Source organism: Loxodonta africana, chromosome 23 (assembly GCF_030014295.1).
Source record: "Loxodonta africana isolate mLoxAfr1 chromosome 23, mLoxAfr1.hap2, whole genome shotgun sequence".
Taxonomy (NCBI): domain Eukaryota; kingdom Metazoa; phylum Chordata; class Mammalia; order Proboscidea; family Elephantidae; genus Loxodonta; species Loxodonta africana.
The window spans coordinates 56,763,030-56,835,118 of NC_087364.1; the positions used below are offsets into that span (position 1 = coordinate 56,763,030).

General features: G+C 39.7%; 1 protein-coding gene across 1 annotated transcript; it reads left to right on the top strand.

The window, feature by feature from the left end:
• Positions 1–2,471: 2,471 nt before the first annotated feature.
• On the top strand, positions 2,472–44,405 carry KCNMB2 (potassium calcium-activated channel subfamily M regulatory beta subunit 2). Its single transcript, XM_023555491.2, has 4 exons — positions 2,472–2,590; positions 24,061–24,231; positions 27,107–27,302; positions 44,106–44,405. The coding sequence occupies exons 1-4, from the start codon at positions 2,535–2,537 to the stop codon at positions 44,388–44,390; spliced, it is 708 nt and encodes a 235-aa protein (XP_023411259.1). The 5' UTR covers positions 2,472–2,534; the 3' UTR covers positions 44,391–44,405.
• Positions 44,406–72,089: the final 27,684 nt, after the last annotated feature.

The window sequence follows — 72,089 nt, forward strand, 5'->3', positions numbered from 1 at the left end:
GGGCCTACAACCAACCACTAACTGTGACTACAGTGCTCTGAGCCCTTGCTGCTCAAAACGTCATCCGCATACCAGTAATATTGGCATTACCCAAGAGTTTGTTAGATATGCAAAGTCTCGGGCCCCATTCCAAATCCAATGAATCAGAATCTGCCTTGTGACAAGATTATGTGTATGCACATTATATTTTGGGAAGCACGGGGCTGGACCATAATGCGTCTTTCTCTAGAGAGAATGTGAATTGGAGGTAAGGAGGCCTTGATTTAAAGCATGGACTCCACCTTTTCTAAATATAAACAAATATCTCAGTCTACTTGAAGCATTATTTGTAATCTGAGACTATGAGCACTATTAACCTTGCAGCGTTTTTAATGATATAAGCATGACATAGATCTATACATATGCATTTCACGACATATGCATAGATAATATACTCAAAGTACCTGGCACATAGTAGTACAATGTCATTATAGTCACACGTTCTTAGTGAAGACCATTTGGAGTAGAACACCGTCCAGACACTGTTCTAATGGCGAGGTCAACAGATATTTATTACTCGCAGAATAAACAGGATAAGGATGAAAAGAATAGCGCATAATATCATCAGCCAAAGGCCCCCAAAGTTAAGCCCCTATCCCAGGGTATTCTTATATTGCATCCATGCACAGCCCATTTTGCATCTTGGGAGGAGAACACCTAAGTTCCTCTCTCCCAGGACTAAATGCTATCGGGCAACAATGTGTATGTGCCAAATAGCATGTATAGAAAACATGTAGGGTCAGGGGTGATAAAAAGGGAGTAATAAAAGGTAAAAGGGGGAAAATAAATGTGGAAGGTCCTCTGTAGGCAATGGACATTATTTATTGCTCCTGTTTAGGCTATTCTAGATTTACTGGTGCCAGAGAGCGGCCCTTCCTCCTTTACCCAGCTAAGACAGCTAAACAGAGTTCTGGATTCCTTCAAAGGGCAGCCATCTCCCCTTAGGGCACATACTTACTTTACATTCATTAGTAGCTATTACGTCCATTAGCAGCTAGGGAGATGGTGAGAGAGTTATAGCATACCTGTCCACCCAGCAAGGTACTAACATAGTATATAGTACAAAAACACTAATATTATTTCAGTGCCACACTTACCATTAATATGGCATTCAACCAAAAGGAAGGCCCCCAGTGACTATGCATCTTTGAAGAAATCTTCCTTCCTTCCTAGGTGTTAACTATCATTTTGACTTTAATATGAGTATGGTATTTCATGTTTCAAACCACCTAGATAATTATTCTTATGTAGCAAGAAATTAAAAAAAAAAAAAAAAGGTTGCCATTGGGTTGACGCCAACTCATGGCAGCCCCGTTTGTATCAGAGTAGAACAGCGTTGCATGGGGTTTTCAATGGCTGGTTTTTCAGAAGTAGATCACAAGACTTTTTCTGAGGTGCCTCTAGATGGACTCAAACTTCCAACCTTTTAGATGGCAGCTGAGCTCATTAACTCTTCACCACCCAGGGATTCCAAAAATAATATTAGCTAAATCTTTTTATGGAAATGACTAGAGATGAAAAAAACTCCTCTAAACCAAGGAACATAACATTCCGGTAATATACTGACTCTGGATCATATAAGCTCAGCCTCCAGGAGCCAGTGAGTATCTGCCACTGCCACTGGCGCTGCTGTTGTGATATTCTCAGACAAAGACTCACTGCCAGGGGGCCAACCCGTGGCTTTGAAAACAGTGGAGCATATTTTAAAAATTATGTATCACCACCAATGCGTCGTATCTGTCAGCATTAAGGAAAACAGTTTGAAGAGGAAAAGTAAATTTTAGTATCCAAATCTTAACCAAAATTTTGGAAAATGCAGTGTACTACAGAGTGTTAGACCGTACTAAAATTACATTTTTGGAGGAGACATTTTGTGGGGAATATGATACTAACATCAGTTAGAAAACCAAGTCCCCCTAAGGCAGTGGCTCTCACCATAGGCATGCATTAGAAACAATAGGGAACTTTAGAAATTTTGAGAGCAAATTTCTGAGGGAGGGACTCAGGCTTCAATACTTTTAAAAAGATCCCCAGTTGATCTTAATGTGCAGCCTGAGTTGAGAACCACTGCCCAAAGTATTCAGAAACCAAGTTGGTGTCAAGTCAACTTGGACTCATGGTGATTCCATACGTACCAGAATAGAACTGTATTTCATTGGGCTTTCAATGGCTAATTTTTCTGAAGTAGATCGCCAACGCTTTCTTCCAAGGAGCCTCTGGGTAAACTCAAGGTGCCTGTGGGAGGACTTGACCTCCAGCCTTTTGGTTAGCAGCCAAGCATTTAACCATTTGTACCATGCAGGGACTTCAAAGGTGTTAGAAGCCTGGTCTTATTTAAGAGGTGCAGTTCACCAAGAGCTATTGGTTTCTGTTAATAGTCTCCAAAACCTAAAGGAGTAGATTTGACATCAGTGTGTATCTCTTCTAGGTCTTTTCACCATTCCTCCAGGACTTCCACTGTAAGGAAAGGGGTCCCTGAATCAACACCCTCTAAGATGTTTATATGGACCAGTGGCCGAACCTCTTCATCTTACAGACATGATGAGAAAAGGTAAATGCACTGGGACCCTGGAACTTTTCAGAAACATTTCACCTGAATAGCCAGAAAGGATAACAGGAAAGGATTGTGCAACTGAGCTTCATGTTTTGCCAAGTGTTAATGTGGGGATCAGGGTCTACACTGAGGGAGCAGAGCTTTCATCACTTGGACCTTCCTCCTTCTTGCACTCCCTCTGCTCATTCTCTCCCACCACATAGCTTTGCATAAGCTGTTCTCTGTCAGAAATGCCCTTCACACATGAATATACCCACTCACCTTTCACTTAGCCAACTCTATCTCCGCCTTCAAATGGCCATTTAATCAGAACCCACCCATGCTTTTACCATGCTCTTGACCAGTATGGACTTTGTTTTTTACTTAACCTTGACTTTCCAACACCTAGCACTGTACCTGGAACATAGTAGATGCTCAATAAATATTGCCTGGGGTCATGAAAATTGCATATCTAGGCACTAGACTTACACCAGGAAAAGAAAGCACAAACTAGGAGAAGGCGAAAAGGGCAAATCCAAGGAGTCCTCAAGGTCCTTGGAAGAATAGCCTGGAGGAAAAGGGCAAAATGAAGGAATAAGAAGAAAGATTAAAGGGCAAAGGTAGTATTAATAAAAGACAAAATGACAATTACACAGCTCAACTCAGCCCTTCCATTTCAGTTTGGGAAATAAATGTATTCATAAAATTCTCTAACCTTTTTTTAATACTCTTTTCTCTCCATTTGTTTTCTTCTTTTGAGTTTCTCTTTCTCATTGACCTTATACTAGTATGTGGGTATGGTGAAGCTACACTTTAAACAGAAGTGCCTATACCAGCATATTTCAAGTTAAACAAGGTTCACATCTGGCAGAAGGTGATAGAAATCAGAATTGATAAATGGGCTGGGCACAAGGAGAAGGACCTAAGGAAGGTGCACTTGAATTTAGTTATGAGAGCTGGTACTTTTATTTTTGCTTTTAAAAACTGAATTTTCCTACAGATAAAATCCTTTGGAAAAAACTCAGAAAGCAAAGCTGTTCTTCACAATAATTACGTATCTCAGGAAAAGTTTGGAAGAAGCTTAATATTCACAATGAAAAAGTTGTTACATAAATTGAGGAATATATTACTTTGCATTTAAAAATGATTTGACATAATATTAACTGAAAAGGCAAGTTGAAAACTTGCATACGAGCTATGATTCAGCTACAAAAAATATACATAGAGAAAAGCCTGGAAGGAAAAGCATGTTTTTCACTTCACTATTTTCTAAAAGCTTTATAATGTTATATTACCTTAATTATGGAAAAATAATTATATAATATTTGAGGAAAATTCAGCCCGGAAAGCAACTAGTATTTGAACAAATCTCTTTGCTTATCATGATATCAAGCACATCAACTGAAAATTTACTTTCTTTGTTCATCTCTAGGTTTTTATACATTTTTTTCTCAATGTATAATTGAATTATTTTTCATCTGCTTTCAAGCTAAGTTAAATCATCTTTCAGCAAGCTCTTTACTATAAGCCTAAAATTTCAGATGTCTTAAAGTAAAATTCCCTATTTTTCCTCTTATTTCTTCATTATGTTAAAAAAAAAAAAAAAAAGAATCCACTCCAGCAAAGAGGTGGAAGGGCAAAGGTTTGGACCTGCAACTTGGGTAGCAAGGCCACATCCCAGGCTTTCTTTGCTCTCCAGGAATATGTTGTTGTTAGGTGCCCTGTAGTTGGTTCCAACTCACAGGGACCCATGTGTGCAACAGAACGAAACACTGCCCGGTCCTGTGCCATCCTCACATCCATTGTTATGGTCCATCCCATTGTTGCAGCCACTGTGTCAACTCATCTCCTTGAAGGTCTTCCTCTTATTCACTGACTCTCTGCCAAGGATGATATCCTTCTCAAGGGACTGGTCCCTCCTGATAACATGCCCAAACTACATGAGACAACATCTGGCCATCCTTGCTTCTAAGGAGCATTCTGGCTGTACTTCCTCCGAGACAGAGTTGTTTGTTCTTCTGGCAGGCCATGGTATATTCAATCTTCTTTGCCAACAGCATAATTCAAAGGCATGTTACACAGAGAATGTTCTCTTTTAAATAATTATAAAATAGGAGTTATTATGCCCATTTTACAGCTGTGGAGATGAGGTAGAGATTTTAAATAATTTAAATAATTTCAAGGTTCCAACAACTAGGCAGCAATGAAATCAGGATTTGAATTGAGTTTATGCCCTCTCTCCTGTACATCCCCGGCCTACACCAATACTCACAAGCTCTTGTCAAACGCAAGATGTTTGGAGCTACAGTGAACAGCCCAGCCCACAAGGGGAAAATGAAGTTGAAAACTGTATGTCAAAGGAGATAATAAACATATAAATATGACACACTGGTAATATTTGTGGTGTTTAAAAGGGCCAATTAGCTTCATGTTCTGCACCAATAGGATTCTATTAAACCTTCTTAAACTAATATATTTTTTTAAATTTCTAAATATGATTTAAGTAACTATGGGAGTTAAAATCTCATATATAAAGAAACCATTTTCAGCAAGCTTTCTTTATTGGATGATGGTTAAATGCTCTGCTGCTAACCGAAATGTTGGCGGTTCGAACCCACCAGCCACTCCGAGGAAGAATGACGTGGCAGTCTGCTTCTGTAAAGATTTACAGCTTTGGGAACCATATGGAGCAGTTCTACTCTGTCCTATAGGGTCACTATGGGTCGGAATTGGCTCGACAGCAATGGGTTTGGTTTTTGGTGCTAAAGTTTATAAATCAGTCTGCATGACTTGGCCTACAAAGGCAAAGTATCCTTAGTTTCGTGTTTGTTCATTTCTCTGTTCCTTTTTCTTGACATCTTCATCTTTACTGCCTCAATTATAAACTCTTGGAGGACAAGACTCAGATTTTAAAAGTGGATTTGAACAGCATTTATTGCTCTGCTTAAGATGATTTCGGTGGCAGTGATCATGGTGTTAATGAAGATGATGATGGCTAATAATGAGTCTAGATACTTAAGGTCCTCAAGCTAAATATTTGGCAATAAATTGAGTAGGTTGTCTACCAGAATCACTGGTAATTGTTCCACCCTTATTTTCTCCTCATTCTGCCGAACTGGCCTCTGAGTGTGCCCTGGCCTCTCCGTCTTTGTTTCTGCAGCAGCTCCATACCCTGGGCAGCCAAAAATCCTCAGCTCCACTCGACACCGCCTTTGAGTGGAGCCAAGCTTGTCAGGATATTGGATTCCCTGGGATTCCTCAAGAGGTAGAACACCAGGAAACTAGCCCCAAGGACAGACACAGAAACTAAGTGGAAGAAAAAATTCACTGAAAAGTCTAAAACCAAATGTTTCATTGCTCAGAGGACGTTGAAGTCATTTTTACATTTTTTTCTTGATATTTTCATTCAAAGCAATTGATCTTCTCTGATCATCTGCTATATACAAAACACTGGTTTCTATACTCATCTTCCAGTCCACAAACTCAGAAGTATGAAGGGATATTTTTTCTTCTCTGAACAAACTTCTTTCTTAGGTGAGCTTACTTTAATACCTAAATTGCAGATGGACAAATAAAACAACAGTAAAAACCCACTGCTGCTGAGTCGATTCTGACTCATAGCAACCCCATAGGGTTTCCAAGGCTGTAAGTAATCTTTATGGAAGCAGACTGCCTCATCTTCCTCCTGCAGAGGCGCTGGTGGCTTCAAACCACCAACCTTTCAGTTAGCTGGCAAGCCCTTTAAAACGATAGTAGCAATAACTAATTTAGAAATTGAAGGAGAGGCTATTACAGACTGAGCAATTATCAAATAGACCTTTAATTGTTTTTTATTAAATATTGAACTGATAAAAAAAATTATTACTTGTTACCATACAAAGAATGACGATATAATGAGCACTTGTGTAACCATCACAAAAAAATGAAACAATCAGAATTTTTGAAGCTCTTGAGGATGTTTCCCTAATACCATCGATGTTTCTTTCCCTAATACCATCCTCCTCCCTACTCTACCCACCACCCAGAGACAACCAGCATCCTAAATTTTGTTTTTATCATTTCCTTGCATTTCTTCATGAGTTTATCACGTTTGAATCTTTAAGCAATGTATTGTTTACTTTCGAATGTTTGGAGACTTTGTATAAATAGAAGTAGCCGTATGTATGCTTCAACGACTGGCTTGTGCAACTTGTTCTTGTGATTTGCCATGGCTGATGTGAGTAGCTGTAGCTCATTTTCTCTGCTGTGTAGTGTGCCGTTACACAAATACCCTACTGTCTTAGTTATCTAGTGCTGCTGTAACAGAAATACCACAGCCGATGGCTTTAACAAAGAGAAGTTTATTCTCTCACAGTCCAGTAAGCTTGAAGTCCAAATTCAGGGCACCAGTTCTGGGGAAGGCTTTCTCTCTCTGTCAGCTCTAGAGGGAGGTCCTTGTCATCAGTCTTCCCTTGGTCTGGGAGCATCTCAGTGCAGAAGCCTCGGGTCCAAAGGATATGCTCTGCTCCTGGCACTGCTTTCTTGGTGGTCTGAAGTCCCCAAGTCTCTCTGCTCACTTCTCTCTTTTATATTTGAAAAGAGGTTGGCTGAAGACACTACCTAATCTGTAGACCTCATCAATATAACTGTTGCTAATCTGTCTTATTACATCATAGTGATAGGATTTACCACCCATAGGAAAATCACATCAGAAGATAAAATGGAAGACAATCATACAAGGGAATCATGACCTAGGCAAGTTGACAGATATTTTGGGGGGGACACAATTCAATCCATGACACCTGCCATTTATTTATCTAGTCTACTGTTGGTGGACATTTGCACTGTTTGCAGTTCTTTTTGCCATTACCAACAATTCACCTGTAATAATTCTTGTTCATATCTCCTTGGACACATGTACAAACATTTCTGAGACTATACACCTAAGATGGGATGGGTTGGTTCAAAAGTTTGCACAGCTTCAACTTTACCAGATAATGCCATCGCTTTCCAAAGCAGCAGTGAATGTGACTTCTCATTGCTCTTCATCCTCACCTAGAGTTTTCAGTTTTCACCCACCTGGAAGGTATTGTGATTTTCATTTTCATTTCTCAAATTAATAATGAGATTGATCCTATTTGGGGCCTTTTCTATGAGGTGTTGGCTCAAATATTTGGCCCATTTTATACCAGATGTGATTTGTAATAATTTTTTGTAAAAGTCTGTATTAATCTTTGGTCAGCTATATGTGGTGCAGATCTGCCCTCACAGCTTGTGACCTGTCTTTTCATTCTTCATGTTGTCTTTTTATGCACAGTTCTTAATTTCAGTGCAGTCTAAATGAGCAACTTTTTGAACTCCTTTCCTATTCCACACACAAAAGGGTATTCTCTCATATGGTTTTCTAAACATTTAATAGCTTTGCCTTTCACATTTAAGTCTCTAATTATCTGGAACTGGCTTTTGTTTGTAGTGTGATGTAGGCATATAATTTATTTTTTGTATGTGGATAACCAGTTGCCCCAGCACCATTTATTAGTTTATCTTCTCCTCACATACTGTTGTGGTTGTTGGGTGCCGTCCAGTTGATTTCCACTCATAGCCAGCCCACGTGACAGAGTAGTACTGTCCTATAGGGTTTTGTTGGCTGTAATCTTTGTGGAGCAGATTGCCAGGTCTTTCTCCCAGGAAGCCGTCGGGTGGGTTTGAACCGCCAACTTTTCGGTTAGCAATTGAGCACTTACCGTAACCATTCGCACCACTGGGGCTCCTTTTCTCCATATATGCATGGATCTGTTTATGGATCTCTATTCTACTCCACTGGTCAATTCTGTCTACCTCAGGGCAACGACCACACTATAATTCATCTTGATACCGGATAGGACAAGTCACTAATCATGTTTGTTGGTTTGTTTGTTTTTTAATCAGGAGTGTCTCTGCTGTACTTAGCTGTGTGCGCTTCCACACAAACCTTAGAATCAGTTTGTCAAACACCCCTCCCCACTCTTCCCACCCAAAAAATCTGAAAAAAGAAAACCTCTTGGGATTTTTATTAGAATTTCACGAAGTCTATTAATTACTTTGTGGTAAATATACATTTTCATGTCACCAAGTCTATATTTTTTATGGATATGATTAATATCTACATTGATTTAAGTCTTTCCTGATATTTCTCAATAAAGTCTTATAGATTCTTCAAGGAGAACTTATTCATAATTTAACAGATTTATTCCTAAGCACTTTCTCTTTTAATGTTTAAATTATATTTTCTATTTTTGTTGGCATGTGAAAACGCAATTGATTATTGTATATCAATTTTCGTTTCAACAACTGTGCTAAATTTTCTTAATCCTAATAATTTATCTGTAGATTCTTTTATGTTTTCTCCTTAACTATATTGAAACAAACAACCAAAAAGCAAACCCTTTGCCATCGAGTCAATTCCAACTCATTACAACCCTATAGGACAGAGTAGAACCGCCCCATAGTGTCTCCAAGGAGTGACTGGTGGATTCAAACTGTCAACCTTTTGGTTAGCAGCCAAGTTCTTAACCACTTCGCCACCAAACCAAAAAACCAAACCCACTGCCATCAAGTCAATTCCAACTCATAGCGACCCTATAGGCCAGTGGAGGACTGGCCCATAGAGTTTCCAAAGAGCAGGTGGATTTGAACAGCCATAGGACTTAACCACTACGCCAGCAGGGCTCCTTAATTGTATCACTGGGGATTAATAACAGCTTTCGTTTCTTCTTTATCTGTCCACCTACCACTCATTTATTTCTCTTGCCCTACTATTCTAGCTAGGACTACCAAAAATCTGTGAATGAATAGTTCAGGTAATGCGGAGTATCTTTGTTTTGTTCCTGTCCATAAAGTGAATATTTTCAACATTTAACCATGAAGTATTATATTTACTATGCATACTCTCTCTATACCATTTAGAGCGTTAAGGATGTTCCTATCTTTTCTAATTTGATAAGAGTTTTATTATAAATACATATTACATTTTATTGACTGTTCCCGTATTTTAGTTACATTATCATATTTACTTTAATATATTTATGTGATATACTACATTAATAAATCATCAAATGATGACCAAAGTTATATTCCTAGAATAGTCCCAACTTGATCATGATGTATTTTTATTTTTATTTGTTGCTAGATTTAGTTAGCTAACTTTTAAAAAAATTTTACATCTATGTTTATGGGTGAGATCACCTATAATACTCCTTTTTGTGTTGCTCTGGTTTGGTTTTGGTATCAGAATTTGCTAACTTCATAAAATAGATTGGGTAGCATTCTTTATACTTTAAAATGATTTGTATAATTATAGGTAGAAATTACGTGTAAATCACCTGGGCCTGGTGTTTCCATTATGGGAATATTTTTAATCAGTGATTCAATTTTGTTTAATGGCTTAGAATTCTTTAGGTTTTCTGCTTCTTTCTGAATCAGTGTTAGTAATTTTTATGTTCATAATAATTTTTCTATTATTTCAGAACGTTATATACTTCTAAGTTTCCCGATGACTTCTTACGAAGTTTTTTACATAGCCTTTCTCTTTCTAATCCATGTTGTACCTGTAATTATGTTTTTGTTTTTATTCACAGTTTTTGAGCCTTCTCTGTTTTTTTTCTTGATCAGGCTTTTTGAGGTTCGTCTGTTTTATGAGTCTTTTCAAAAAAAATCAGTCTTTGAATTTATGGATCCTTTAGTGTAGATTTATCTTCTATTTCATTTACTTCTACTCTTATGTTTATTATTTCATTCCTTCTACATTCTTTTGGCACATCCTATTAATATTTTTATAACTTCTTCAGTATGAAACCTACCATATTAATTTCCAGGCTTTCGTCTTACCTAATGTAAGCATTAAGGCCGTAGATGTCCATCAACATATTGCTTTATCCACATCCTACTATTTGCCCTATACTGTTTGTTTTCTTATCATCTAGTTCTAAGTAATTTGTAATTTCCAGTATGTTTTATTCTTTGACCTACAGGTTATACAGAATGTATTTTTATTTCCATATAGAGAAAGTTATGCTCATTATTTTGTGTCATTCATTTGTACCATTAATGCACGCAGTCAAATTATATAGTCTATATAAAGCTAATACTTCTCAAACGTTCTTTACATTATAAAGATACCTTAACTTATCTGGACAACTCACATAATTTTCTGTTTCCTTCTATATTTTGCACTAAAGCCTTTTCTCAGAGTTAATATGTTAATAAACTCCTCACTGTCCAGCTGATTCCAGCTCATAGTGACCCTAGAGGACAGAACTGCTCCATAGGCTTTCTTAGGCTGTAAGCTTTACAGAAGCAGATTGCCACATCTTTCTCCTGTGGAGCAACTGGTGGGTTCGATCCACCGACCTTTCAGGAAGCAGCCAACTATTTAACCATAATCAACCATAACCTGGCTTCTCTTCCACCAGTGTCCATTGCATTCTACCACCAATAAATTTAATATTCTTTCCAGAAAAAAAAAAAAAAAAAAACAAGCTCTCCAGGCACTGAGAGCTCTAGTTTCTAGATTTCAAGGAAAAGTGCCCTTCTGCTAGATCCTATGGGGGCAAACCTGTGGTGCAAAGGATTGCTGAGTGATTGGAAGAGTTCCCAAATCCATCTTCTTTCCTCCAGACTTCTATCTTTCTAAACCACCAACCATACTAACACTAACCAAACCCATTGCCATCAAGTCGATTTCAACTCATAGCAACCCTGTAGGACAGAGTAAAAGTGCCCCATAGAGTTTCCAAAGAGCACCTGGTGGATTCGAACTGCCAGCCTTTTGATTAGCAGTGTAGCTCTTAACCACTATGCCAGCAGGGTTTAACCATAGGTCAGGTAAAAAATAAGTAAGAATTAAAATGTTAGAGATATCACTGAGAAGTTATGTGATCTATTAAGTTAAAAGCATGGCTAAAAAGAAATGACTCCTACTTTTGTTTCCATAATTTTTCTCTCCTCCTTAGTCTTTTATCCATGAAATATTGACCATAGTATTACAAGACTTCCTGGGAGTCCTGTAGATTCATAAGTCAACAATAATAACATTAGGTTCGTGGATAAATGTTAATTACTAAGTATGACTGCCATTTGCTCCCAAACTCAAAACCACATAGCTCCCAATGGAATGGACGCTTTCAGTATTAAAAACAGAGTAATAATTAAACTAATCAAATTGGGCCATACAAGCATATGCCTGTTACAAATATGCCTGTTAGCTCAAGGAAAAACCATGAAACGTGGAACTCACAGAAGATGAGGATATACATACAAGAAATACATCTCAAAAATGTGAAAGCCTTTGGGGTTTAGAGGCAGAACAATGGCTGTTTTGATTAATACCACTCCGCACTCTGCCATATGAGATGACAGGTTGAGTGTTCCTGGGGCAGAAATACATCGCAGCTATGCTCCTTTGAGCTCAGCTGGCACTCAGCAATCCACTGCACCACAGGTTTGCCCCCATAGGCTCTAGCAGAAGGGCACTTTACCTTGAAACCTAGAAACTAGAGCTCTCAGTGCCTGGAAAGCTTGATTGCCCCCTTCCACTCCCCCGAAGGAATATTAAATTTATTGGTGGTAGAATGCAATGGACACTGGTGGAAGAGAAGTGAGGACCGAGTTCTTGCCATGTTTCCCTGACTAATCTGGTCTTAATTGACCTTTCACCCTCCCTATGTCAGCTACTTTCCCCCAAGTGTCTGTCAGTTTGTCGTACTCTGGGGGCCTGGGTGTTGCTGTGATACTGGAAGCTATGCCACAGGTATTCAGATACCAGCAGGGTCATCCATGGAGGACAGGTTTCAGCTGAGCTTCCAGACTAAGACAGACTAGGAAAAAGGACCCAGCAGTCTACTTCTGAAAAGAATCAGCCAGTGAAAACCTTATGAATAGCAGCGGAACATTGTCCGACATAGTGCTGGAAGATGATTCCCCCAGGTTGGAAGGCACTCAAAAGATGACTGGGCAAGAGCTGCCTCCTCAAAGTAGAGTCGACCTTAATGATGCAGATGGGACCTTCCTTTGCTGATGTGGCATGGCTCAAAATGAGAAGAAACAGCTGCAAACATCCATTATCAGAACCTGGAATGTACGAAGTATGAATCTAGGAAAATTGGAAATTGTCAAAAATGAAATGGAATGTATAAACATTGATGTCCTAGTCATTAGTGAGCTGAAATGGCCTGGTATTGGCCATTTTGAATCAGACAGTCATATAGCCTACTATGCCGGGAATGACAACTTGAAGAGCAATGGTGTTGCATTCATTGCCAAAAAGAACATTTCAAGACCTATCCTGAGGTACAATGCTGTCAGTGATGGGATAATATCCATACGCCTACAAAGAAGACCAGTTAATACAACTATTATTCAAATTTACACACCAACTGCTAAGGCCAAAGATGAAGAAATTGAAGATTTTTATCATCTTCTGCGGTCTGAAATTGATCAAACCTGCAATCAGGATGCAGTGATAATTACTGGTGATTGTAGTGCTAAAGTTGGAAACAAAGAAGAAGGATCAGTAATTGGAAAATATGGCCTGGTGATAGGAACAATGTCAGAGATCGCATGATTCAATTTTGCAAGACCAAAGACTTCTTCGTTGCAAATACCTTTTTTCACCAACATAAATGCCAGCTATACAAAAAAAAAAAATTTTTTTTTTTTTTATACACATGGACCTCGCCAGATGGAACACGCAGGAATCAACTCGACTACATCTGTGGAAAGAGACGTTGGAAAATCTCAATATTATCAGTCAGAACAAGGCCAGGGGTCAACTGTGGAACAGACCATCGATTGCTCATAAGCAAGTTCAAGCTGAAACTGAAGAAAATCAGAGCAAGTCCACGAGAGCCAAAATACAACCTTGAGTATATCCCACCTGAATTTGGAGACCATCTCAAGAATAGATTTGACACATTGAACACTAATGACTGAAGACCAGACGAGTTGTGGAATGACATCAAGGACGTCACACATGAAGAAAGCAAGAGGTCATTGAAAAGACAGGAAAGAAAGAAAAGACCAAGATGGATGTCAGAGGAGACTCTGAAACTTGCTCTTGAACATTGAGCAGCTAAAGCAAAAGGAAGACATGATGAAGTAAAAGAATTAAATGGAACATTTCAAAGGGCAGCTCGAGAAGACAAAGTAAAATATTATAATGTGGAAAGAGCTGGAGATAGAAAACCAAAAGGGAAGAATGCTCAGCATTTCTCAAGCTGAAAGAACTGAAGGAAAAATCCAAGCCTAGAGATCCAATAGTGAAGGATTCTATGGGGAAAATATTAAACGATGCAAGAAGCATCAAAAGAAGATGAAAGGAATATAGAGAGTCATTATACCAAAAAGAATTAGTTGACATTCAACCATTTCAAGAGGTAGCATATGATCAGGGACCGATGGTACCGAAGGAAGAAGCCCAAGCTGCACTGAAGGCATTGGGGAAAAACAAGCCTCCAGGAATTGACGGAATATAAATTGAGATGTTTCAACAGAACAGATGCAGCATTGGAAGTGCTCACTTTTCTATGCCAAAAAATATGGAAGACAGCTTCCTGCCCAACTGACTGGAAGAAATCCATATTTATGCCTATTCAAGAAAGGTGATCCAACCAAATGTGGAAATCATTGAACGATATCATTAATATCACACACAAGCAAAATTTTGCTGAAGATCATTCAAAAGTAGCCACAGCAATATATCAACAAATTACTGCCAGAAATTCAGGCCAGATTCAGAAGAAGATATGGAACCAGGAATGTCATTGCTGATGTCAGATGGATCCTGGCTGCAGTATTGAATACCAGAAGGATATTAACCTGTGTTTTATTGACTATGCAAAAGCATTCGACTGTGTGGATCATAACAAATTATGGATAACATTGCGAAGAATGGGAATTCCATAACACTTGTGCTCTTGGGGAACCTGTGCATAGATCAAGAGGCAGTTGTTTGGACAGAACAAGGGGATACTGAGTGGTTTAAAGTCAGGAAAGGTGTGAGTCAGGGTTGTACCCTTTCACCATACCTATTCAAGCTGTATGCTGAGAAAATAATCCGAGAAGCTGGACTATATGAGGAAGAACAGGGCATCAGGATTGAAGAAAGACTCATTAACAACCTGCATTATGCAGATGATACAATCTTGCTTGCTGAAAGTGAAGAGGACTTGCAGCACTTATTAATGAAGATCAAAGACCACAGCCTTCAGTATGGGTTACACATCAACATAAACAAAACAGAAATCCTCACAACTAGACCAATGAGCAACATCATGATAAATGGAGAAAATACTGAAGTTGTGAAGGATTTTATTTTACTTGGATCCACAGTCAATGCCCATGGAAGCAGCAGTCAGGAAATCAAAAGATGCATTGCATTTGGCAAATCTGCTTCAAAGGACCTCTTTAAAGTGTTGAAAAGCAAAGATGTCACCTTAAAGACTAAGGTGCACCTGACCCAAGCCATGGTATTTTCAATCGCATCATATGCATGTGAAAGCTGGACAATGAATAAGGAAGACCAAAGAAGAATTGATGCCTTTGAATTTTTGTAGTGTTGGCAAAGAATATTGAATATACCATGGACTGCCAAGTGAATGAACGAATCTGTCTTGGAAGAAGTACAACCAGAATGCTCCTTAGAAGCAAGGATGGTGAGACTGTGTCTTACATACTTTGGACATGTTGTCAGGAGGGACCAGTCCCTGGGGAAGGACATCATGCTTGGTAAAGTACAGGGTCAGCAGAAAAGACGAAGACGCTCAAAGAGGTGGATTGACACAGTGGCTACAATAATGGGCTCAAGCATAACGATTGTGAGGATGGCTCAGGACTGAGCAGTGTTTCTTTCTGTTGTGCATAAGGTCACTATGAGTCGGAACCCACTGGACGGCACCTAACAGTAACAACAATGTCAGCTGCCTTACAACTTAAGCTTATTGCAGACATTTCCAGCCCAAGTATTATATTAATGCGTGGGAATGAGCGTACAATGATAAATGTGGTCTGGCTCTAACTCTTGAGAAGCTCGGTGTTCATTAAGACAGAAGGTCACAAATATAAAAATGCATTATGTTAAGAAGTGTGTGTAAGTTCCTGAGGAGATCTCGGTCAAGTGCTCCCAGTATACGTAATTCTTCACTTCTAGATTTATTTCTCCCCTACTTCTCTGTACTGCACCTTCCAGGTGCCCTCTCACTTCTCTGACAGCTTCTCCTCAGGACCCCTTTTCTTCCTGCCTTTTCCGTGTTCTAGTACCCCAGCTGTCTTTTGTTTCTCTACCTAGAGAGTCTCATTTAACTAATCATTTAAATTGTTAAAGCTGGGCACGATGAATCTCCAATTTGAATCTCCATTTCCTCTTCCACTGACTTTTTTCAAGTAAAAACATTGGAAGAGTTCCCAAATCCGCCTTCTTTCCTCCAGACTTCTACCTTTCTAAACCACCAAACATACTAATATACTAATGTGTGATCTTTCTAAAATAAAAATCTAATTATATCACCACCTTACTTAAATTCTTTTAATGATCTCTCTAACTTCAGGGTGGTACAAATGGTTAGTGTGCTTGGGTGCTAAATGAAAGGTTGGAGCTTTGAGTCCACCCAGAGGCACCCCAGAAGAAAGGCCTGGTGATCTGAAAAATCAGCCATTGAAAACCCTATGGAGCAAAGTTCACTCTGACACACATGGGGTCGCAACGAATCAGAATTGACCCAACTGCAACTGGTAGGTAGGTAGGCTAACTTTATGAGGCACACAGATCCTTTATCACTGGTTCCTGCCTATCTAGTCAGCTCATTGCTGGCATCCCCCACTCACTGGATGTTAGAACTCACTCCTATTTAACTACTCCCTGTTCTCTCATACTTCTGCCCGGATACTCTTCCCCTATCATTCTAGACTCAACAAAATTCTGTCCAAGGACACTTAACCATTGCTCCTTCAACTGAATTTGGGCTAGCAATTGGCAGTTTTATAGGCCATCTTCATGCCTATAAATCATAAAAAAGCCCTGGGTAAATTCGTCTACCACCAATTTGCTGAATGCAAATTTCAAGGAATGGAAAATACAATAAGAGCCAATGTATCTGAAACCAATTTACCAAAGGATCAATTTGCCATTCAACCAATTTAATGCAGGTATCAAATTTAGCTATTTACCAATGTCTTTGTATGATAATTTTATCTCTACATAGTTCTATGGTAACCCACATTGAATAGGTTAGCAGGGACCAAAAGGGTTGTGGGAAGCAAAGGGATGAGATTCAGGACTTCCAGACTCTCCTCTCTCTCTTTGCCCCTCTGTCTTTCCCTTTCTGGGTCCCGGACCCCCTCTCTCCCTAGTCTCTCTGTCTCCCAGCTCCTGCTTCCCTCACCCTCCTGCTTTCTCTGTCCTTTAGTCTCCTCTCTGCCTTTGGGGTTTCCCCCTCTCTAGGTGCAGCAAAAGGAGCCTTGATGGTGCAGTAGTTTAGTGCTCAACTACTAACCGAAAGGTTAGCTGTTTGAACCCACCAGCCACTCCAGGGGAGAAAGATGCAGCAGTCTGCTCCCATAAAGATTACAGCCTCAGAAGCCCTATGGGACAGTTCTACTCTGTCCTATGGACAATAGGTCTGGCTTTTGATTTTTGGAGGAGCAGCCGGCCAGGCTGTGCATTGTGCTGATTCTTCTCGCCAAGTTTTCCCCTGAGGAGGATTCCACCATTCTTACCCAGACCCTTCCAGTTGCAATAACAAAACCAGGGCATTTGTAAAAAATAATGACATAAGGACAAAATAATAACTGTTCAAATAAAACTTCACAGAAACCTTCAAAAAGCTGTTAAAATTTTCCATTCAAAATGAATTACTATAACCTTTATGAATGGTTAAAAGAAACAAAATTTGGTAAATTGATGAAGTTGACACATGTATCAAAGTAGTTATACTATGAAATTTGCCACAAAAAATGCTAATGATGCTAAAATGTTGTCAATATAGAGAATACTGTAAAAAGGATTTGAAAAAAAATCAGTACAAACTGAAAGACTCCCATATGAAATGCTAATTTTTTTATACCTATTAGAATATATTTACACATATAATCAAGAAAGATATATCCATGAATATATTCATAAGAATGTATTTATAAAGAGACTAAGCATCCCTAGGAAACAGCTTTTAAAAAAAAAAAAATTAAGCAGACTTTCAAATACTACTAAGAAGGATATATTCATAAGAAGAATATATTTTGTGTTTGAATGTATTTTTATAATATAGTCTTAAAATATTCATAAGAAGAATGTAGTCATATTAATTTGCTATATTTAAACACTGACCCTTAAAATAAGTTTTTGCTAAATCTGTAAATGTGACCAATTGGGTATTCATTTAGTGAACTGATCCTTCAATAAGTTGGCTTTTGGTGAATTAGCCCTTCAGTAACTGAGCCTTTGGCAAATTGGCCCTCAGGATATTGGCTTGCTTCTGTTTTGCACACCTCTGTAATCGGCCTCATTGCAGTGTATCGTAATGAGTGGTATCTCACCCGGCTCCCAGGGTACACCAACTGTTATTCACTTTCTATCTCCAGAACTTAGCACAGTGTGTTTCATCTGTGTTGTTGTTGTTGAGTCAGCTCTGACTCATGGCCACCTTGTGTATAATAGTATAATATAATACATGGCCCAGTTTGGTACCATCTTCATGATCGTTGGTATGTTTGAGTCCGTTGTTGTGCTACTGTGTCAATCCATCTCATGAAGGTTTCTCTCATTTTTGCTGACCCTCTACTTAACAAACCGTGAGAGCAATTGATCTTTTCTGATAACATACCCAAAGTAAGTGAGTCAAAGCCTCATTATCTTCACTTCTAAGGAGCGTTGTGGTTGTATTTCTTCTAAGACGGATTTGTTTGTTCTTCTGGGCCTCCACGGAATAGTCAGTGGAATGTATCAATTGTTCTTCTGCCGTCCTTTTCATTGTTCAACTTTCACATGCATATAAGGCAATTGAAAAGACCATGGCTTAGGTCAGGAGCACCTTATTCATCAAAGCAACATCTTTGCTTTATTGAATACTTAAAAATATTGACTAAATGAATGAACAGATAAAATAATAAATGACCTTTACTCTGCCTTAACCTGAATTCTTTTCTCCCTATAGGCTAGACACCAAGGGAATCTGAATTTAAATTGCTGAAGGCCAAAGAGAAAAGCTTTCTTTACTCTGTCTTTACCCTTTTTATCTATGCTCGTATGTACATTCCCTCATAAATTATTTATGAATTATAGGATGAAGTCTAGTATCAAACTTTAAAAAAAAACTGTTCAAATCTGGAGTTTGGAGTAAAATTGTATTGTGTTACCTAGTGCTTGAAGAAAAAAAAAAAAAGGATGCTTGATTGGGCAATTGAAAATCTTTTGTTACCCAAGATATTTATCATAAAGGCTTTTGTTAGATTTGGATGTGCTCTGTAGATTTACTAATAACTCCCATTGCCCAAAAACAGAATGCTTATATTTACTATTTTGGTATTGTCAAGATGCATAAATGCTGGCTTGTATCCAACATACCATTAAGCCAAGACTGCCTCAATAGATCTATAACATGCTGCTTTGTGAAGACACGCCAAAGCCAGATCTGCTTCAAACGCACATATCCAAACCTCTGCTCTACATTTACTGTTGAACATCCCACATACCTGAAATTCAGTTTGTGAACACTAGACCCATTCTTCCTCCTGAGCTCTCTACTTCAGCAAATTGACTGGCCTTTTGCCCTCAATTCTACCCCCACTTCAGGTAGATACATAGAAAACAAACACAAAGAGCCAAAGGCAGATCCAATATTAGCTCTGTTAATGACGATAAGTAACTTCCAAAGTATAAGTCTTCCTGGTAAAGTATAAGACTTTCTAGTTTAAAGAATGATATTTAGGACTGAGGCCCAAAATGTAGCATCCTGCTGCTTTCCCCTAACATTACAAACAACTGACATGGGAACGGACCACTCACCTAACCCACTCGGTCTCAGGGACTGTGAACACTCTCTTCCCCAACTGGGGCTTACAACCTGGAGACTGGAAGGCCAAGGCACGCCATGCCTGAACAAAGACAAGAGAATGCAAAATAAGAAAGAAATAAAGAAAAAAGACAGCTATGCCACACATAAGCAATAACCTTCAAACTTACCCAAAAGATAAAACTGGCTCCCTGCATGTCAGGCCCTGGCCTAGCTCACCAATCAGATTAGTCACTCCTCCACCTGACCTCAGGACAATATGTGTGTGGGGAGAGAGTCCATAAACGCAAAATCAGCCTTTTGCCCCTTGGTGGGGACAGCAAAGTCCCCCTTTGGAACCCAGAAGAGTAGGGAAAATAAGGATCCCTCCCCTACCACTCTTCAGCATTGCCCCAGTTATCCAAACTAAGTACTTGGGCATAAGTCTAAACTTTGCTATCTTTCTCACTTCTTCATCATCTCCTATATTCTATCAATCACCAAAGCCTGAAGTTTTCTCTTCTAGATATATCTCCATACATCCTTTTCTTTATATCCACCCTACCTCCATTCTAGATCTAGCTTGCATCACACTTCACCAACACTTGGAAGCACCTCCTAATTCTTCTCTCTGATTTAAGTCATGTCCTGTTTCTATTCTAATCTCCACACTGCAGCCAGAGTGATCATTCTGAAACTCAATTCTGATCATGTCACCCCTCTGACAGCTTCCCATTAACTACAGGATCAAGACCTAGCTCTTCAGAATGACTTACAAAACTCTTCATGACCTACCTACATTTCCAAACTTGTCTGTCCCCAATTCCCACATCCCACACTCATCCCAGTAATATTAACATACTGGTCGTTTCTGACGCCCACCACACAGTAGCCTGTCTCCATCCTTTTGTTCATGTGATTTCTTCTGCTTGAAATACCCTTGATGCCTTGTCTCACTTGGTTAACTTGACTCAACTTTGCAGGCTCTGTTTAAGGCATTCCTCCAGGAAGACTTCTCTAACCTCAATTCTCGCTCCCTGCCCTGCTCTCTTTAAGCTGGGGAAATTTTCCCTCCTTTGTGCTCTCATAAACACTGCAACAGTTCTGTCATTAAATTTACTACCCCGTATTGACATTTATTTTTATGCCTGTCTTTCTATTGACAGAAGCCATATCCCGAGTGACTAGAGGTCACCAGCACTCAAGTTTGTGGACCTAAACTGAACTCTCTGCTCTTCCAAATTGTTCATTTACTCCTTTATTTATCCATTCATTCAATAATCACTTATTGATGACTTCCCTGAGTATTTTCCACCCCATTCAACCCACTTTTATTTTGCTGGGTAATATCCTGCGTACAAGCCAATCATTTTCCCCCTTCTCTACACATTCTAGAGCCTATGAAGAACATTTATTAACCATTTTCAAATTGTGATTTGTTTTGAAATTACATATTTGAATCATTTTTATATGCTCCCTGTTCTGGTGGCATAACCGACTAATTACACTGCATCTCTTTTATGGGTAAAGACTGACATAAGTGATGCAGTGTGATAGCCTAATATTCCAGAACTGTGAAGCTATTGCTCCCTTCTTGCTGGCTTGCAAATGCAGAAGATGCAAAACTCAATGGCAGCCATCAGAGTTAAATACATTTTGATAAATAATAACATTAAAGTCACATCAGATTATGATTTTACAGCAGGTCTTTGAAGCCACTCAGACTCAGCCTGTCTCTTCCTGCTTCAGTAGTCTTCCTGCCCACTGGCTTTAGCTGCTAACAGGCACCGATTCTTTTTGTTCAAGTTCATAAAGGGTCAAGTTTAAAGAGCTTTGATGTGAATCCTGTAATTTCCAAAGGAAATCTCAGAAAAAAAACAGGGAAACTTGGAGGGTGATTTGTTGTCAGCCTGTGGAAGTAAGAAAGCAGGCCAGGCCAGCTAGTCCAGGGGCATTGGGGTTGGAAACTGAAGAATAATGAAAGATATGAGCTCTCAGACATCCTAACAATGAATATAAAGACAGCCAAGAGTGAGCAGAGAGCCACAGGACTTAGGAGAGTGGTGGGGAAAGCTAGGAAGGGTGACCATGAAAAAAAGGAGGAACAAAGGTCTCTACTTAACAATGACTAGCCTATTGCAATAGGTCTACTCCCCAAGGGAAGGGTAAGATTTGTATAAACTACCCTATGAAGAGAACTATAATAAACTAATCCATTAATTTTTGCATTTTTATAACTAGATGAATAAATGTTCTATCCTAAGGAGGCCTGGTGGCACAATGGTTAAGCACTTGGCTGCTAACCAAAAGGTCTGTGGTTCAAACCCACCAGTTGCTCCTCAGGAGAAAACACCTAGTAATCTGCTCCCATAAAGGTGTCAGCCTAGGAAACCCTATGGGGCAGTTCTACTCTGTCCTATAAGGTCTCTATGAGTCAGAATTGATCGACTCAAAAGCACACAGCAACAACAATAACAACAACCCCAAGACATTTTGGATATATATTTAGTATGTACATGCTCTCACACACATCTACAGGAACTCAAAATATTTAACCACCAATCAGAAGGGACGTCAGCCATAAACACAATAAGGTCATCCTGGCATGCATAGTTAAATACAACCCCTGAACATACATACAACTGTACAAACAACAGGCACTTCTTCTCTCTCCATCTAAGTTCCACATGGGATTCTACTCCGGTTTCTTCCCCTTAGTAAAGTAGCATTATCCTAGGACAATTCCAACAGCCTTTTAAGGCTATTGTCGAACAAACAAGGGTGACCAGTAATAAAAATTTAGAAGAGAAATCTAAACTTATTCTTACGCACATTGGCTTTTGCCTAGAGCTTAAACATCTTAAGTTTCTTTATTTTCAGCATTCTAATGGTCCTTCTCTCTGTTCCCAGGCCCTAACTACTAAGGAGGTCCAAAGCTCCCTTCTCAAAATACAATCTGAGCTTCTCTGATCACGGTCACTTGCCTTGCTGAATTTCCTGAGTATTGCCTTCCTACCCACATTCCTCACACCAAGCATTCAGCACCTCAGCCATTTTCTCATTTCTCCTCTGCCTTCCTCTTTCAGATTTTGTTTCAAATCCACTTCTCCACTCCCAGGCTTCATGCACTTTGCATTCTCTTGCCGTTCAGTCATTTAGAAAACGCTTTTGGAGAATAGTAGCAATTTTAGAATGTTCTAGTGTTCACATCATTGAACTGTAACGCCCTATCCCATGTTGAAAAGAGGATACCAAAACCCGTTGCCATCAAGTCTAGTCAGAGTAGAACTGCCCTGTAGAATTTTCAAGGCTGTAAATCTTTATGGAAGCAGACTGCCACATATTTCTCCCATGGAGTGCCTGGTGGATTCGAACCGCTGACTAAACCACTGCACTACCAGGACTCCTTTGAAAAGAGTATAAACCAAAAAAAACAAACCTATTGCCATCAAGTCGATTCTGACTCATAGTGATCCTATAGAACAGAGTAGAACTGCCCTATAGGGTTTCCAAGGAGCAACTAGTGGATTCGAACTGACGACATTTCAGTTAGCAGCACAGCTCTTAACCACTTGAAAAGAGAATAAGGAACACTTATTACTCACTTATCTCATGCCAGTCATTCTCCTGGGTGACTTACATGCCATCTCATGTAATTACTACAGCGCAGTAAAACAAACATTTCCATTTTTAGAAAACTAGGGATCAGAAAGGCTAAGGAACTTGGCCGTGATCACATAGCTAATAAGCAATGAAATCAAGGTTTGAGCTCAGGAGGCAATTTGGCCATGATCATGTACTCCATCATGACGTGCTTTTTGATCCTTCAAATCTTTTTTAAAAAACTAACAAAACTATCCAAAGTTCTGGGGCCTGGCCTTGATTTGATGGATGCATATCTAAATTCATTCGAGTGTTGACACATAATAAAGGAATCTCAAGTCACCACTCTGCAACTTCCCATGTTTATAAATCTCAAGCCCACAGAGCCCTAAGCAGTTCTAAGCTTGAGAAAAATATTAACCTAAATGACTCCTCTCTATTATTGCTGAGGGGGAAATTAGGTATTAAGTTGATAGATTCCTAATGTATGTTACTATTTATTTATTTATAGAAAGATCAATACTGATCACCTGGGGATAAATGGCAAAGGTAATAAGCCCAAAGCATTCTTTTGGAGGTTGAGGAAAACTGCTTTCTTTCTTGAAAATTGGGGAAAAGAAAAAAGACAACTTAATGGTTAGACCTGAGTCCCGAACTAAAGGAGGGCTTGGTTTTGCTTAAGTTTGGTGAGCATGTGTGTGTGTGTGTGTGTGCGCGCGTGTGTGGGAGGCAGTGATCATGCGTGGCTCACCAGGATCCGGTTGTGGTTTGGAAGGCTCCTCCAGACCTCTATGCTCCTCAGAAGGCATGGGCAGGGCTAACCCACTCTCGAGGGGCATGCTGATTAACGGCGAACTCCATGTAAGACTGTATTATTTTCAACCTCAGAAATATTTACCAAAAAATCAAGGACCACGACCTCCTGGACAAAAGGAAAACAGTCACAGCACTGAAAGCAGGAGAGGACCGGGCCATTCTCCTGGGACTGGCCATGATGGTGTGCTCCATCATGATGTACTTTCTGCTGGGAATCACGGTCCTTCGCTCATACATGCAGAGGTAATGCCACAGGGTGGTTGGACACTATTGTTTGTCTCCCCTTCTTCCTCCTCTGCCATCACTTAGTCAACCTTGAGCTTCTCTTCCTCACCTTCTTTCCTAATAAGAACTTAGGACAGTGCCTGGAACACAATAATTTTTCAATATTGTTACCTACTACTAAGGATAAAAATAGCTCGATGTATAAACTGCCTACTATGTGACAGGAACTTCTTAACATTTCTTTCTTACGACTACTCTATAAAAGTACTAATATACTCATTATGAACATGTCAAAGCTGAGGCTCAAGAGAGTTAAATAATTTTCCCATGTCACACAGCTCTAGAATGTGCCAGAGCTAAAATTCAAGTCCACGATCAACTAAATTCCAATGCCCTTATTCTTGCCATTTCACGTGTTCTGTCCGTCCTCCACCATCATTCCTTTTCCACTACATCCACATGGCCACCACCCTACACATCAGTGGTTCTCAACAGCACATTAGAACTCCCTAAGGACATAAAAAAATGCTGATGCCCAGGCCCTACCATCACCCTAGAAGGGTGGTTCAAATGGTTAACACACTTGACTGCTAACCAAAAGGTTAGAAGTTCAAGTCCACCCAGAGGCACCTCAGAAGAAAAGTCTGATGACCTACTTTCAAAACATCAGGCACTGAAAACCCTAGGGAGCACAGTTCTACTGTGACACACACATCGGGTCACACGAGTTAGAATCAACCCAACTGGCAAATGGTTACAACTGGGCAGAACACAATCACCAGTAGCTTTTAAAGTTCTCCAGGCGATTCTAATGTGTTACCAAGGCTGAGAAACACTGCTATGTGTCAGCATAGAAGAACAGATTTTGAACCCTTTTCATTTAATGTTAGCTGACTGTTGTCCATAAAGTAGACACAGCAAGCACAGGAGAGCCTAGCACTGGTGTAACTAAAGGGAAAATGTCTCACAGTGGTTCAGCTGCTTAAAGCAACAAGATGCTTCCAAATGAAAACTTGAGGTTTCAATTTGAAAGGAAATCAAACTAGTCTGTGGCATTCATTTCTCCATGTAAATTAATACTTTCATTTTAGAAGCAAATCTAGCTGAAATACAGTAATTTGCTAAAATTAAGGCATCATTTTTCACATTTGTGGCTGCTCTGCTCTGTTTCTCTGATGGCCCTCAGCTGTGCTTGTTCTCAGGCAAAGCATCGATGCCTCAGGCCCTAAGTGTTCCCTGATTCCGAATCCACTTCCAGGTCCTCACATTTGCTTAGAACCTCATAGTATAAGCAAAATCTTACCCTCCCTGTCCTAGGAGGATAGAATTTGCCACACCACAGGGGGTCAGGTCCCTCCAACATCCCCCATGCAGGAGGGGGCCTCGTCAACGCATGTCCAGCAGAAGGAAGCAATCTACCTCTGCAAAGAAAACATGTTTTCCAATCACTATGGTAACCAGCTCATACCCAGAAGCAAAATAGTGATTGCTGGTGTCCCTTCCTAATTACAAATGTTACCCTTGATCATAAAATCTTAAGTATTTTAGAATGAAAAGCTGCCTAGTGGGCAGCTGGAGATTTTTTTATACCTTTCTAAAAAAAAAAAAAAGAGGAAACCCCAGTGGCATAGTGGTTAAGTGCTACGGCTGCTAACCAAAATGTCAGTGGTTCAAATCTACCAGCTGCCGTTTGGAAATTCTATGGGGCAGTTCTACTCTGTCTTATAGGGTCGCTGTGAGTCAGAATCAACTCGATGGCAGCGGGTTTGGTTTGGTTTTGGTTTAGCTGAGAGGTCTCAGGGCATTGATATTAACCATTACTCTTCATAGAAGTGTTTCTTTTCCATTGTGCTCAGAGGGAGGCAGCACAGAACATTGGAATGAGCCTGGCCTTTGAGAAACACAAGACTGTGTGGAATCGCAATTTCCATCACTTACTAGCTGTGTGTCCTTGGGTATATTACTTGATTTCTCTGAACTTCAGTTCCCATACCTGTTGCTATCATCTAAAAAAGAAAATAATACCCTACTTATAGGGTTGTTGGAGCCCTGGTGCCGCAGTGGTTAAGAGCTCGACTGCTAACCAAAAGGTCAGCAGTTCGAATCCACCACCCACTCCTTGGAAATTCTTTCAGGCAGTTCTACTGCGTCCTATAGGGTCACTATGAGTTAGAATCGACTTGATGCCAACAGGTTTAGTTTTGGTTTTATAGGGTTGTTGGAAGGTATTGTACGTAAAACACCAGAGTGAAGAGGTATCCAGCAGGTAATTGCTCTTGGTATAACCAAAGGGTTGAGTTATTTTTATTTTCCTCCCTTATTAGAAAGATCTTGAGGAAATATACCTCTTTCCATCTCTCAAGTTGAACCTCAAACCCTTCCATCCCTTTGCCATCTTCCCTTCCTGTCTCCCTTTCACCTTCACTGCCTACAAACTGGGCTGGGGTGGGGACTGGGATAAGGGGAGTACAAAGCAGAACGTTGCAGAAATGAAGACGGAGGCACAGTACGGAGTTGCTTCCAGTATAGAAATACAGGATGAGTCAAGGTCATGGTTTTAAAAATTACCTTACGTTTTCCAATGAACTCAATAAGGGGGAAAAAAGTATCTAAATTAAACCAGGCATTGGAGAATATTACAGTATAGCCAATGGAAGCCCCTGAAAAAGTTCTCAGGTGCCAGGCAAAGTTTGTCTGTGTCTATTCTGTAGTTCGCCTGAAGCTGCTCTAAAAAGGCAAAAACTATACACAGAGCCAAATAGCTATGAATTGTGTTAGAGATTTGGAAAAGACTCCTCAAGGAAAGAAGCTGAAAAATCAACCCCTCTGACTACACCTTCCTTGCCGTTACCTTACGGAGCCTGTGTTTCCTCTCCCACCCCTCTTTCTGTAGTGCGTGGACCGAAGAGTCTCAGTGCACCTTGCTGAATGCATCCATCACGGAAACGTTTAATTGCTCCTTCAGCTGTGGTCCAGACTGCTGGAAACTCTCTCAGTACCCCTGCCTCCAGGTATATGTGAACCTGACTTCTTCTGGGGAAAAGTTCCTTCTCTACCACACCGAAGAGACAATGAAAATCAATCAGAAGGTAGGAACTTGGCCCACGCTGCATTTTGCTCACCACGCAGAGCTCCCAGCCCTGACTCATCTCTCTCTTAAGTCCCCTTTGCCAGCCTGTCAATGAGAGATACCACCAGGAAGCAGTCTCTGCCTCACCCATTCACAGAACTAGCTATTTGATTCTTGCCTGGAAGACATTTATTTTCTGTGCAAGCTGTGAACAAAACATTCCCCCATTTTGTGATAGTGCAGGTTTAGCCTTTATTTCCATTTAGAAGGATAATATTCTATCCGTGCTTATACACACATAAACTGAGTCTTTCAAAACAAATGCACACTCAGTCTGAGTTGCACAAGCCAAAAGCCAGCAACCTCCCTGGAAACCAGGTGTGCGTTACATACCTGAGAGCCATGGTGAAAAACAGTATTTTCCTTTTCACTGGCTCAGTCACTTAGTTCTGTGACCTTGATGAGGAAGCTTAACCTCTCTGAGCTTCAGCTCCTTTTTCTGATAAAAGGACATAGCAATAGCTTTCTTACAAGGTCACGGTGAGGATTAGAGTATGTGGAGTGCTGAGCCTAGTGCTTTTACCCAAAAATTCATTTATATTCAGATTATATAGAGTCCCTCACCCCTTCCACATCCATCTCCCTCCCTGTGTTAAAAAATTGACTATAATATAAGCTGTTCCTTGGGGAGTTTTAAGATGGCAATAGACAATAGAATGCTGAGAAGAAAGATGCTCCTAGAAGAAATAGAGTGGAATGAATGGCCACTCAAAGGCGTCTGTAGCTTTCTAATCTTAGATAAGAACCCCCTTGTAAGTTTTCTTCTGTCTCCCACTATTTTTATATGCCTGTGCGGGTGTGCCTTTATATATGTCATGCCCATAAAAAACCCGTTGCTATCGAGTTGATTCCAACTCATAGCGACCCTGTAAGACAGGGTAGAACTGCCGCATGGGATTTCCAAGGAGTGGCTGGTGGATTCGAACTGCTGACCTTTTGTTTAGCAGTCAAATTTTTAACCACTGCAACACCTTGAATTTTCCACGCCTGATATATTGAAGTCCACATGGTGGATGCTCAACAACTATGTACTGTATTAGACTTGTACATAAAATGTGCATATATAAGGCCTGGGGTGACTAGTAACGTGCCAACAGAACCAACTTGCTATTATTAGTTTTAAGTTAAATGTACTGAGTTTGGATTTATGGTAGCAATATAGATGGCCAGAGTACTCTCACATGTCAAAACAACCTGATGCCACCCTCCAATAGGACAAATGGCTCTTATTATCAGGCTACAACCCTCATGAACTCTAATCCTTCTACTAAAAACTTTCCATTGCAAATGTCAGCATTTAAATAATATAGCTTATATTTATTTGAAAAATACAGTATCTTAGACAGAAGTTTGATACGAGAACACAGGGAGTGAGTCGGCTTTGTTTCCGTATGGACACAAGGTAAGGAAATCCACCCTGTGTTTTGTTGCAATAACTTAAAAAGAATTCTTGCAAATATCTCTGAGGATTCAACATAATGAATATTTCAGAGAATGTTGTTTAAAAATGTCTGCTTGATTTTCTTTCATCTGTGGTAGCCACAAACAATTCCAGCCCTAACTTTGTTCTGCAAATACATAAAGCCTCGCTCTCTCACAAAACACTTGTTTTTCAAGATCTTCCCTCAAGTCAGATTTTTAAATCAAAGCTGACCTGTAATGACAAATGCCTATAAAACTCTCAAGTATCCATGGAATTGGAAATTGGCCGAAGTCAAATAGGCATCGGGAAGTGGGACATATTTCCATTTCCTAGTTGTGACATTTTATCACTGCAGCCCTGGGAATGCATTATTTAGGCTATACACAGGGACTGAAGCTACCATAGAAAGTTCCAGTTATATTTTAGGACCAGTATTTTTTTTTTATCTTATCTGCTCTTAACATCATACTAAGTCATTGCTTTATTTGTCCTACTACTTTGTTTTTAATTATGAAATATAGAGTGCATAGAGAAACGTGGGAAATGAGAAAGTACAGCTTAAACGTTTATCACAGAGAGATCTCTCATGTAACCACCACGAGGGTAAAATGCCACCTTCCAATAACTACAGGCTCTGTCCTCTCCCAAATGCAACAACCAACCTGACTGTTATAGCAATTACTTTATTTTTCTTTATATTTTTATCACCTATGCATGTATCCTTAAACACTATATTTTACTTTACCTGGTTCTTAAACATTAAATAAACTGAATCATACAGAATATTTTCTTTTGCATCTGACTTCTTTCACACAGCATTTTGTTTGATAGATCATCCATTTCATTGTAGTCTATTCATTTTCATTATCGCATCCTATTCCTTTGTGTGAATGTGCCATTTTATTTATTCATTCTACTTTTGATGGGCAATTCGAGTTGTCTACAGTTTGGGGCTATTGTAAATAGTTCTTCCATGAATATTCTTGTACATGTCTAGCACACACATTTCTGTTGGATATAAACTTGAAAATGGAATATTTCAATCAAAGAGTGCACATATCTTAAAGTTTATTAGATAATGCCAAATTATTGTCCAAAATGCCTGCACAATTTACACTCCCACCAACCCTTGTGGGTATGGGACATTCTTACTGCTCCATATCCTTGCCAACACTTGGTATCATCTGTAATTTTAATTTTAGCTAATGTGTTGATATTTCCTGTGGTTTTGATGACTAATGTTGTCAAATGTCTTTTCGTATATTTACTGGCCATTTGGAGATCCCCTTTTTTACAATGTCTTTTCAAGTCCCTTGCCCATTTTTCTATTGGATTGTTTCTTATTTGTACTCATTGTAGGAATTCTTTATATCTACAATCCTCTGTTGGCTATATGTGTTGTAAATATCTTCATACATTAGGTGGCCTTTTCACTATCTTAATGATGTCTTTCAATAAAAGAAGCTTCTAATTTCAGTGTAGCACAATTTTGTCCTTTTCGCTTTTTTGTTCAGTGCTTTTGTTGTTCTATTTAAAAAGTCTTTACCTACCCTGAGGTCATGAAGTCATTCTCCTAAATTACCTTCTAGAAGCTTTATTGCATTTCCTTTTACATTTGTAATACATCTGCCTGGCATTATTATGTAGGAGGCAAGTTTGTGGGGGAGAGTCTCATTTTGTTAGTTTTGTTTGCTTGTTTGCTTGTTTGCCATATGGGCAGCCATTTGTCCCAGTCCATTTTTGAAAATGTCACCTTTTCTTCCCTGAATTGTTTTTATAATGCCTTTCCCCACCTCTTTTTTCCTGGGAGTGATCTATTCTGTTACGATTCTTTCAGAGTTTAACCTAGAGATTACAACTTGCAGCCGTGACTAATTAAGAACATTAAAACATTTTAACTCCACTTATTCTCTTCCCAAAGTACATATTATTATTTTTATTCTACATATACTTTAAACTCATGTAGAAATTATTACTGTTGTTTTATATGGTAAATATTAATTTAGATATATTCTATGTTTTTTATTCTCATTGTTCTTCATTTCTTCCCTTATCTCTGATTTCTTTTATCTGGAATCATTTTTCTTCAGCTTGAAAAACATGCCTTAATTAGTATTTATTTTAGTGTAATGTCTGATCTAAAGAATTCTGTTTTCATTTGCCTGAAAATATTTTTATTTCATACACATTCACTGAGTATAAAATTCCAAGTTGTCAGTTATTTTGTTTCTATACATTGAAGACATTCCATTGTCTTCTGGTGATCATAGTTACTGTTCAGAAATCAACTCTTAGTCTAATTGCTGCTTTTTTGGCCTTTTCTAAAGACTATTTTGTTTAATTTTCTACAGTTTAACTATTATGTGTCAAGATGTTCATTTAAGTTTTTTTAGCTGGTTTAATATTCCCAGGGCTTCTTTACTCTGTATGTGTCAAGATGTTCATTTAAGTTTTTTTAGCTGGTTTAATATTCCCAGGGCTTCTTTACTCTGTTCTTTGTCAATATTAGGATGTTTCATTTGTTACCACATCAAATATTACTTCAGCTCTCATGCTATCTAGGACTCCAATTTGCCATATATATAGGATATAGGCTCCCTCATTGTATCCCCTATGTGTCTTACACCCTCTTTTGTATTTTTTCTCCTTTTACTTCTTTTTGTTTCATGCTGGGTATTAACCTACTTCTAATTCAGTGATTCTTTCCTCAGATTTGAAAAATCCACTGTTAAACCCAACCATTGAGTTCTTACTTTCTTGTATTTTATTTTTCAATTCTAGAATATCCACTTGGGTCTTGTTTTACCATTTCCAGTTTTCTGCAGTATTCTAATCCTTATCTTTTAAATTCTTAAACATGAAAAGTAATAGTTGTCTTAAAGTCTATTTTGATGAGTTCAATGCCTAAAGCGCTTGTATGCTTGGTTTACTTTTTTTTTCTCTCTCTCTCTCTTTTTTGTTTTCATGTTTTCATGCATGGTTATTTTTCATTAGGTTTCAGATATCATATTTGCAAAATTATTGATAGAAATATTTTTAACCTAGGATGATGCTATCTTTCCCAAAAATTATTTCCAGTTGCTTCTGCCAGGGCCCTGGAGGCAAAAATACTTAAGGATCACCTCATTCCAACTTCAGAAACTGAGATATTCAAATCTGAACTGCAGTCCTTGTATGGGCCTATCTACTTCAGATTGACCACTACACCTAAAATGCACCCTGTCAGAATTCCAACCCAAAGTGAAGATGACACTCATTGGGATGCCCACTTAATAGGTCCTTAATGATAATTCCTGCCCCCAGCACTACAAGGCTGTAAAAAATGCTACTCAGACATCCAGTCTCTCAGCCCCCTTACAGAATCACAAAAGTCCCCAGGAGAAAGTTAACAGCAAACACTGAGCTCACTTTACTGGCCCTGTGGTTCTTCACCCTCTGGATAACTATCTTCTACCTTTAAGCAGAAGTAAATATACTGAAAATACAGTTATTTCCATGTCAGTAGAAGGTCAATAAACCATGAACTTCATGTAAATGAGGAGTACTCAGGATATTCCTGGCCCAAAAAGAAAAAAAAAATAGATAGAGATATGTATGTGGGTGTGTGTATATATATATATATCAATGTCAATATATATATATATCAATGTCAATCTACTCCTGCAGTTACTTTCCCCTTAGCTCCCCAAAACAACAGTCTCACCCACAGTTTCCAAGAAATGGACATAGTTTTATTAAGATACATAAGGCACTGCAAATGGCATTTGATCTGAAACAAAAGGATATTAATCAAGCTGTCTATGTCTTTATAGAAAGACATCCAAATGGATCTATTTTTAAATTTCATACTCTCCCATATATTTTTTTATTTAAACCAAGTGCCAGCCTCTAGTCAACATTATAACTGCATGCAGCTGCGTAAGCTGATAAGCTGGCATGTTCTCCTGGAAAAATTGGCCAGTTAATGGTCTCTGGGAGTTGCATGTAGGCTCCAGAGCCCCTGCCTCCCTTTGCCACAAGGCTGTCACCGGAATCATAAACAGTGGCTGAGTGTTAACTCACTATGGTTGTTGCTTGAGAATTCTTCAGTGCTGATCTCCCTCTGGAGTTTAACGCATCTTTCACCCACCAGGGATTTGAGAGAGTATTTAAAATGCAGTTTGGTTTAAAACAAGAAACTATACCCATTTCTTAGTAATCATGAGAAAGACAGCTATTTTTTTCATGGAAAATAAGTTCTACAAATTATTTACAACTCCAGACTCTTAGCATCATCCCTCATTTTGTCAACCACTCCAAGGCATTCTGGGTTCCCTAAATCCAGGGAATACAGATATTTAGGCCAGTTTCTCAACCTTAGCACTACTGACATTTGGGGTGGAATAATTCTTTGCTGGTGGTGGTGGGAGCTGTTGGTGTGCATTGTAGGATAATCAGTAGCACCCCTGGCCTCTACCCACTAGATGCTGTCACACAACTCCCTCCATTTATGACAATTAAAAAAAAGCAGGCAATGGCCAAACCACTGTTCTAGATTTTATTTAGTGTTGAGCTTGAATGCTATGAGAACTCAGAATTTTAAGCAAAGCGTTTAAGCATTGAGCTCCACTGCATAGCTTTGTTAGGGTAAACAAAAGAAGGAAGAAAATAAAGTGAAGTTGAGACTCTAAATGAAAAATAAAAGGGACCCAACATCTACTGAGTGCCTACTATTACATATTATGTCTAAAAATATCCTAAGAATTTAAGAAAAATCACCTCACTTAATTCTGACTAAAATCTTACTCCAAAATAATAACACCCAAAATTTTATTAAGAAATTACAATGTGCCATACGGTAAGTCTCAGTTACCTAGTGCTGCCATAACAAAAAAGACCATAAGTGGGTGGCTTTAAAGAACAAAAATTTATTTTCTCATAGCTCAGGAGGCTGTAAGTCCAAATTCAGGGTGAGGCTCTAGGAAGAGGTCTATCTTTGTCAGTAACCCTCGGAATTCCTTGGTGTTCCTTGGTGTCTGTCTTCCCCCTGTGTGTGTTTCTGTGTCTATTCTGGTCTTTTTATAACTCAGAAGTGATTAGGTTTAGGAACCACCCTACTCTTGTATGACCTCATTAACATAACAAGAGAAACCTCTATTTTCAAACAGAATTACATCCACAGGTATAAGGGCTGGAAATTCTACAAATATTTTACAGGGAACACAATTCAATCCATAACACTAAACATTTTACTTGAACTAACTTATTTAATTACAGCTATTACTCCCACTTTATAATAATGAAGTCGAACTCAGAGAGTGAAATAACTTTCCCAATGTCACACATTAACTAATTTAGGTTGAAATTAAAATCTAAGTCTATTTACCTCATCATGCTGTCTCTTAAAGAGAAAAACATTGAAGCATCTTCGGGGAAGAGTGAATTTAAGTATTTGGAAAAATCAAAATTCTATGAAATATTTATCTTCGGATGGCATGTTTTAGTGAACAGGTGAGAATCCACATCATTCCATCACATTTCAAGAGGTGCTTCCCAACCCAAACCAAACCCCACTGTTATAGAGTAGATTCTGACTTATAGCGGCCCTAATAGGACACAGTAGAACTGCCTCATAGGGTTCCCAAGGCTGCAAATCTTTATGAAAGCAGGCTACCACATCTTTCTCCCACAGAGTGGTTGGTGGGTTTGAACCACCAACCTTTAGGTTAGCAGCCAAGCACTTTAACCACTGTGCCACCAGGGGCCCTCAAAGACCTATGAACAAGGAATAGAATTATTTGTGATGCATAAGGATATTCAGCACCAGTTTACACAGAGTGGATATTAAACAGAGAAAAGTGTACCCTGAAAGGGGTAAGAGAGGAAAAAAGGATATTCCCTAATATATGACAATATGACATCCCCATACATAGCACCTTAAATTTGGGGATATTGATCAGACACTTGCTGAAACTGTCTATGGACCATAGTTCAGAATTGCTTTTGTGATAGAGTTCAGTCACTCCTCACCAAAACTGAATTCTGGGACAGCTGAGAACCCCTCTGTGCAAAATTAAAGGAAGAATGTGCCAGAAAGAAGCCTGCACTGAGCATCAAGAAGAAACGCAGAGAAGCAGAGCCAAGATGGCGGAATAGACAGACGCTTCCGTCAAGCCCTCTTAACAACAAAGACCCCAAAAAACAAGTGAGACGAGTATATTTGTGACAAGCTGGGAGCCCTGAGCATCAAAGGCAAGCTTAGACAATGAACCGAGGGGCAGGGGAAGGAAGAGACCGTTCAGAAGTGGAGAGGAGTTACCAGACCTGAATCGCGGGGAGCCCTCAGGCACCATTCCCGGAGTGCCTGCGGTGGCGGCCTGGTCCTAGCGTTGGGGAGCAGTTTCCTCAGGGAGAAGCAGCAGCCACACAGCCCACTCACACCTACGGAACCTGAGGAGAATTGCGCTCTCGGCAAAAGCTAAGGACATGCGTATCTTTTACCGCGCCCCTCCCCCCCAAGCCAGCTTCAGCGGCTGAATCCCTAGGCCTGAGAGAGACCCTGGTGAGCACCTGGAGCCGTCCTGCCAGCCTCGGGGAAGGAAAAAATCTGCAACTGGGGGGAAAGATAATTTGCTAGCTCCATTAACTGGGGGAGCTCAGGACAGAAATGGCTCCTATCCAGGCATAGACCGTCCATGGACCTTGAGCACCTTTCCCTTCTGCATGGACTTGTGGGAGCTTATTTCAGGAGAATAGGCCCTTGTTGGCAAACTCCAACCATTTCAGCTGTGCAGTGCAGAGGTGGGTGTTTGACATTTGACTTTGCTTTGCCTATTAAACAAGGTCCTCACCTACTCACGACAGGGACCTAAGGACTGGTGGTTCCACTTGGGTCGCCCAGCCACCTGTGACAGGGGTCCAGGGGAAACTGGTACCTCCCAGTCCTTACAACAAAAACTTTGAGTGCCCAAGGTCCCTCTGCAGAGTCCACCCACCAGCACGCTCTAGGGAACAGAGATACGTTTTCCTCAGAGACACTTGGGGGTCGGTTCTCAGCCCCCTGCCTTTTTCAGAGCGTGACCCACTGCTGCAATCAGATACCGGTATATACGCCAATCACCCCTGCCCCTCTAAGACTGTAGGGGAGAGCCTGTACCACACACTTGATATGAGCTACCTGGAAACCTGAGCTGAATTCATACAAGAAAACTCAATGGACTCCTAGACTGATATACCTGATAACAGTTCTAGACAGCTGGGGATGGGACACCAGAGCTCCAGAGGAGAAAATAATCAAGCTAGCTCACTCAAGCAACCCATAGGGGTATACCAAAACAAAACAAAGCAAGCAGCTACGACACAGTAAGCAAGCATAAACTAATACAATAACTTATAGATGGCTCGGAGACAACAGTCAATATCAAGTCACATGAAGAAACAGGCCATGATCACCTCAACAGGCTCTCAAAACAAAGAATCCAGGGGTCTTTTAGATGAAAGTACATTCCTGGAATTACCAGATGTAGAATACAAAAGTTTAATATACAGAACCTTTCAAGACATCAGGAAGGAAATGAGGCAATACGCAGAACAAGCCAAGGAACACATAGATAAAGCAACTGAAGAAATCAGAAAGATTATTCAGGAACATAATGAAAAGTTTAATAAGCTGGAAAAATCCATAGACAGAGAGCAATCAGAAATTCAGAAGATTAACAATAAAATTACAGAATTAGATAACTCAATAGAAAGTCAGAGGAGCAGAATTGAGCAAGTAGAAGCTAGAATTTCTGAACTCGAAGATAAATCACTTGGCACTAATATATTTGAAGAAAAATCAGATAAAAGAAATTTTAAAAAATGAAGAAACCTTAAGAATCATGTGGAACCCTATCAAGAGAAATAACCTACGAATGATTGGAGTAACAGAACAGGGAGAGATAACAGAAAATACAGAGAAAATTGTTGAGGATTTGTTGGCAGAAAATTTCCCTGATATTGTGAAAGATGAGAAGATATCTATCCAAGATGCTCATTGAACTCCACATAAGGTAGATCTTAAAAAAAAGTCACCAAGACATATTATAATCAAGCTTGCCAAAACCAAAGATAAAGAGACAATTACAAGAGCAGCGAGGGATAAAAGACAAGTCACCTACAAGGGAGAGCCACTAAGAATAAGCTCGGACTACTCGGCAGAAACCATGAAGGCAAGAAGGCAATGGGATGACATATTTAAAAAATTGAAGGAAAAAGGTCACCTGCCAAGAATCATATATCCATCACAAATGTCTCTTAAATATGAAGGTGAAATTAAGACATTTCCAGATAAACACAAGTTGAGGGAATTCTTAAAAAACCAAACCAAAACTACAAGAAATACTAAAGGGAGTTCTTTGGTTAGAAAATCAATAATATCAGGTATCGACCCAAGACTAGAACACTGGGCTGAGCAACCTGAAGTCAACCCAGACAGGGAAATCCAAAAATGAGATGGAGAAACAAATCACCAATTTCATATGGAAGGGAAAGAGGCCCTGGATAAATAAGGCATTACTGAAAAAGAAGAACAAAGTGCAAGGCCTTACTTTACCTGATTTTAGAATCTGTTATACTGCCACAGTAGTCAAAACAGCCTGGTACTGGTACAACAACAGATACATGGACCAATGGAACTGAATTGAGAATCCAGACATAAATCCATCGACATATGAGCAGTTGATATTTGACGAAGGCCCTAAAACAGTTAAATGGGGAGAAGACAGTCTTTTTAACAAATGGTGCTGGCATAACTGGATATCCATCTGCAAAAAAATGAAACAAGACCCATACCTCACTCCATACACAAAAACGAGCTCAAAATGGATCAGAGACCTAAATATAAAATCTAAAACAATAAAGATCATGGAAGAAAAAATAGGGACAACATTAGGAGACCTAATACATGGCATAAATAGTATAGAAAACATTGTGAAGAACGTAGAAGAAAAACTAGATAACTTGGAGCTCCTAAAACTCAAACACTTATGTTCATCCAAAGACTTCACCAAAAGAGTAAAAAGACTACCTACAGACTGGGAAAAAGTTTTTAGCTATGACATTGCTGATCAGCGCCTAATCTCTAAAATCTACATGATACTGCAAAAACTCAACTGCAAAAAGACAAATAACCCAATTAAAAAATGGGCAAAAGATATGAACAGACACTTCACTAAAGAAGACATTCAGGTAGCTACCAGATATATGAGGAAATGTTCATGATCTTTAGCCATTAGAGAAATGCAGATCAAAACTACAATGAGATTTCATCTCACTCCAGCAAGGCTGGCATTAATCCAAAAAACACAAAATAATAAATGTTGGAGAGGCTGTGGAGAGATTGGAACACTTCTACACTGTTGGTGGGAATGTCAATTGGTACAACCACTTCGGAAGTCAATTTGGCGCTTCCTTAAAAAGTTAGAAATAGAACTACCATACGGTCCAGCAATCCCACTCCTTGGAATACATCCTAGAGAAATAACAGCCTTTACACAAACAGATATATGCACACCCATGTTTATTGCAGCACTGTTTACAATAGCAAAAACATGGAAGCAACCAAGGTGCCCATCAACGGATGAATGAATAAATAAATTATGGTATATTCACACAATGGAATACTACACATCGATAAAGAACAGTGAGGAATCTGTGAAACATTTCATAACATGGAGGAACCTGGAAGGCATTATGCTGATTGAAATTAGTCAGTTGCAAAAGGACAAATATTGTATAAGAGCACTATTATAAGAACTTGAGAAATAGTTTAAAATGAGAAGAAAACATTCTTTTGTGGTTAGGAGGGGATGGGAGGGAGGGAGGGTGAGAGAGGGGTATTCACTAATTAGTTGGTAGATAAGAACTACTTTAGGTGAAGGGAAAGACAGCACACAATACAGGGGAGGTCAGCACAATTGGACTAAACCAAAAGCAAAGAAGTTTCCTGAATAAACTGAATGCTTTGAAGGCCAGCGTAGCTGGGGCAGGGGTCTGGGGACCGTGGTTTCAGGGGACATCTAAGTCAATTGGCATAATAAAATCTATTAAGAACATTCTGCATCCCACTTTGAAGAGTGGCGTCTGGGGTCTTAAACACTAGCAAGCAGCCATCTAAGATGCATCAATTAGTCTCAACCCACCTGGATCAAAAGAGAATGAAGAACACCAAGGACACAAGGTGATTACGAGTCCAAGAGACAGAAAGGGCCACATAAACCAGAGACTACATCATCCTGAGACCAGAAGAACTAGATGGTGCCTGGCTACAACCAATGGCTGCCCTGACAGGGAACACAACAGAGAACCCCTGAGCGAGCAGGAGAGCAGTGACATGCAGACCCCAAATTCTCATAAGACCAGACTTAATGGTCTGAGACTGGAAGGACCCCGGTGGTCATGGCCCCCAGACCTTCTGTTGCCCCAAGACAGGAACCATTCCTGAAGCCAACTCTTCAGACATGGATTGGACTGGACAATGGGTTGGAGAGGGATGCTGGTGAGGAGTGAGCTTCTTGGATCAGGTGGACACTTGAGACTATGTTGGCATCTCTTGCCTGAAGGGTAGATGAGAGGGTGGAGGGGGTCAGAAGCTGACGAAAAGGGCACGAAAAGAGAGAGTGGAGGGAGAGAGCAGGCTGTTTCATTAGGGGGAGAGTAATTGGGAGTGTGTAGCAAGGTGTATATGGGTTTTTGTGTGAGAGATTGACTTGATTTATAAACTTTCACTTAAAGCACAATAAAAATTACTTTAAAACAAGAAGAAACGCAGAGAGAGGGAACCCACTCTGTTCCAATTACTGAGAAAGGGCACCACAGCAAAGACTCAAGGCAAAGGGCCATTCTGGGCCAAATCACAAATATCAAAGGTCTTGGGACTCCGTGGGTTAAACTCTTCTGGGTATTGGCTGGAAACCTGGTGGCATAATGGTTAAGTGCTATAGCTGCTAACCAAAAGATCGGCAGTTCAAATGCACCAGGCGCTCACTGGAAACTCTATGGGGCAGTTCTGCTCTGCCCTATAGCTTTGCTATGAGTCGGAATCAACTCAATGGCAATGGGTTTTTGGGTTTGAGTATTGACTAACTCCAAGGCTCTACACAGTTTCTATCTCATTAGTGAATTTCTTAGATCTTTTCAACTCGTCTTTACTCCAAATCAAGCAAAAATGTCATAATAAATGTAAAAGCTATAGGCAAACACGAAAAAGGATAACCTGTCTTTGGAGGATCAAAACTGTGTGTTGATGCTAAAAGAAATCTTGGTACATAGCGGAGTATGAATACTGCTTTCCTTTCCTCTACCAAACATTTGAAACAGTCCAGCTTGCCAAAATCAAGCAGAAACTAAAGGTGGAAACTAAACAAGCCTAAACTAAATTTTGTGGGATTCGCTTTTTAAAAAGTGATGGTGAGGAGAAGAAAGTCTCAAAAGGGGAAAGAATTTAAAAAACAAGCCCATGGCTGTTGAGTCAGTTCCCATGCGTTACAGAGCAGAACTGGTGGACAGGGTTTTCTTGGCTGTAATCCTTATGGAAGATGATTGCCAGGTCTTCTTCCATGGCACCACTGGGTGGGTTTGAACCACCAACCTTTAGGTTAGCAGCCAAGCGCAAACTGTATGCACCACCCAGGGACCTTATGAACTCCCAGTTTATTTTGTCAACTCCTCTGTCCAACACTGATGCTGAAAAGAAGTCAAAATTTCAAAATAAATCTGTGGGCGTAAGTAACTCACAAGTTACCAGCTAGTGATCACTAAATTCTTTGAACATAGTCTTATTCTCTAGCACAGAACATGAAGCCTGGCCTGTGATTAATAAATATTTGAGGAATATTCATTAATCAAAGACTCTAGAAAAAGTCACATCTGGCTTTGGAGCCAAGAATATTTATGCCTCACTTAAGCAATTTCTGTTTTTGTTTTTACCTCATGAACATTGTGAACCGAGTTTCCACAGCTTCTGAAGTGTTCTTAGAACAATTCTCTGTGTCAAGTATAGTCTTTACTGAAAGCCTTTTTAGTCTCACTCTTGGTCCCATTTCAGTACCCTACCCTTGCTGTTGTTCTCTTTTGTTTCTCTCTAATTGATCTATCTTGTATTTTTGGGGATTTTTGACATCTACCTAGCACTCTACCTGGAATATTAAAGGTAACCAAAAGGTCAGCAGTTTGAATCCACCAGCTGCTCTTTAAAAACCCTATGGGGCAGTTCTACTCTGCCCTATAGGATTGCTATAAATCAGAATCAACTCGATAACAATGGAGTTTTTGTTTGGTTGGTTGGTTTTTTGTTTGTTTGTTTATGGGTTTCATAGTTGGTGCTTGACTAAGGACTATAGAAAATCATGTGGACAAATATGATATTCCAATAGGAAAATATGTTAATGTAAGTTTATTGAAGCTTTCTGCATAGTCATTATTTAGTTCTCACAAAAACTCTGCCTGGAAGGCTCTGTTAAGCCTATTATATAAATAAGAAATTGATTCTGAGGAATCAAGGAACTTGCCTATAGTAACATAGGAACCTGGATTCCTTGAATGAAAATCAGGGGCCAGTTATACTACCTCATGCATTCATTATCATAAAGCAATGATCTGGCAATAATAAAAATAAATAAATGACTTGCTTATGGTAGGGTTTTCAGAGGTCAGTAACAGTCCAGGAGGAGCCATTCTGTGTGTTGAAAGGTGGCAAAGTTAGGAAGGGATAAAAACACAAGGGCAGTGTTTTTCTAGCTGTCGGCAGCCTGTTGCACCTACTTGTGCAAACCAGCCCTGAGGACCCAAGTCTGATTGTGTATGGAACATGCTTCATCCAGTGTCCAAATGAACACACTGGAGATCCTGATGACTTTAAACTTTAATAAGCAACTCCTGTATTACAAACTTGCTGGACAGTCTGTCTCAAAGGTAATTTATATCTCATTTTTATCTGGAAGAATCTTACCCGCTGACAGAATTATTGTTTCTTCGAAAAATACATAACAATTTACGAGAGCGTAAGAAAAGAAAAGGCTGTATTTTAACGGACTACCATTTTTATCGAGACCATTCCAAAAACTTAGTATCCTTAGCCACGGAAATTACCCTTATAAATTATCTTGGCACAAAATATCCAGAGATTGATGCATTTGTAATCTAAATTGGCTCTGTTTTAATTCAACAAGTGGCTCATCTGTAATTTTCTTAATGCTTTACTTAAAAAAAAAAAAAAGCCTTTTTTTAATTGTAAACACATGATCTGGGTAGATTTGGAGAAACATAAAAATGAATCCTTTTGATCCAAAAGGAATAATCTGGCAGAAAATTTAGTAGAAATCTTGCTGCATGGCGGTCATAGGCCAATTTTCTCAGTAAGTAAGTTTTAACTCACTAGAAATCTTCTTTCCTGGACCTATTTTCAGACCCTTAATGCTGTGCTAGTACCAACTCTCCGCTCTAAAAAAAAGTGTATTTAAATCCTCAGCTGATTCAGTTTCAAGGTGTTAACCAGACTTGCTACGGGAGCATCACATTAAGCGTGGTTTACGACATGGAAATGCCAGCATGCTCCTCTTCCATTCTTAACCAACTCAGAAACTTCCTGCTGTTTATGGTCAAATAACCCAATGATTATAGTTCAGCAAAGCCAAGTGCCCATGTGCTTACTCATAAAGTCAGCAGAAAGAGTAATCCAAACATACTCTGTTAGCAAAACTCATTCCATTTTTTCAAATTTTTCTTCCTATGAAGTCTGCAGACCTAAATTGTTCTGGAATTCTAGGGTCCTACCAGAAACTCCCATCACTGCACCTCAGCCTCGCCCACAGCCCACCTCATCTGTGTCTATGCATGGAGTCACTGTGCAGTGCACAACCCTAGCGGCACCAGCCACATTGAAAAAGTCATAGATGTCAATGTTTATAATCACAATGTTGGGTAAAGGGCAGTGCAATGTGAGATTTTTTTTAATAAAATCAATTTATTATGATCATTTTCCAACAGAAAAAAAAACAGTGTTTTGAAGAGGAGGCTTTTTTTTTTTAACTTCACACAAAAATATGGATTTGCAGTGATCCTTTTAGAAGCCAATTTAATTCAGATAAATCATTCAAATTACTTTGATAGCATATATAATAATGGGCAGTGAATATTGTTTTCTATTGAAAGACACTTATTCATAGAGTTGGGGGAAAGGTAACCAAGGGACCGACACATCTCCCCAAAATGTGACTTAAGTCACTTTTCCCTAAATTTTCTAAATATTAGATTCATTATTTTATCAGCTTTGTCACTTCCATTTACAAACCAAGGAAAGAATGTTCTAGAGATTTGGTCTCCTCAAAGACTGCTTTTTAAACTAGGAAAAACATATTCTAAAATACACCCAATAATTAAATAAACTGAAACTACAAAGAAGTTCTCTAATTCCATCCGTAGTCAGAGAAGAGAAGGAGAAAGGAAGATAAGGAAGAAGGAACCAGGGAAAATATAAAGCAGGATGGAGGACAGGGAGGGAAAGGGAAGACACAAAGGGGGAAAGGGAGGACAGGGAGGGAAAGGGAAGACACAAAGGGGGAAAGGGAAAAGACAGAAGTTGTAGAAAGAAAGAGAGGAGAGACGCATAGAAAATATATAACAAGAAAGATAAGAGAGGTGAAAAGATAAAGAGGAAGACGTAAGGTCTCAGATGAGTGATGGTTGAAGATTTGGTTCTGTTTTATTTTTTCTTAGCTTATGGGGAGAGTTACTGTGACAGGCTAAATGGGCATCAGCCACTCGTCATAGTGCTTCAATTATTCAATATCCCTACACTTTCCAAGATTCTTTTTCAGCAACTCAACGGAGGTATAGCTGTTTTCTTGACTACAGCAGGAAGGTGACCAAGGTACCAAAAAGATAACAGTAAGCTATTTTCCCTGAGAAAACTGATAGCTTTTGATAATACATGGACAGATGTGGACAGATAAAAGACAGAAAGGTTGACACTGATTCCAAGGAAAATATGTCCAATGGGAAATAAAATTAAAACCCACCACCCTTAACTACGGCAAAAAGAATCCATGGAAAGTCAGACGATTTTAATCAATAATAAAATAATATATGAGTCAGCTATTAAGGAACATCATGGTCAGAAGCCTAAATTGTTTTAATCAATGTATGATTTCTCAGGGTTTCTGGAGGAACCTGCTTGAGTATGAAAAGAATAACCTTTATGATTCTTTCACAGATTATAAAGTTGGCCTAAATGCATCACCCCTCTAGACACACACACACACACACACACACACACACACACATAGAGTATCCTCTGGTGACAGTTTATCTCATTCTCCACAGTGCTCCTATATACCTAAGTGTGGGAAAAACTTTGAAGAATCCATGTCCCTGGTGAATGTTGTCATGGAAAACTTCAGGAAATACCAACACTTCTCCTGCTATTCTGACCCTGAAGGCAACCAGAAGAGCGTCATCCTAACCAGACTCTACAGTTCCGACGTGCTGTTCCATTCACTCTTCTGGCCAACGTGTATGATGGCTGGGGGCGTGGCGATAGTCGCCATGGTGAAACTCACACAGTATCTCTCCCTGCTCTGTGAGAGGATCCAGCGGATCAATAGATAAAAGCAAAAATGGATGAGATCATTTGTATTTAAAGCTCAAATACTGTTTTCTTTCATTCTTCACCAAAGAACCTTAAGTTTGTAATGTGCAGTCTGTTCTGAGTTCCTTAATATATTCTTATATGTAGAGCAATAATGCAAACGCTGTTGTATATGCAAACATGATGTCTTTATTATCCAGGAGAAGACATAACTGTTTTGTGTTGGTTGGTTGTTTTCATAATCTTGTTTCAATGCTGGAACTAGTACTTCCTTCTCCTGTTCAGCCAAAACAGGGCTCAGTTATTCACTTGCCAAGCTCTGTGGAGGAACGTAGACAATATTAGTGTGATAAAGTCTGTGTTCTGAGTTGTCAGATTTCTTGAGGACATTTCTGCAATATTTTTCATCATTCATTGTTTACTAAACCTGCAGCCAAAAAGATTTTTTTTCTTTCCTTACCCTAAACTGAGCCCTATAGCAAGTGAAGGGACCAGATTTCCTAACTAAAGTGTGTTAAGCATTTTCTTTGTATTTTTTATCGTATCACTGTAAAGAAGGGGGAAAATCCGGCTAGCTACTTTTCTTTGATCACTTTTTACTCATAACTTTGGATTTTTTAACTGGTTTCCAAAAAATAAACTGTTTTCATTAGCCAACTCTGTAATCTCGTCCTGTGATAAAAAAAAAAAAAAAAAAAAAAAATCTCGTCCTGTGATATAAACTGAAAATGAATAGAGCCCTTTTCCATTTAAGACCCTGCTACTGTGTGAGGAGATGACATTACCTATGATCTGGCTGAATGTTGGTGGACGCTCCAGTAAAATCCAGGAAAGTCTGTTACTAAGACATTTGCGTGAAAATCCTTATTCCATTTCAAATGAACTGTTAGATGATGAAATTAAGATCCTACTTGCTGGTCAAGGCTGGACTGTTTTCAAATCTATTATGGCAAATTAACGTGTTGGAATTTTGCTCTTCGAGAATTTACCTTTAAGCTAATGAATGTGTAGTCTCTCCTTTGACTCTATAGGGATTTTAAAGCTATGCGCACAGAATATTTGTCTCTTCTACATGTTTTATTTTTCTATTTACAATTTCCCTTTGTGTTGTTATATTTTATAAATAGAGTAGAACTTTTTTTTCCTAACACACACTTGAACTGAACAACAGATTAAAAGACTCTTTTGTTCATATTTCCATTTACTTATTGTTTAGGGGAAAAAAATGAGGTACTCTTTTAAACAAAACAATCTAGCTTTTATTTCACACCAATACCAAAAGGAAAAGACAAACATTTATCTTTCTCATCTATATTTAAGTACCTTTTTGTAATGTGGTATTAAAGTTTTTTAGGTATTGCAAGATTTTACAAATCATACTTGTGGAATGAATGGTAAAACTAATTTGATGAAGTGGGAATTAATCTGCGATATTGTAATTCATAGTTTGACTTTTCATAAGCAAATAAATCCCTAGGGTGTAATCAGAACTTCAAATGTGTAATTAAATTTTTTTTAAAAGCACATTAAATCAGCAAGATTTTAATACCTCTTGCATTCTGAGCTGACAAACCCATGGTAATTCAAAAACCTATGATTCATTATCTTTAAAGGTATTTTAAGAGATTGCAAAGAAAATTCCTTTATGTTATGTGTGTGTATATATATATAAACCCACTGCCTTCAAGTCGATTCTGACTCATATCAACCCTATAGTACAGAGTAGAGCTGCCCCATAGAGTTTCCAAGGAGCACCTGGTGGATTCGAACTGTTGACCTTTTAGGTTAGCACCCATAACTCTTAACCGCTGCGCCACCAAGGTATATATATATATATACATAATGTTGTGAACATTTGGAAAATATGATAGAAAATTCTATTCTTACTCTACCTTAAGGATGTAATTCTGAAGATAGTAGAGAAATCTTTGTGACTATTGAGCTGAAAATTTGTAATCTTTAGTGTTCCTTGGAGTTCTCTTCAAGTGATCTAAGGATCAAACATATGTGAGTGAAATTATTAGATGAGTTAATTTTTTTTAATTTTCATCTGGGCTTTTAATAAAAAATTCCCAACTGATGTCTCAGATAAGACTGTAGGGACTTCAAAATAATGGTGAAATAAAGCAACATCCCCTTTGAGTAATTTAAATGTATACACAATTAAAATACTTATTATCAAATGAGAAATATTTTGGAATAATGATAATATTTAAAACACTTTACATGTGTTAACTAATCTAATCTTTATAACAACTTATGGGAGAGGGCACTATTATTATCCCACGCTTACAGATGAGAGAACATCGAAGCATGGAAATGTTAAGTAACTTCCCAAGGTTACACAGGCGCTAAGATGATGGAGACCTAGGAAAATACCCAGCCTATAGCTTTCTCATTATGATAACCATTTCCACAGCTTTGGGGTCTTTTAGATAACGCTGGAGGGTGCTGAAAACTTGAAGGGATTATAGTAGTAAAGAAGAAAAAGCACTGAACTGGGAGTCAAAGGACTTCCTTTTGACTTTAGGCTTCTTACCTAATCTCTTCTTTGAGTATAAAATGAAATGAAGCCAACTGACTTCTAAGGCCCCTTTTAACACTAACATTCCATCCTAGGTATACAGAAGGAAAACTAAAGACCTTTCTCTAACCTTCAGAGTACAGGTCTGACTTTCAAATAGAATCTGTAAATACTAATCCATGATTCAAAAATTGCTGCCCCACTGATATTCCCACCATGCCAATTGCCTTTCTTTACAGCACAAAGTTTTTATTTACATCTACACGAAGGAGAGCTTTGAGTCTCTACATTATTCAACAAGGATGATTTCTCCACATGGAATGAACATCTGTGCTTCCAAATCACTTCCATTATCCAAGTGGCACATCCCATCAAAAACTTTTATTGATTTCAGATTCCCCAAGTTACAATTATATTAAAACTCAGAAAATGTAAATACATCAATGACTGTTTGCGAATAGCTATAATAAAAAGATATGATTCTGCAGAAGACCACTGGCCAAATGGCTGTTTTAAGCAGGGGATGGTATAAGCAGTCGTAGAATTCCCCTTATGTACAGCATGTGACATTCCATCATGTTACTCTTTCCCCATTGCTGTGAATGACCAAAAAAGTACATGCATGGATAGCATTTAAACAACAAGTATTATTTTCTATATGTCAAGCCACGAACTTATTATCACATTCCTGTGGGTGAAACACCCTAATACTGTAATTATTCCATTGACATTAACAGAGAAATGTTGGATAGCAAAATAACATGAGTAACTGAGTTAAAAGAGTTTTAAAGGAATGATTTGTTGTATCACTGGCATAGTTACCAGCTGTCTTAGGCTGGATTCTCTAGAGAAGCAAAACCAGTAAAGCATATAAATATATATAAAGAGGGATTTATGTCAAGGAAATGGCTCACATGGTTGTAGAGGCCAGAACGTCCCCAGTCCATGGGTCAGACAGGAGACTTCTCCTAATTCATAGAGCCATGGGGGCTGGTGAATCCAAGATCCAAGATCAGCAGGTCAGACAGCAGGGTTCTTGCTCACGGCCTGCAAAGACTGATGAACCCCAAGATCGGCAGGCATAACAGCAGGAAAGCTACAAGCTGAAGTCCCAAGAATCAGAGGTCACAAAAACAGGAGCCAGTTGCAGGATCCAGAGCTAGCAAAAGCCCATGAGCCTTGCCAGAAAATCCACTTATATTCAATGCAATCCACACTTCAAATGAAACTCCCTTTCGACCGATTGGCTACTTACATCAGATTCCATCATAGAGGTGATCACATTGTATCAAATTTAATTCTGGAAGTTATCACATCATCATACAACTGCCAAACTACATCATAACTGCCATACCACTGAGAATCATGACCCAGCCAAGTTGACACACAACTTAACAATCATGCACCACCTGTTGTCAACTTGGCACCTGTACACATCTCCTTAAAGCATACATAATCTCTAAATAAAGACAATTATAAAGTCATATTTGGGCCTAACATGATGCAATGAACACAGATACAACCAAATATGCACTAGCCCTGTTTACATCTTATATTTTATAAGTGAGGAAAACAAAAATACTTCATGCACACATACAAGGAAGAGCTACTCATAACAATTAGAGTCCTTATATCTGTGACTAGTCACATGGCTGTAACTGGTATTTAGAACTACCTTCTTCCACCACCCATTCCATATTCCCTTTGCCCTCAGCAAGCACCTCAGCTGATCATGGTTACTTGCCTGGTGGGGTGACCCGAACCTTCATTCCTGAAGGGTCTGGGTCATTACTAGTCATGTCAGAATTGAGTTGCTGTAGTTTTCCAGTGACTTTAATCACAGGGCATGGTAGTACTAAGAGACGCCCTAAGGGATCTCCTGTATTCTAGACATACTCTAACTTCATTATGTAATGTCAATCTGATTTCCTCTTGGTAATCAGGATCAGTCACACCAGCCAATATGACAACTCCCTTCTTTGCCTGTTGATCCAGAGGCATAAGAAGCCCAAAGTGGACATATGACATTGTTAACTTCCAGTTCAATGGAATCAGTAATGTATCTCCAGGTGGGAGAACTAAGACCTCTAGACCCGCAGAGCATTAGGTTTCAGGGTGAGGAAGCAAAAATTTTGCTAGTCGGTCATTGGAGGTAATAGTGAGTGGTGCCACACCCATTTCCACCCCTTGATTCCACCCACGGATCTTGGCTATGGGAGAAAGAGCACCATATGTTGGATTCCGGTTTAGAGCATATACAGCCTCCTGGAGAACATTTCCCCAACCCTGCCAGGTATTGCCACCTAGCTGATGCCATAATTGTGTCTTTAGAAGGACATTTCATCGTTCTATCAAGCCAGCTGCTTCAGGATGAAGGGAAACATGGTAAGACCAGTGAATTCCATGAGCATGGGCCTGTTGCTGCACTTCATTTGCTGTGAAGTGAGTCCCTTGATCCGAGGTGATGCTGTGTGGGATACAATGACAGTGGATAAGGCATTTCGTAAGTCCACGGATTGTAGTTTTCACAGAAGCATTGTGTTCAGAGAAGGCAAATACATATTCAGAATGTCTATTCCAGGAAGAACAAAACACTGCCCTTTCCATGATGGAAGTGGTCTGATAAAATCAACTTGCCACCAGGTTGCTGGCTAATCACCTCAAAGGATAATGCCTTATCGGGGACTCAGTGTTGGTCTCTGCTGCTGGAAGATTGGGTACTCAGCAGTGGCTGTGGCCAAGTAGGCCTCGGTGAGTGGACTCCATGTTGTTGAGTCTGTCCACTTTGTTCATGAGCCCATTGAGCAATAACAGGAGTGGCTGGGAAAAAGGATGGCTGGTTTCCATAGAACACATCAACCTATCCACTTGATTGTTAAACCCTCCTCTGCTGAGGTCACCGTTTGGTGAGCATTCATGAGACACAAGTATCTTCACTTCTTTGTCCCATTCAGAGGAACCTATCCAAATACCTCTTGCTCATACCTCCTTGTCTCCTGTTTTGCAATCATCCAGCCAAACCATAGGCCAAAGCCCATGAATCAGTATACAATCGCACATCTGACCATTTTTCCTTCAAAGTAAAGTGAACATCCAGGTGCACTGCTTGAAGTTCTGCACTTTGGGAGGATTTCCCTTCACCACTGTCCTTCAGGGAGGTCCCAGAAAGGGGCTGTGGTACTGCCACTGCCCACTTCCTAGTAGTGCCTGCATATCATGCTGAACCATCTGTAAACCAAGCAAGAATTTTCTCCTCCTCAATCAACTGATCATAAGAAACTCCCCATGAGGCCATGATGCAGACTGGGAGATGGAAGATAATTGACAAGTGTGGAGACCATGGCATTTGGGCCACTTCCTCATGCAACTTATTTGTGCCTTTAGGTCCTGCTCAGATCTGATCTCACATATACCACTTGCATTTAATGATGGAGTGCTGCTGTACACATCCAAGTTTATTGTTCTGTGGGTCAGACAACACCCCATACATGATGACCATCTTAGGCCGCATGGGTGACTTGGTGTTTCATGGTTAAGCATTTAGCCTCTACTAAGGCCCTTTTTTTTTTTTTTTAAGGCCCAGTAACAAGCCAGAAGCTGTTTCTCAAAAGAAAATAGTGATTTGCAGAGGATGGCAGGGCTTTGCTCCAAAATCCTAGGAGTCTGCACTGTGATTCACCAATAGGGACCTACCAAAGTCTCCAAACAGCATCTCTATTTGCCACTGACACTTCAAGCACCATTGGATCAGCAGGATCATATGGCCCAAGTGGCAGAGTGGCTTGCATGGCAGCCTGAACATGTTGCAAAGCCTTCTCTCATTCTGAGCCCCAGTCAAAGCTAGCAGCGTCTCCAGTCACTTGACAAATAGGCCAGAGTAGCACACCCAAATGTGGAATATGTTGCCTCTAAAATCCAAAGAGGCCCACTAGGCATTTTTCCACCTTTATAGCTGTGGGAGGAGCCAGGTGCAATAACTTATCCTTCACTTTAGAAGGAATATCTTGACATGACCCACACCACTGGACCCCTAGAAATTTCACTGAGTGGAAGGCACCTGAATTTTTGTGAGATTAATTTCCCACCCTCTAGCATACAAGTGTTTTACCAATAAGTCCAGAGCCATTGACACTTCTTCCTTAACTAGGTCCAATCAGCATAATGTCATCAATGTAATGAACCAGTATGAAGTCTTGTTGAAGGGAAAGGTGATCAAGGTCCCTGTGGACTAAACTGTGACATAGGGCTGGAGAGTTGATGTAGCTTTTAGGTAGGACACTGAAAGTATATTGCTGACCTTGCCAGCTGAAGGCAAACTTCCTCTGGTGGTCCTTTGAAACAGATAAGGAGAAAAAGGTATTAGCCAGATCAATAGCTGCATACCAGGTACCAGGAGGTGTATTAACTTGCTCAAGCAATGAACCAACATCTGGAATAGAAGCAGAAATTGGAGTCACCACCTGGTTAAGTTTTTGATAATCCACTGACATTCTCCAAGATCCATCAGTTTTTTTTGCACAGGCCAAATAGGAGAGTTGAATGGGGATGTGGTGGAAATTACCACACCTGCACACTTCGAGTCCTTGTTGGTGGCAGTAATCTCATCAATCCCTCCAAGAATGTAACATTGCTTTTGGTTTACTGTTTTCCTAGGTGAGGCAGTTCCAATGGCTTCCACTTCACTTTTCCTATCATAATAGCCCTTACTCCATTTGTCAAGTATCCACTGTGACAGTTCCATCAGTTGTTGAGTATATCTATTCCAATTATTCATTCTGGAACTGGGGAAATCACTACAGGATGGGTTCGGGGACCCACTGGGCCTTCTGTGAGACAGGTATGAGCTAAGACTCCATTTTAATGACCTGGCCTCCATATGTCCCCACTCTGACTGGTGGGCCACAGTGATGTTTTGGGTCTCCTAGAATTAGTTCAAAGCCAGTATCCAGTAATCCCTAAAAAGTCTGATTATTTCCTTTTCCCCAATGAACTGTCACTCTGGTAAAAGGCCATAGATCCCTTTGGAGAAGGCTGGAAGAAAGATTAACAGTATAAGTTCTTGGCAGCATATAGAGCCCTTCCTCAAGGGAACCCAGCCTTTATTCAATGGGTTGTGGATCTTTCTACTCACGCAAGTCTGGGATTTGATTGAAAGTCCATGGTTCTCTATTCTGGTGATTTGAGTTAGACTGCTGTTCACTTGCTCTAGAATTCATCCACTAGTACAGATCAAGTAAATATTTAAATTTCCTATCTATTTCACTCCTAAGGACACCATGACTAAGTAGCCAATGCCATAAGTCCATACGAGTCAGACTATTCTGATAACTGTTTTAACTCCACTGTCTATTATGATAACCACGCCCACCTCGTCTTTGTCAATTTAGTGCCGCTACTTTGCCCCTACTACGATGGGGTCCAATCAGACCCATTGTAGTTAGGTGTCTTAATTCATTTAGGGCAATTCACACTGTCAAATCTGACTTACATAAGATAGCAATCACAGCAGTCTTTAAGGATGCTGAGGCTCCTTTCACAAATTTGTTCCTCACCATTGTGGTACAAGGTGTGTCCTCTGGGCACTCCATATATGGGTCTATGGTTCTAACCTCATAAATTTACTCTAACATGCCAATTTCCCTAATCTTTTGAATACCTTCTTCTACAGTATAACAAGGTAGGTCTGGTACTTCAACTTGAATTAGTGTAGGCCAATGTGTTATCCTTGCTTCAGCAACTCAACCAAATAAACTATTAGATCCTTTTTTCTAACCTCTCAAGCTAAAACACTGAATGAAAAAATCTATGCTTAGTGGGCCCAATCAATAAGTTCAGACTGATCCCATCTTTACGTCCCTTGCACCATTATCCCACACGTCTAATACCTATTCCCACACATATTCCCCAGGTCTCCATTTGTACATATTAGAAAAGCCACACACTTCTTTTGGAGTGTAGCATACCTCCTCCTGTTCCACATTTTGTATGTCACCTTTTGGGGCTTAAAACCAAAACCAAACCAAACCTAGTGCCGTTGAGTCAATTCTGACTCATAGCAACCCTATAGGACAGAGTAGAACTGCCACATAGAGTTTCCAAGGAGGGCCTGGCAGATTCAAACTGCTGCCCTTTTGGTTAGCAGCCATAGCACTTACTGGGACTTAAATCTAGTTATAGGTCTAGAAGCTAAAATTGGTGGTGGGGATGTGTTTTGAGAACATTCAGCATATCTGCCTCAGACAATGATCCAGGCAATGACTCAGGTAAAGAATCTTTAGACTCAGCTGGATTAATCTCATTAGGTGGGAATACAGGAACTAATGTTTTTATTGGAGAGAGTGGTTTAGCAGACAAACGTGAAGTAATCTCTCTAGATGAGAGTCAGAGGGCTGGTTCTGTTGGCAGGAGTGATTCAATGGAATTTAGGGGCTCAGTGTCTCCAGCTTCCTGATTATCTCTCCATATGTCCCCATCCCAAGTTTCAGGATCCCATTTCTTCCAATCAATGCCCTAACTTTAACTTCAGACACCACCCAAGGTTGACAATTAAGTTGGCATTGTAATTCAGCAACTCTTTTGATAAGACTCTGGGTTTGGTTTTTGACAATATCAGCTTTGTTATTACAATAAATAAGGCTTTCTTTCAAGGCATAAGTGGAAACTTTGAGGCCATTTATGCAGCACTTGAGCTTTGACTCTGAAGCCCTGAGCTCATCACTTTCTCTCACCACTTTATCAAAAGTAGGACCAACCAACCAGCTTCCTTATATGTCTCATTATGACAAAATTGTATAAATGTATCAAACATACAACCACCCTGAGCCTCATTTTTCACCCATACCTAATCTATTGGTAGTGATGTTTTGCATATTTCTATTGCCACCTCATGCCGTGGATTAGCAGTGCCCACTTTACTACTGGAAAGCAGAGTCAACACCTTTAAGACTAAACAGACTTGAGAACCAATTTAGAAAATTCATTCTTACAATTTTGTTTCTATAGAACCACTCTTGGTACCAAATGTCTTAGGCTGGGTTCTCTAGAAAAGCAAAACCAGTAAAATGTATAAATATATATAAAGAGAGATTTATGTCAAGGAAATGGCTCATGCAGTTGTAGTAGCTGGAAAATTCCATCTGTGGGTCAGGCTGGAGGCTTCTCCTAATTCACATAGCCACAGGGGCTGGTGAACCCAAGATCCAAGATCAGCAGGTCAGACAGCAGGGCTCTTGCTCACAGGCTGCAAAGACTGACGCATCCCAAGATTGGCAGCAGGTAAGCTGCAAGCTCAGTTCCAAGAACTGGAGGTCAGGCAAACAAGAGCCAGCTCCAGGATCCAGAGTGAGCAAAAGCCCAGGAGCCTTGCCAGAAAGTCCACTTACATTTGATGTAGGCTACACCACCAAGGATACTCCCTTTCAACCTATTGGCTATTCACAGCAGATTCCATAATAGAGGTGATCACATCATATCAAATGTCATCATAAAAGCAATCACATCATCATACAACTGCCAAACTACATCATAACTGCCAAACCACTGAGCATCATGACTCAACCAAGTTGACATACAACCTTAACCATCACACCCGCCTACCCCAAACACTGAAATGAACACTGTTTAAGCAATTCAGGTGGTTCTCATTGTCCCAGTAATTAAAGGTTGAACATTATTTATTCTTAACTTGTGCTTTTTCTCCCTCCCCTAATAGCAATTCAGTAATAATAATATCACAGTTCTGCGGTAAACACCCACCCATTCCAATGTATGTACCATGTGGGAAATCTGACTGGAGGAACAAAGTTTCAGGACTCTTCTGAAAATTTTGTCAGCATGGCTTGTTCAGCAGGGCTCGGCAACACAACTGAGATAGAGAAAAGATTCCTAGAGTTGAATCTGGTCCATCCTCCCATATTTTCAGCAAACGTAAGGAATGCTTTCTCCATCAAGATTGAGTTTGTGACCTAGCAGAAGTGCTGAAACAACACACACAAAAAAAATAGAAAACAACAGTTAGGTCTCTAATCCACATGGGTGGGGATAAATATACCCCAGAAGGTTCCTATAAGGCTTCACTGGGACATATGTGTAAAATTCCTAGGACTGTAAATAGCATATAATAGATGCTCAGCAAATGGTAATTATTACTACCAATAGTAAAATAGGGACTTTGGTGGCCCAATGGTTAAAGCGATTGACCGCCAACTGAAAGTCAGCAGTTCAAAACCACCAGCAGCTGAAAGATGTGGCAGTCTCCTTCCGTAGAGATTTACAGCCTTGGAAACCCTATGGGGTCGCTATGAGTAGGAATCAACCCGATGGTAGTGGGTTTGTTTTGGTTTTTAATAGTAAAATATAGAAGGATGTTAATCGTATTAGTATTACTACTGGTAGTATATAGTTTCTTGGAGCTAAAATAAGCTTTAAAATGTTGTTTTGTCCAAAACTCACACCAACGCATAAACCCCTTCTACAAAATCCTTGGCAGTGATCACACATAACAAGGAGAATCACTACTTGAATCTTAACTGATTGGATTGCTCACTACTTAATAAGGCAATGCTGGGAAGAATTTCTTACAACAAATTGAAATCTGCCTCTCTGTAACAACTACCCACTAACTCCTCACAAAACCAAACCAATACTCCTATCACTGACTTATTCTATTAGTGTCATTTTACTGACAAAATGGTGGAGGGGAAGAGAAAAGAGAAAATCCCATTTGTTTAGAATATAAAACCATGGAAAATAACCCATTTCGCCAGAATTATGACATCAAGGGGAATTTGGGTCGCCAGCATAAGAGACATCAACCATAACAGATTAAGAATATACCCATGAGAACCTAAACATTCATGGGTGAAATAAATTGATGAGCTAGCTAAATCCTTCTGATGTCAATGTGAATTTTAATCCTGTGCTATCTCTAGTGTGATTTGGCCTTCCAAAAGTTACCACTGCCTGAAATTCTACATTATATTCTTATTCAATTTTATGACAAGCAGTCATGGATGTGTTTCAAACAAAATATTGATGCAACTGTGCCATGGGTTTGTCTTGGCTAAAGTACCATTCGCTAGTGCAATGCCAAAGAATTAGAAGGAAATGTCAGTCTGTGAATTCCTGTGCTGACTTTGTCACTACATGAGTGGGGATAAATCTACCCCTGATATAGGTTTCACATAGGTAGTAAGAGATCTTGTTTTTCCTAGCACAAAAATCATTTAGTTAGGGCTTCCAGAACTGGTCTTTAACCTAAATCTCCTAAAACAAATTTAATCCCCAAGTCTTGAAAGTTGTAATGTGAGTTGTTACCAACATAATATGATATCAGGGTCATGGAGACACCCCTGAGGGCCTCTGCATAATCCCACCACCTATTAGCAGTACCAGAAATGTACTGCTAATACTTCTCTTCATAGAAATTTCTCTTTCTCCCTCTCTTTCTTTCTGTTTTCTTCTATGTTGATTGTATTCTTAATCTCCTTATACCCCCAAAGATGACCCCCAGCAACTACATGTTCCAAAATCCTTTGTGTCTATAATCACATAAGGAGAGAAACCCAACATTCATATAAACCCCCAAAAGCCAGGTCTCTTTGCATCACTGGTTCATCACTGGACCCATAAGTATGGCCCAGGTGATGGTAAAAGCCAAGATTATAACACAGCAATACATGACCACAGGCAAGGTATGTGATTTGCAGCCCCACTAGCTGGGGTACATACAATTCTCCAAAGGAAAAGTATATATTAAAGACCAGAAGGGGTGCTGGGCAAGCAAAAACAACAGATGTCCACTACAGGCAATGTGGGCAAAAAAACCAAACCCACTGCCATTGAGTCAATCCCAAATCACAGCGACCCTATAGGTCAGAGTAGAAGTGCCCCATAGAGTTTCCAAGGAGTGCCTGGTGGATTCGAACTGCCAACCTTTTGGTTAGCAGCCGTAGCTCTTAACCAGTATGCCATCAGGGTTTCTAACGTGGACAACCTTACACCAAATTCTTCTCCCAGCACAGATTTTGACTGAAGGAGAAAAGGAGTGCCACATTAACTAGAGAAAGAAATTAGTGTCATTGAGAGGATGTTATGGATTGAATTGTGTCCCCCCCCAAAAAAAGTCTGTCAACTGGGCTAGTCCATGATTCCCACTATTGTGTGATTGTCCATCATTTTGACATCTGATGTGATTTTCCTAAGTGTTGTAAATCCTACCTCTACGATGTTAATGAGGTAGAATTAGTGGCAGTTATGTTAATGAGGCAGGGTTCAATCTACAAGATTAGTTTGTGTTTTAAGTCAATCTCTTTTGGGATATAAAAGAGAGAACCAAGCAGACAGACACGGGGACCTCATACCACCAAGAAAGCAGCACCAGGAGCAGAGTGTGTCCTTTGGAACCAGGGTTCCTGTGCTGAGAAGCTCCTAGAGCAGGGGAAGATTGATGACAAGGACCTTCCCCCAGAACTGAAAGAGGAAGAAGCCTTCCCATAGATCTGGCACCCTGAATTTGGACTACTAGCCTCGTAAACTGTGAGAGAATAAATTTCACTTTGTTAAAGCCATCCACTTGTCGTATTTTTGTTATAGCAGCACTAAAAACCTAAGGCAGAGGGTAAAGAAACAAAAAGAACTACTGCTCAGAATTTACTTTGCAATTTTTCTAAGAGTCCTTCAATTATCTCTCTACTTACCATTTAAAAAGGAAAAAGAACACTTCTGATTTTCACTAAATAAGAGATGCAGAAATATTTTGGTTTTAGCAGGAGGCAAGAGGTTCACTTAGAGAAAGACGGTAGGGGTAAGTGATATCACAAAGAGGGAAGAGATGATAGGGAAATGAAAACTAGTGTTAAAAAACAGAACAGAGTAATAATATGGGGAAAGGAGACTGAAAATTCAAAATCAAATTTAAGCAAGAGTTGCTATTTATCAGATACTGAGGAATTTCTCTGCTTGTTTGTCCTTTTTTGTTTTTGTTTTAAGAGCCTTGTCCTTTGGAGTTGATGTCTACCTGTTTGGCCTGGAACCGATTCCATTGCTCCATTTCCTGCTTATTTCAGAAAAAAAGTAGCTTAAAGAGCATGTGAGGAGAGGAAGGGATGGGTTCTATCCACTGCTTCAGGTTTTTCCCACATCATAACATTGTAAAAAGTGATCCTTCCTCGGACCAGGTAGTGAGATATCTTATCACAGATATATCAACAGGAAGTATTACCCACTATCTGCAATACTAGAATTATTTAAAATCTAAACATCCTTGTAATGCCCTCAAGTCTGTCCAAACTCATCAGCCTCTGCTAGTTGGACAGCAATCAACGTTCAGCCCTTTTATTTTCTGCAGTAGAAATCCAGCAGTTTGTACCAGGCAGCTGCAAACCCTGACACTTAGCTCCTTCCCACGGTAATCAAACACAACAGGCCCTCCCTGTACCATTCTTGAGCATGACAGGAGTATCATTTCAGAACATTTAACAGTGTTTGTCTCTAGCCAAAAGCATTCAGCTGCTGTAGCTAACATCCAGAAATCCTAAGAAAGCTGAGAGTTTAGACTGGGGATTTATAATGTGTGTAAAACATATCCTTTCCTTTCCAAGAGCTGGGACAGATGCAAAATTTGGTCCCAATGCTACGTGTGGGTACATCTCCAGAAAGTCATAATCAGCTGGGAATTTCAGTTTTCCTAGAAAAAAGAGAATGTTGTAAATACAGCTCAGACATCTGCCAGTAGAAACCCCAAGAGCCAGGCCTAGCTCGGCCAGTTGAGGCCACTTACAGGCAGACTGGTTTTCTGCTAACACCAATAAAGAGGCTTTCCAACTCCGAGTGTTTGAAAATGTCACACTATCTGGCTGAGTAAATAACCCTTTGAACACTAACAACCCTGAAGTTACCTTGACAAACTTCCAAGACTGTTTAGAAGATTCTACTCAGTGTGTATGATAAGCCACATGTCCAAATCATCCAACAGTGGCAATTCAAGAGTGAAGAATTTTAATAGATGAGTTGCTTCAGAAACTGCCAGCATTTGCCACTAAACTCAGATCAGCTCAGTGGTCCATGGAGAGATGGGACAAAGGGATTCTTCGGAAAACCATACAAACCCAGAGCCTTATTTTACCTCTGGTTTCAATGCAGTCTGATTCCTGAACAGTAAATGAGAAAATCAAAAGCTACCTTCACATGATCATGCCCCCATTTTCACTTCCATTTTGAGAAAAACAGTAAGTCAAAACTAGCCCAAAATGTGCATTTGTGGACATTGAGGCAAGCTAAAAGAGGGAGTTTTCATGCTACAAGACACTGCAGGCCTGCTCAATGTCCTACCTTTATAAGAATGTCTGACATTCCAAGAAAAAAACTAGCAACATTATGCTGCTAAAAATGTCTGGGATCATGGAGTGACCTGGGCCTTCAAGTCTCTTTCCCACTGTTATCCCCATACCTCTTATTCTTTAACTACCCTAGTAAACAGCCATCTCCAATGTTCCAAATCTTTCACATCTCTGACCATTTCTGATCTCTTTTCCATCTATCTGGCCTACCTGTACTCACCCTACAAGAATCAGCTTGAATCTTGCCTCCACCAGAAGAAGGTCATCCCTGACTATCTCAAGACCGGGTTAGTTGCCTATTTTCTGTACTTCAATAACACCCCCTACAAAAACAATTATCAAACCGTTTTGTACTTTTGGATTATTTCTGTAGTTCCCTTATAAAATTCTTGAGGGCATGGATTAATTTTATTCATCTTTAGTTTTTGTTTTTGCTTGTTTTTATATTTCCACTCCACCCTTCAGTCCAATACAATTTCTGACACGTAGCAGAGGCTCAATAAATGTTACTTAAATGAATGAATGGATGGACGATTAATAAAATTAAAAAACAAAAAGTAAGTAGAGGGGCAGTGGTAGTTCAGTGGTAGAATTCTTACCTCCATTCAGGAAATTTGGGTTCAAATCCAGACCAAATCACCTTGAGCACAGTCACCACCCATCTGTCAGTGGGCCTTGCGTGTTGCTATGATGATGAGTAAATTTCAGTGGAACTTTCAGACTAAGACAGACTAGGCTGGGTCTACTTCTAAAAGATCAGCCAATGAAAACCTTATGGGTCACAACAGCCCATTCCCAGAGTGCATAGGGTTGCCATGATCGGGAGCCAACCCAAGGGCAACTAATGACAAAGCAAATAGACTTCTCTGTATTGTGACCTGAAGATCTTCCAAAAGGCAAAATACTTGAAAACCCACCATTAGAGATCAGTCCTTTTTACTGCAGACTCTGCAGGTCTGGCAGTAAAATTGAAGATGGCCCTGGCCAATGCTTCCTTCTCAGCCAATAATTCCTTAGCATATTAATGTCCCCAAGAACCAGCCATGCCCCAGAAAACTAAGAGCAGAACTTCAAAGAAACTTAAAAGGTAAGTTCTTACGTGAGACATTTGAAGCCTTGAACTTATAGAATGGAACACTCCCCAAGAAGGGTTGTTTTCATTTAAAGTGGTCTAAATTAGTGATGGAGACACAGGCTTGGGAATCATTCAGATCTGAGATTGAATCCTGGGTCTGCCACTTACTAGCTGTGAGATTTGGGAAATATACTTAACTAACTTGAGCATCAGTTTCTTCATCTAGAAAATGGGAATAGTTATATCCAAATCATAAGATGAAATGAAATAATATGTGAAAAGCTTAGGAAATGTCTGGCATATAATAACCACTCACGAAACAATAGGGATTCAAATCCAGACCAAATCACAATAGGGATTGTTTCATGATGACTAATAATATAAGACAGATACTGTTACAATTTTAAGACTGGGCACTGAGAGTTCAGAACCGAAGTCCACAGAATGGGCAATAGAAGATTCTTAAGCTTCTCAAGAAGACGCTTATGAGATTATTCGTTTCTCCTATAATTTTGCTTGGGACTGGCCCCAGCCTTAGCACTGCCAGATGTGATCTCCTAAGTTCAAGCGAGATTTGAAGGCATTGCTATCAGCAGAGGAGTGTGAGTGGGGAGTCAAGAGCCTGATGTGGGGTATTGCCACATGCTCCCTGTTTCTCTGTGGCAGAAACCTCCTAAGTCGTGAGAGAAGGGATTCAGTCCACAGACTGGGCCTCATCTAGCCAGTAACCGGAATACTAGAAAACCCTTATAACGAGACATAAGAAGCTGAGCAATCAAGCATCTGTTTAAGGGCTCTGGAAAGTCACTCACAGAAGGAAGTGAGGGGTGCAGGGAGAGACACAGAGGAGGGGTAGAGAGGGGATGTGTACACTTGAACCAGAGTCCTTAACACCAAGGCTACACTCAAAAGTGCCAGAAAATGAACCCAAGTCCCTCTGTCTTTTCTGAGAAGAATCAAGGCACCAGGTTCTGACTAACCACAAATTTTATGTGAGTCTGCTCATAAGTTTACACAGAGATCACCCAGCACTTATTTTAACTTGAGATGAAGCACATAACATGAGCTACCAACTCTAAAAACTAAAAAATGTTATTTAGCCCTAAATTCTGTCTCCAATTTCTAGCACAGAAGAACGAGTAAGGAGAAAATTACGTAGAATATGACTAAACGTCGTTATACTGGAAACATTTTTAGGCCCCCAAAAGGAAAGAACAGCTATAGGAGACCAGCATTTTCTCCATACAGTTTTCCACCTCACAGCTTCCTGTCCTCACAAAAATAATTTGAATATTCAGAAGGTAAAATTCTGGTGTGGTAGAGAAAGGGTCATAGGGACCAAGAAATCGTCACATACACACACCTACCTCTGAAAAAAATAGCTTATTCAAATTTTTCACCAAGCAGAGCACGGGTGTTTCCTAAATGAGTCGTTATCATGTACTTAGTCTGCTCTAGACACTTTAGAAGAAGGAGGGGATAGAGAACAGAAGTTCCAGAAACCGTCCCTTCTCAAAAATACGTCATAGCTTGGTTTCTATCACAATTAAAACAGAAAAAGCAAACACTAGTGATCAAAGGAAAGCATCAGGATGGTGACATGTTTCTGCTTATAGCAAAATCACTAACACACCGAGACATCAGTGTAATCGACTAGAAATTAGTTAAAACAGCAGAAAACCGAAAAGCACAACACAGAGGGTGTCCTGCCATAATCTGGGATCATTTTTTTCTCACCACCACTCACCATATGCTTAAAGAGGTGGGAACGCAAATTACCAACCACAGCGGAACATTACAAGCCCCCTTCTGCTCTCTGTGTACTCAAGCTGCTCCTTCAGTCTGTTCAAGCCAGTTCTGGCTGTGGCCACCCCGAGAATGTTGCAAAGGCTTGACTTGCTTATACGTATGTGATGCTGTCAGTTTTTTCTCAGCTTGATAAAATATGCCACAAATCTAGTAATAAAATGTGTCACAATTTGTCACAAGCAAGACCTCTCCTGCAACATTTTCCAAATGTCAGTGTCATCTCCCTAGGAAATAAGAGAAGGAAGCAGGTTTCTTTAGAATGTAGCCAACAGTGGTTGTGCTGTCTGTATTCAGAGGTGGTTCTTGTGTCAAGGCCCACCTGACGTGACTTAACGGAACTATGTGGGAAGTCCTTTCCCCAGATCGTGAAAACCCTCAGGAAGATTTGTTGTAGGCATTCAGGAAGTCCACTGAATAAACGTGAATTACTACAGCCTAAAAATGAATTCTATGGAGTCAGGCCAGATGCTTAGCACATGGTCAAAAATAATGAAAAGGGAGACAACCATGAAGACAGGTGATTCAGAAATGAATGGACCGAGAAAGATGACCAGGCACTAGCTGAGCCTCTGAGCATTCACCTGCAAAGTAAGCACTACCTGGAAAAATGGGAGTTGATGTCATCTGTGCCCTGTGTCCAGTCATTATGCTAAATGCCTGTCCAATTATCAGTAAACAAGTATGAATTACACAAAAGAACATTATACTTCATTATTTGACATATACCAGATTCCTAAAATATAAAGAGACGTATATAACCTGGGGAAAGATATGTTACCTTCCCTAAGAAAACTTTGCTGGAGAAGATGTAATCACTCAATCTGAGCATGTAAACATATTATGGAGGGGCAGTGTGCTGAAAGGAGCACTGGATTTGGAGTCAGAGACCTAGTCCTTATCTCAGCTCTTCCTCCTTTCTAGCTAAAGTAGTAAGCCCCTTATCCTCTCTGTGTTTCTGTGTCTGTTTTCTTCCTTACAAGATGGTGGTAAAAATATTTTTCCTCCCTATCTCAGTTGGTTATTATGAAGATCAAATGAAATAATGTGTGTGAAAATATTTGATATACTGTCCACAGTCTTTTATTTCCTGTTCCCAAAAAAAATTCATTCATGCCAGGGTTTTGAATATCAGCTGATGTTCTCAAATCTGCATATTCAGCTGTGGTCTGTTTCTCCGATCTCAGATATCTATCTTTATCTGCCTCTGAACATCTCCGCCTGAGCAACATGCCAGCACTTACAACTCAGTGTGTCCTACAGAAATGATCCTCTTTCTAAACTGACATATACACACTCACACATGCCATGACCTTCCCTGCCATCTTCTCACCTCAAAAACACTACCTTCCACCAGAACCCTGGGATTCGCCCTACACCTCTCACTTTGCTTCACATGTGCACCCCAACCACATCCAGTCACCATGTTATATTGATCCTATGTCCGTCTGTCAGGTCAGCCCCTTCTTCTCTAGACACACTGCCCCTCTCCTAGTTGCCATAGTCTCAGAACAAGTCTTCCTGCCCACTGTCTCTCCACTGCCCTTCACCCCAATTCATTCTTTACATTGCTACCAGAATAAGCTTTTACAAAAGGATAGCTGATCACATCACGCTCTCAAGTAAAACCCTGCAGTTACTTCCCACTGCCTTTGAATAAAGCTCAATGTCTTATCTTGACCTACAAGCACTTTGTGAATTCATCTCAGACTGCATTTCCAGCCTCATCGCCACACATCCCCATCCTCAGTTTCCAGTCTACCCTGTTCTAGCCATACTGAGCTATTTCTCCAAACCCATCAGACTTTCTCAAGCTTCTGTGCCTTTGCCCACACTCTCTCTTTAGTCTGCCTCCTGGTGGCAGTAAAGGGATGGTTAAGAACATGGACTCTGGAGTCAGAATGCCTGGGTTCAAATCCTTTCTCTACCTTAAGTGTATTACTTGCTTTGGTTTGAGTTCACTCTGAAACAGTGTCAAAGACAAGGATACAAGTGCCAGTAGTTTAATTGCGAGGTTCACAAAATACCAGTAGAGGAGCGGGAAAGTGAGAAAAGGAAGGAAAGGTCAATAATGAAGGGAACATTATGAAGTGAACTACTTTTTCGGTGACTAAAATTTAATCTCACAGAGAAACTCTGAGAAATAGTGTAGAACCCACGCTTCAGCGTTATTCCATCTATGAGTTATCCACCTAATAGGAAAGATTCTGGGTTCTTAATGTACTAGCTCCCATCCACCATTGCTTGAGGGTACAACTGGGGATGGAGGGGTGAGATTGGAATATGAGCCTCTGATATATTAGTGAACCTCTCTATGTCTCAGTTTTCTCACTTATAAAGTGGGATAATGCTAGTACCTATTTCTTAGAGTTACTGTGAGGATTATATGAGATAATGCATGCAAAATGCTAACAATAGTGTCTTACACTTAGTAATCACTATATAAATGCTAACTGTTGTAGCTTTTATTATTAATCCTGTATCTGTGAACTCTCTGTCAACTAACCATCTGTTGGCCATAAGACTTTTCCTAGCTCCAGAAGCATACCCATATTATGGCATTCTCCACATTACATTTGATTATATTTTTGTATGTCTTTCTTTTCTACCAGAGAGTGCTTTGAGGGAAAATCTTCTCGAATTCTATGCCTACTGCATTGCATGAAGTAGGCACTCAGTGTTTGTAGAATCTAATTGGACTAAAGTCGTTTTTCAGTAAAACTTGTTTTTCCTTTATGCCAAACAAGGAAAGAGGGAAAGAGTTATAAACAGAAAAATAAGTAAGAAAAAGATAAGAGAAAGGGAATCCCTTTCAACACGTAGCAATTATAAGGATTCAATATTTGTTGAGTAAAGTAATAAGGGAATACGAAGTGAGCACCTACTGTGTATTATGCATTTTGTTAGGACTTGGAATACAACAATGATTAAGACAAGGTCCTTGCCCACAAGAATGTTACAGACAGGATACACAGATTAATGAAAGAAAAGAGTAGATGTCACTGAGTTACAGGACAGTTGGGAAGTGAGAAGAATAAACAGAGGATAATCACCGGTTTGGGTAAATTCTTTTTAAACTCTTTGCAAGTGCTATGTAGTTGTCACTCGAGATCAAAACTAGCCTAGACACTGAAGCTTTGGGAAGTTTGAGAGCATCTTGATGGCACAGGCTTCCTGCTCAGGTACTGAATATTTCTAGTTCTATGAGGTCAACTTGACAAATCAGAAAAACCTACACAGTTCAGGTCTCTAAATGAGCTTGTCCCTTTCTCACTTCTATTAAGTCACATGGCTGTAAATCCTGGCTGGCCACATTATACAGAAAAAAAAAAAAAATCCCTTAGAAAGACATGTTTTTTTAAAACTCTTCGTACTCTGATAAAGAATATTTACCAAGGACTTATTAAGCAAAAGAAGCAACAGGGAAGTCAGGGTGTAAGACATGCTTCAAGTTGGTAGGATGGCCCATTCTATGGATGCCAGTCAGCCTCTTTCCCCAGCCACTCCTGCCATTGCCCCACGGGGCTCATTAACGAAGTGGCCATGGTGGCAGAGATGGAAGTTATGCATGAGCTCAGCCACATGGACTTTCACTCACCAAGGCTGGCATGGCTGCAGTCACTGCTGAGTGCTCAATCCACCAGCAGCAAAGACTGACATTGAATCCTTAATATGGCACCATTGCCCAGGGTGATCAGCCAGCTACCTGGTGGTAGATTAATTACATTGGGCCACTTCAATTATAAAACGGGCAGCATGTTGTTTGTACTGGAATAAATGCTTACTTTACAAATGGATTTGCCTTCCCTGCACACAATGCTTCTGCCAAAACTCACCCATGGACTTACGGAATGCCTGATCCATCATCACGGTATTCCATACAGCATTGCTTGTGGTTTGGTAGTGGGCCTATGCTCATGGAATTCCTGGTCATACCATGCCCCTCATTAGCCTGAAGCAACTGGCTTGATAAAATGGTGGGATTGTCTTTTGAAAACTGAGCTGTGGAACCAGCTATTGCCAATACCTTGAAGGACAGGGGCAATGCTCTCCAGGAGGCTCCATAAGCTCTAAATCAGTGTCCAATATATGGTGCTGTTTATCCCCTAACCAGGATTCATGGGTCCAGGAATCAAGCATAAAAAATGGAAGTAGTACCTACCACTCACTATTACCCCTAATGATTCACCAGAAAAAAATTTTGCTTCCAATTCCATCAACCTTATAATCGTCTTGTCTAGAGGATTTAGTTTCAAAGGGACAATAGTTTCCACAGGAGGAACAACAATGATTCCAATGAGCTGCAAGTGGAGATAGCCACCCAGTCACTTGCTTCTCATACCTCGGAATCAACAAGCAATGAGGGAGTTATTGTGCTGGCGGGGTGATTGATGCTGATTATCAAGGAGGAAGTGGGTTAAAAACTCCTACACAATTAAGGTAAGAAAGAATATGTCTGGAATACAGGAGAGCCCTTAGGGTATCTCTTAGTAGTATCTTGTCTTGTGATTAAAGGACAGTTACAACAATTCAATTCAGGTAGGACTACTTAATTGTCCAGACCTGTCGGGAATGAAAAATTGGATCACTCTACCAGGAAAAGAACCGTGACCAGCTGTCTTAGTTATCTAGTACTGTTATAACAGAAATACCACAAGTGGATGGCTTTAACTAAGAGAAATTTATTCTCCCACAGCCTAGGAGGTTAGAAGTCTAAATTCAGGGTGCCAGCTCCAGGGGAAGGCTTTCTGTCTCTGTCAGCTCTGTGGGAAGATCCTTGTCATCAATCTTCCCTGGTCAAGGAGCTTCTCAACTCAGGGACCCCGAGGTCCAAAGGATGCACTATTCTCCTGGCTCTTGTTTCTTGGTGGTATGAGGTCCCCTTGTCTCTCTGCTTGCTTCACATTTTGGGGGGACACCTATTCAATCCATGACATTCCACTCTTTGGCCCCCAAAAATTCATGTCCTTGCCACATGTAAAACACATGCACCCCATCATATCATAGCAAAAGTCTTAAATCAACTACAAAAGTCCAAAAAGTTCCTCTTCATCTGTGGCCTGAGGAGAGGGAGAGAGACAGGAAATGGCCAACCGGTGGAGCGGTCAGAACACACACAACACTTATCAATTAAGCTCGACATTTTATATGGGTGCAGTTTGTGGCACCCCAAAACAACTACAATAGTAACATCAAAGATCACCTATCACTGATCATTGATCACTATAACAGATATAATAATAATAATAAAAAGTTTGAAATATTGTGAGAATTACCAAAATGTGACACAGAGACACAAAGTGAACACAAGCTATTGGTAAAATGGTATCGATAGACTTGCTCAATGCAGGGTTGCAACAAACCTTCAATTTGTGAAAAACGCAGTATCTGTGAAGCACAATAAAGTGAAGCACAATAAAACGAGGTATGCCTGTGCTCGTCTTATCTATGCCCACCTAGTAAATTGGTCCAAATTAATAGTTGCTTTTAAACACACAATTTTCGAGCTATGATTCTTTAAAAACTATCCATGCCTTGAAAAGTTCAATCATACTTTTAAAAGACTTTGAAATTGTTCAAGCAAGCCTGTATTTGCCAAATTCTCAGGCTATAAGCAGTATGAGGAGATTCACAAAAATAAACATTTAGAGAGAGAATTTTCTAGTTGCCTCAGTGTCGTGTGTAAAAACATTGTTGAGATTCACTTTGAAATAGGCAAAACATTAAAGAAACAGGGGAGCGCTCAATTGCAGCCCAACAGGGATGCTCATTACACTCATTACAGGGTAATCCCTCAGAGTTAGTGTTTCTGGGATTTTAGAATGTCATTTGAGACCATAGAACTTGATGGTGATGCATTGACCAGGACCAATTTCTGTAGCATGAAATGGCAGATGTTGTTAATTAAAAAAAATTTTTTTTTTTTTTCCTGACCAGACACCATCTCCAGTTTGGATCTTTACTATGATGGGTGAAAGTAGACTGAACTAACTCTCCTTCAAAAAAATGACAGGAAAAGAAAATTCAACATGCAAATGATACAGAGGGAGACTAAGAAATAGCCCCATTACCAGGGTGACCCTGGAGGCTGGATTATGAGTTTATTCACCGTCTGCTTGCTTTTTTGTTATTGATTTTATTGTAAGCAAAAATGCTGTCTGTGATTTACAGGGCGGGAAGTAAGGAACAGAATAACCTATCCTCTGTTGCTTCCCGAAAAAAAACAAAATAACAGCTCCTCGGTTGGTAAGCACAGAAAGGTAATTAAAAGCAAAGATATCCCGGGAGCTCAGTTCTGTCAGAGCTCTATGAGAATACACAGTCCATGGAAAGCCACGCACAACTGCTGCTAACTCTCAGGCCACTGTACAGACATCTGAGTTTGCTAGCTCTATGGCAATCAAATATAAACTCTGCTAAAAATATAAAATCAGTAGATTTTCTATTTACTGCCTAATAGAAATCAGCTAAGATTTTACTAAGCAACACACAAAACCAAGAAGTCATACAGAAAAATAGCAACAGATGCAGCTACATTAAAATATTGACAGGTGGAAAACTACAACCCGAAAAACATTTGTAAAACAAAGTTCACAAACAAGTGAAAGATGCAGGTAAAATATTTGTAATTTACATAACAGACAAATTAACTATGTGTCTAATAAATAAAGAGCTCCTACAAAAGAGTTAAATTCCTGGGTGGCACAAACGGTTAAACACTCAGCTACTCATCAAAAGTTGGGCAGTTCGAATTCACCCAGAGGCACCTCAGAAGAAAGACCTACTGCTGAAAGTTCACAACCTTGAAAACCCTATGAAGCACAGCTCTGTTCTAAAACACATGAAGTCACCATGAGTCGGAATTGACTCCAGAGCAACTGGTTTGTTTGGTGTTGGTTTTATTTTTGTTTACAAAGCAATAATAAAAAAGGCATTCCAATAGAAAATGAGCAAAGATAGGCATAGGCAATGTACAGAAAAACAAACAAAAACAGCTAATAAATTCTAGAAAAGATCATCAATCATGTTAGTAATCAAGAAAAAGTAAACTAATACAACAATGATACATCGCCACCTATAAAACAGCAGGCTGTAAAATACTGTAACTTCATGATTCCCAGGGCTGGCAAGAGTGTAGAAAAATGAATACTCTTTTCTGTTTGTGTGCATGCAATTTAATGGAGAACAATTTAAAAATATCAAATTTTTCAATGTGAATTTCATTTGACTTCTAAGGATAGCTCTTAGATATGTAATTACATCTAGATATGTGATCAAGGATTGTGAACTGTAATCATTTTTTATAGTAAAAAAATTGAAAATAAATGTCTATCACTAGAAAAGTGGTTAAGTGTGTTATTGTACATCCATAACACAGCTATGCAGTGGTTAAAAAAAGAAATTGAAGTAGATTTATATGTATGGGTATAGAAAGATATACAAAACACAATGTTAAAAAGTAAATCAAATTTATAATCCATATAAAATGATATGTGACTGTATGTGTGTATATATATATATATATACGTATGTGTGTGTGTGTACATATGTGAGGGGCCCTGGTGGCATAGTGGTTAAGAGCTGCTGACCAAAAGTTCAGCAGTTTGAAGCCACCAGCCACTCTTTGGAAACCCTATGGGGCAGCTCTACTCTGTCCTCTAGGGTTGCTATGAATCAGAATTGACTCGATGGCAATGGGTTTTTTTCTTTTTTCTTTTGGTATATATGTGTATGTATGTACATATATGTACATATGTATGTATGTGTGTATATATACAGAGAGAGAGCCTAGAAATGCATGGGGAAAGTCTGAAGCGAGAAAAAGCAAACGGCACTGGTTGCTTCTAGGAAGTAGAGTAGGATGGGAGACAGAAAATAAAGGAAGGGCTTTCACTTTTTACTCTTTATTCTTTGATGTTATCTAAATTTTAATTTTTATAACATGCTGTAGTAGGCTGAATGGTGTCCTCCCAAAATATGTCCACATCCTAATACCTGGGACCTGTGAGGTTACCTTACTTGGAAAAACAGACTTTGCAGATGTGATTAAGTTGAGGATCCTGAAGTAAGGAAATTATCCTGAATTATTAGGGTAAGCCCTAAATGGCATCACAAGTATCCTTATGAGAGAGAGGCAGAGGAAGATTAGACACAGACAGAAGAGGTTAAGGTAGTATGAAGACAGAGCATAGATTGGAGTGATGTGGCCACAAGCCAAGTAATGCCAGCAGACACCAGAAACTGGAAGGGGCAAGAAACAGATTCTCCCCTAGAGCTGCCAAAGGGAGTATAGACACCTTGATTTTGGCCTGGAGACACTGATTCTGGACCTCTGATCTCTAGAACTGAGAGAGAATACATTTCTGTTGTTTGAAAACACCAGGTTTGTGGTAATCTGTTACAGCAGCCACAAGAAACTAATACATATGCACATAGTCATGTAGTACTTCTATAAAACATAAAAATCAAAGACTTCTTTTATGATTAGAGAGGTGACCATGGCATTGTAGAAACAGTGGAATCTTTGGATTCAGAGAGACCTAAGTTCTAGTTCATGCCCCATCACTACCTACAGGCTTCAGGAAAATCACTCAATTGCTGAGTCTCAGTTTTCTGACTCCCGAAATGGGATAATAATAACTACTGTGGGAGGCAAAATAATGGCTCCCCAAAGATGTTCATGTCCTTAGAACCTGTGAATGTTGCCTTACATGGCAAAAGGGACTCTGCAGCTGTGATTCAGTTAAGGATCTTGAAATGGGGAAATTATCCTAGATTATCCTGTAGGCCCAATTCAATAACTAGAATCCTGATAAGAGCGAGGCAGGAGGGTCAGTCAGAGATGTAATGACAGAAACAGGGGTCAGAGAGAGAAATTTGAGATGTTACACTACTTGCTTTAAAAATGGAACAAGGGACCATGAACTAAGGAATGCAGGAAGCCCTAAACCAAAAAATAACAAACCCACTGCCACCGCATTGACTTCAACCAACCCTATAGGACAGAGTAGAACTGCCCAACAGAGCTTTCAAGAAGCAGCTAGTGGATTCAGCTGCCAACCTTTTGATTAGCAACCAAACACTTAACCCTGCCCCATCAGGGCTCCAGGAAACCCTAAAAAAAAAAAAAAACTGCCAACCTTTTGATTAGCAACCAAACGCTTAACCCTGCCCCATCAGGGCTCCAGGAAACCCTAGAAGCTAGAAAAGACAAGGGAGTGGATTCTTTCCTAGAGCCTTCAAAAAGAACCAAGCCACTTCAAAGCCTTGAGTTTAGCTCAGCAAAACCCATTTTAGACTCCTAACTGGCAGACCTGTAAGATAATGAATTCACGTAGTTTTAAGCCAATAAATTTGTGGCCATTTGTCACAGCAGCAATAGGAAACTAATATACCTGTTATCAGAGTTGTTGTGTGGAGATTAAAAGCATTCTTTTAATGATGACAATATTTATTATTAGAAAGGACTATTTAAAAAAATGATTCTGAGAAGTGGCTTATCTGGAAGTAAACTAAGCCTAAAATACTTTCAACCACTCAGATTTTCAAAAAGTCCTAACTATAGAGTTCATTTTTGTTGTTTCCAGTTCTCCATATGTGGAGTAGATTTGTTTCCCATCTGTCTCTATAGGGTTAGATAAGTAAAAAATATTTTCCTCAATTTCCTGCCTTCCTGACCTTGACGCCTACATTCAAGGAAGGCATTTAGCCAAGAAAGGTGAATAACCTCTGTGCATTCTTTAGCCTTTATCAAAAGGAGACACATCCAAGGCTTATTCATTTTACCAGTGAGTGTGCCAGTTTTTTTTTAATTACCTTAGTTTTGTTAATGAAGCAAATGTCCCTCAAGCTTTATGTAAAAGAAATTTAATGTGAACTCTAGAAAGATGCAGTAAAATACTCACTGTGACCTCTGCCTAGACTTTTTGGCCTTTAGCTCATTTCAAGCATCGATTGGCTCATTCCCCATTGGACC

Bases quoted from the DNA above. Each gene is read 5' to 3' on its own strand.
- KCNMB2 (XM_023555491.2), top strand. From the start codon at position 2,535: ATGTTTATATGGACCAGTGGCCGAACCTCTTCATCTTACAGACATGAT. The intron at 24,232-27,106 runs GTAATGCCACAG...CTCTTTCTGTAG, and splicing joins CTTCGCTCATACATGCAGAG to TGCGTGGACCGAAGAGTCTC. The intron at 27,303-44,105 runs GTAGGAACTTGG...CATTCTCCACAG, and splicing joins CAATGAAAATCAATCAGAAG to TGCTCCTATATACCTAAGTG.